The 70,134-nt window shown below is 32.9% G+C and overlaps 10 protein-coding genes and 1 pseudogene across 17 annotated transcripts in view; 8 read left to right on the top strand and 3 right to left on the bottom strand.

Moving 5' to 3' along the window:
* Positions 1-1,466: 1,466 nt before the first annotated feature.
* On the top strand, positions 1,467-3,454 carry LOC11406790 (protein NODULATION SIGNALING PATHWAY 2). The gene has a single exon (NM_001424884.1). It carries the CDS (start codon positions 1,681-1,683, stop codon positions 3,205-3,207), a length of 1,527 nt encoding a protein of 508 aa, NP_001411813.1. The 5' UTR covers positions 1,467-1,680; the 3' UTR covers positions 3,208-3,454.
* Positions 3,455-8,653: 5,199 nt separating this feature from the next.
* LOC11406789 (probable N-succinyldiaminopimelate aminotransferase DapC) lies at positions 8,654-9,843 on the top strand (annotated as a pseudogene).
* Positions 9,844-11,631: 1,788 nt separating this feature from the next.
* Positions 11,632-15,532, top strand: LOC11408345 (probable N-succinyldiaminopimelate aminotransferase DapC). The gene is made up of 3 exons (XM_024779522.2): positions 11,632-11,910; positions 12,405-12,525; positions 14,015-15,532. Exons 1-3 carry the CDS (start codon positions 11,759-11,761, stop codon positions 15,161-15,163), a joined length of 1,422 nt encoding a protein of 473 aa, XP_024635290.1. The 5' UTR covers positions 11,632-11,758; the 3' UTR covers positions 15,164-15,532.
* A 702-nt stretch (positions 15,533-16,234) lies between these two features.
* On the top strand, positions 16,235-19,098 carry LOC11411394 (probable N-succinyldiaminopimelate aminotransferase DapC). The gene is made up of 2 exons (XM_003601024.4): positions 16,235-16,534; positions 17,651-19,098. The coding sequence occupies exons 1-2, from the start codon at positions 16,346-16,348 to the stop codon at positions 18,797-18,799; spliced, it is 1,338 nt and encodes a 445-aa protein (XP_003601072.2). The 5' UTR covers positions 16,235-16,345; the 3' UTR covers positions 18,800-19,098.
* Positions 19,099-19,867: 769 nt separating this feature from the next.
* LOC11406173 (general transcription and DNA repair factor IIH subunit TFB2) lies at positions 19,868-26,658 on the bottom strand. Of its 2 annotated transcripts, none has more exons than XM_039831441.1 (16): positions 26,420-26,658; positions 25,551-25,683; positions 24,982-25,146; positions 24,347-24,418; positions 23,916-24,009; positions 23,632-23,732; positions 23,467-23,512; positions 23,324-23,383; positions 23,175-23,243; positions 22,942-23,025; positions 22,726-22,809; positions 21,361-21,446; positions 20,934-21,024; positions 20,449-20,529; positions 20,302-20,376; positions 19,868-20,217 (listed from the first exon to the last, which is right to left on the bottom strand). In XM_039831441.1, the coding sequence occupies exons 2-16, from the start codon at positions 25,661-25,663 to the stop codon at positions 20,083-20,085; spliced, it is 1,356 nt and encodes a 451-aa protein (XP_039687375.1). In that variant the 5' UTR covers positions 25,664-25,683; positions 26,420-26,658; the 3' UTR covers positions 19,868-20,082. The 2 variants fall into 2 exon arrangements, with proteins under 2 accessions (XP_039687375.1, XP_003601071.1); XM_003601023.4 differs by having other exon boundaries at positions 24,347-24,415; positions 24,976-25,146; positions 26,420-26,657.
* Positions 26,659-33,843: 7,185 nt separating this feature from the next.
* LOC11411393 (phosphatidylinositol 4-phosphate 5-kinase 5) lies at positions 33,844-36,026 on the top strand. The gene is made up of 3 exons (XM_003601022.4): positions 33,844-35,009; positions 35,329-35,557; positions 35,656-36,026. The coding sequence occupies exons 1-3, from the start codon at positions 34,111-34,113 to the stop codon at positions 35,818-35,820; spliced, it is 1,293 nt and encodes a 430-aa protein (XP_003601070.1). The 5' UTR covers positions 33,844-34,110; the 3' UTR covers positions 35,821-36,026.
* Positions 36,027-47,063: 11,037 nt separating this feature from the next.
* LOC11413821 (E3 ubiquitin-protein ligase RZF1) lies at positions 47,064-49,434 on the top strand. Of its 3 annotated transcripts, none has more exons than XM_039831440.1 (2): positions 47,064-48,138; positions 49,144-49,434. In XM_039831440.1, exons 1-2 carry the CDS (start codon positions 47,286-47,288, stop codon positions 49,179-49,181), a joined length of 891 nt encoding a protein of 296 aa, XP_039687374.1. In that variant the 5' UTR covers positions 47,064-47,285; the 3' UTR covers positions 49,182-49,434. The 3 variants fall into 3 exon arrangements, with proteins under 3 accessions (XP_039687374.1, XP_024635614.1, XP_013460797.1); XM_024779846.2 differs by having other exon boundaries at positions 47,064-48,199; XM_013605343.3 differs by having other exon boundaries at positions 47,064-48,264; positions 49,144-49,433.
* An 11-nt stretch (positions 49,435-49,445) lies between these two features.
* LOC11415908 (uncharacterized) lies at positions 49,446-53,872 on the bottom strand. Its single transcript, XM_003601019.4, has 12 exons — positions 53,718-53,872; positions 53,544-53,603; positions 53,415-53,462; positions 53,223-53,283; positions 53,044-53,120; positions 51,971-52,020; positions 51,411-51,493; positions 51,084-51,154; positions 50,530-50,701; positions 50,031-50,173; positions 49,848-49,946; positions 49,446-49,677 (listed from the first exon to the last, which is right to left on the bottom strand). Exons 1-12 carry the CDS (start codon positions 53,754-53,756, stop codon positions 49,591-49,593), a joined length of 990 nt encoding a protein of 329 aa, XP_003601067.2. The 5' UTR covers positions 53,757-53,872; the 3' UTR covers positions 49,446-49,590.
* A 3,970-nt stretch (positions 53,873-57,842) lies between these two features.
* Positions 57,843-58,852, bottom strand: LOC11413820 (ethylene-responsive transcription factor ERF014). The gene has a single exon (XM_003601018.4). The coding sequence runs from the start codon at positions 58,719-58,721 to the stop codon at positions 58,059-58,061; it is 663 nt and encodes a 220-aa protein (XP_003601066.1). The 5' UTR covers positions 58,722-58,852; the 3' UTR covers positions 57,843-58,058.
* Positions 58,853-63,485: 4,633 nt separating this feature from the next.
* Positions 63,486-65,568, top strand: LOC11419056 (transmembrane emp24 domain-containing protein p24delta3). Its single transcript, XM_003601017.4, has 4 exons — positions 63,486-63,934; positions 64,279-64,485; positions 64,600-64,676; positions 65,158-65,568. The coding sequence occupies exons 1-4, from the start codon at positions 63,710-63,712 to the stop codon at positions 65,300-65,302; spliced, it is 654 nt and encodes a 217-aa protein (XP_003601065.1). The 5' UTR covers positions 63,486-63,709; the 3' UTR covers positions 65,303-65,568.
* A 606-nt stretch (positions 65,569-66,174) lies between these two features.
* Positions 66,175-70,134, top strand: part of LOC11415877 (uncharacterized) — an 8,321-nt gene continuing 4,361 nt past the window's right edge. Inside the window, exons 1-4 of one of the 5 annotated variants that reach the window (XR_003010388.2) lie at positions 66,175-66,480; positions 66,563-66,652; positions 67,288-67,404; positions 68,069-68,323. Coding sequence is in view for 4 of the 5 variants with exons in the window: in XM_024779282.2 (XP_024635050.1) it covers positions 66,229-66,480; positions 66,563-66,652; positions 67,288-67,368 (423 nt within the window). In the remaining variant the exon portion in view is untranslated. Of the gene's footprint in view, positions 66,481-66,562; positions 66,653-67,287; positions 67,557-67,911; positions 68,044-68,068; positions 68,324-70,134 lie in introns of those variants that run through there. The other 4 variants (XM_024779282.2, XM_024779284.2, XM_024779285.2 and 1 more) reach the window with 4 other exon arrangements.

Raw genomic sequence — 70,134 nt, 5'->3', positions numbered from 1 at the left:
TCATGTAATTAGTTATTGAGTTAGATATGATCTTGATCTCTACAAAATACCTCTTTCTTAAGTTTAGCTCTTATTTTGGAATGGGTAAAGGTCTAATCTGTAAAAGATTTATGATTCAATCAAATGAACTACATCGTGTTTAACATGACGAATGATCATCTTCTAATGATTTACGAATATCACTAGGGTCTAAGTAACGCAGAAACTGTCATGGAAAAAGCTTTCCGTACATGTCACCTATAAAAGGTCAATGACCTCTAGTGTAGGTAGGTTCTCAGTTGTGATTAAACTTCTAGAATCGCCTAAAAGTCTCACTGACTTGACTGTTCGAGTCCTTATAGGTACACAACTCTCTCGTGGATTACTAACGCCATCTTAAACCGGTTCTAACCAACTCTCGGTTTCGTCTTCAGGTCCACTCTAAATCACTGACACCGTCTGTAGGAATCATTTTATAATATTTTTCATCATTCTGAACATTTCGATGGCTTGAAACAAGAGAGCAGCCACTTCAAAGACGAGGACTTGTGATCATGCTCAAAAGTATTTAATTAAGAAGGAAAATGCTACTTTCAGCGAAACTTTTTTTCGAATACTTCACGACTTGCAAATTATAACTGGAGTAGGTCCTCTTTCTTTTCACTTCCACTTCCATGTTTTCCGCTTAATAGAATATCAACGATCCTAGTTGATTTGCAATCAATTCGTGAGAATATTTCTGGCTGCAAGTAGCAGCACTCAATTAAAAATTAAATATTAGAAACAAAAATAAAAAAATAACATCTACTCTTATACCGTCTAGCCATCAGTCATATGGGTGAAAAAAATATATACAACTCAATTTGAAGACTCGTTAAGTGCTAATCTCATTTTCCTCAAAAAAAAAAAAGTGCTAATCTCATTTACTTGCAAATTAACCATCAAATTTGTCCGATCTGAAATCATATTGGAGCATAAAGAATTGATCTGATCAACATTGAAAACGAGTTATAGTTGTGTATAATATAACACTCAACTTGTCCATTACTCACCCTTGATTATTAGTTCCATTATGTGATGAGACTTAAATAATAAAAAAAAAAACAATATTAATTAACAACTCTAAATATACAGACATTGATTATTTGAGAAGTCAAATGGATAAACATCAAACCAAACTATGAGCTGGGTGAGATAGATGGAAACTTGAGGCTCGTAAAAAGTTATGTATAAACTCAAGGGGCTTATGAGCAATTGAAAAAAAATTACATAGGTATAGTGACTATGCTAATCTATAAAATTAAAAAAAAAAAAATCAAGAGCAAGACAAAGTTGGAGTATAAATAAAAAACGGCAGTCATAATTATTTACGAATATACTCTTTTATAAGTTATTTATTTCATAAAATATTTAAAAATAATTTGCATTCACATCAGGTAGGAGGTCATGTTGTTAGTGACAACAGCGCACATAACAATATTCCCTTAACTTACCAATCAGTTTTTGGACTTCCACTGTCTCATCCTCTGAATCCTTCTTCTCTCTCTCCATCACCTCTCAACCCCTTTATAAACCTCTTCCCATACCATTCATTCTCCCTCACCACACAACAAACCACAACTCAATAATAATATACACAAACCTAACTATATATTATATTTTGCTGATCTCTTTCTCTTAAACACCTAACTTAATTATACCATGGATTTGATGGACATGGATGCCATCAATGACCTCCACTTCTCTGGACACAGCTCCCTCACCAACACCCCTACTTCCGACGAGGATTATGGTTGCACCTGGAACCACTGGTCTCCCATCGTCAACTGGGACACCTTTACAGGTGCCCCAGATGACTTTCACCACCTCATGGACACCATCATCGAGGACAGAACAACTGTCCTCGAACAGCTCAGTCCATCTATCACCACAACCACCACCACCACCACAACCACGGATGAGGAAGAAGAAGAAATGGAAACAACAACCACAACAACAACAACGGCAATAAAAACGCATGAAGTTGGTGATGATTCAAAAGGGCTAAAACTAGTGCACCTATTGATGGCTGGCGCGGAAGCCTTAACCGGTTCAACCAAAAACCGTGACTTAGCTCGAGTGATATTGATCCGGCTCAAGGAATTAGTCTCACAACATGCTAACGGCTCCAACATGGAGAGACTTGCCGCTCATTTCACCGAAGCCCTTCATGGACTACTAGAAGGTGCTGGGGGTGCGCATAATAACCACCATCACCACAACAACAACAAACATTACCTCACCACAAATGGTCCCCACGACAACCAAAACGACACACTTGCTGCTTTCCAACTACTTCAAGACATGTCACCTTACGTCAAATTCGGCCACTTCACAGCCAATCAAGCCATCATCGAAGCCGTGGCCCACGAACGCCGCGTCCATGTCATCGACTACGATATCATGGAAGGGGTCCAATGGGCCTCATTAATCCAATCACTTGCTTCCAACAACAACGGTCCACATCTTCGGATAACCGCATTATCGCGGACAGGAACCGGCCGGAGGTCAATCGCCACCGTACAAGAAACCGGCAGGCGATTAACCTCCTTTGCCGCTTCCCTCGGACAACCATTTTCTTTTCATCACTGCAGATTAGACTCCGATGAAACTTTCCGTCCTTCTGCATTAAAGCTTGTACGTGGAGAGGCTTTGGTTTTCAACTGCATGCTGAATTTACCTCACCTTAGTTACCGTGCACCGGAATCAGTTGCTTCGTTTTTAAACGGAGCAAAAACGTTGAATCCAAAGCTTGTGACGTTGGTTGAAGAAGAAGTTGGTTCTGTTATTGGTGGGTTTGTGGAAAGGTTCATGGACTCACTTCATCATTATTCAGCGGTTTTTGATTCATTGGAGGCTGGTTTTCCGATGCAGAACCGGGCCCGGACTTTGGTGGAGAGGGTATTTTTTGGGCCTAGAATTGCAGGCTCGTTGGGCCGGATATATAGAACGGGTGGTGAAGAGGAGAGAAGGTCATGGGGGGAGTGGTTAGGTGAGGTAGGGTTTAGGGGAGTTCCGGTGAGCTTTGCAAATCATTGTCAAGCAAAGCTGTTGTTAGGGCTTTTTAATGATGGGTATAGGGTTGAAGAGGTGGGTGTGGGTAGTAATAAGTTGGTGTTGGATTGGAAATCAAGACGTTTGCTTTCTGCTTCCCTTTGGACTTGTTCTTCTTCAGATTCTGATTTATAGGATGCTGATTAATTAAGTGCTAATCTATACTAGCTAAACAATCAATTATTCATGCCATGTGCCTTTCTAATTGTTTTTTATTTACTGACCCTCTAAAAATGGAAACAATTATTGGTTTAATGTCTCATGTTAAGTTCCACTTATGGTAGTTTTTTGATCGTTGAAGGATCTTAAATTTTGTTGACAAATGTGACTGATGTCTGATTGTGTGTGCGTTTTGGTTTGTAATAAAAAATTCTCACATGAAATTAATTTCATAAAATGTATATTTTAGTTTAGTTTTTTACTTCTATATATATATGCTGGTTTTATAGCACAGTTTTAGATGATCAGGTGTAAACGTGAGAGGTTCAAATTGCTCAAAACAAAGAGGATCGAAATCGATAAACTGAAAAAACTATGGGAGCAAAAGATGCAAGGGTATTCAAAACTCATAGGAAAGAGAGTCAACCACTTAAAAAAAAAGGGAGAGTCAACCACTAAACATACAAGCTAAAGGGTTATTGCACCAACAAGAAAATGCTAGGCCAAATTTTTTGTTCTTAAAATAATAAACCAAGAAATAACTTTGATGCTATTCCTATGATCAACTTTTGAAAGATCTCCCACTTGCACGTTAAAAAGAATATATAGCGTTTTTCAACTTTAGAAACATCTCCCACTTGCCCGTTAAAAAATATCATTTTTCACTCTTTTTAACCTTATTTGCATTAGAAAGCATGCTAAATTGTAAGAAGTGGAGCAAGAATTAGTTTTGTTGCAATACATCGTAAAGTTCCATATTGCTTGCGAATTGAGGTTAAGGGTAATTTATATACAACATCGGCACTTCTCACTCTAAGAGGTTCCTTTTATAAAGGATAAAACTGTGAAGGGCTTACACTCAAAGCGAACAATACCTCGCGATGTGGCGTACTTGAGGATGGAACATAGCATTGACGACTTCACTTATCCTTGACTTGGGTGCAACTCTTATGGCACACTTTAAATTCTCATATTGCTTGGAAATCGAGGCTAAGAGTAATTTATATACAACCCAACAAGGCGGTGTTTATAAAGGACAAAACCATGAAAGGCTTCCACTCAAAGCAGGCAATACTTCATATAACGCGACGTGCGTACTTGAGGGTGGATCGAAACAAGTTTCATGAAATTCTTCATCATCAATCCATTTAAATATTTCCATCCATACCTTATGCACAAAATCGCAAAGACAACGACATATGTTTGCATGATTCTTTATATCTAAAGTACATTGCATAATTTAAGTCATGATCAACTCGAATAACACCATGTTTAGCTAGCTCATCACGAGTCGACAATCTCCCTAGCAATGATCTCCTCCACCCAAATAACTGAATTTTTTATGGTATATTGTTCCTCCACATCAACTTCAAATCCTTAAAATATTTATCCCAATCTTATGTGATTGAAATCGATTGGCCGAGCTTGAACAACATCCATCGAGATGGATGTTAGGAGACTATATATGCAAATACTCTGACACTCAAGTCAATAAGAGAGCAAGAGTGAGATGTATTTTTAGTGGGAAGATGGTGCAACTTGCATGGTTGTGAATGAGAGTTTTTTTAGGCATTGAATAGGGGCCGTTGGAAGTGATGGATGATCCGTTAGGAATGACGCTCATAAATGTTTGGCTCTGATTATGCCTGGATAAAACTGTTACGGAAAAGGTTAGGTGCTTGATGTCAAATTATAAGCATATTGCATACTTGGGAAGGCTAAGAGGCTGAAGTTCAACATTGTTGCTCATCGTTCCATAAGAAGCTTGGAGTATGCCCATGGTGATCTTTGGGGGGCCAACAAGATTCCAATCACACAATGTAGCTCAATACTTTCCGCCACTGATTCATGATTTATCATGAAAGGTATGGGTTTTCATATTTAAGCAAAAGAATGAAGCAGTTGTGAAATTTAAAGAGATATGATGTACTCTTTGAAAATTAAAATAGAAGAAAAATAAAGAAGTTAAGAATTAGCCGGTAATGAACTTGAATTTTGTTTTAACGAGTTCAATCAATTTTGTAAAGATGAAAGGATTCGCCATGCAAAAAGCTATTAGTTGAACTCCACAACAAAATGGACTCACTACGAGGATGAATAGAACTGTTATGGTAAAGGTTAGGTGCTTGATGTTAAATTCAAATGTAACAACACCATAGTCACATAATTATCTTGGCATGCTTCGAACCTCAAATTGATACTTACGTACCGGTCCCTGGTACATTTTGGATTGGTTTGCAGAAATTGTCCTACAAAAATTGAAGAACATGGCGATGTGGATGATGATTTGCAAGGCTATCTCTTGGAAAGGGTTTTGTCAAATAATTTCCAAGTGATTATACTGAAGCTATCAACAACAAGGAAGCTCGAAACTAGATTGTCGCCATGAATGATGAGTTACACTCTCTACACAAGAACAACACTTGGGTTTTAGTAGAAAACCAAATACTTGTGAGTTTGTTGATACAAATTTATAAAATTTATGGCATTGAGAAAGTCTTAATGTTAGAATTTGAATAGAAGAAGAAAACTCATTTTGACCGGCATAGAACATAATTTGTCGAAGTTAGCCATATTAAGTGGAATTCGACTAAACTATTTTGTTGTCGAATGCTTCATAAGACACTTGTCAATATCTTAAATGTAGGAAGTTATTTTATTTTCTCCATAAATAGTTGCAATTTTGATGTATTAGAGGTTTGGATCATATTTTCTAAAAGTTTTGTAACACCCACACCCCATTGGCAAAATATCATTGAGAGGTTCTTTATAATTATTCAAAGTTACCAAATAGACTAAAGTGTAGGTTTAAGGACTAATGCCAAACAAAAAAAAAAATGTTGGGACTAATGTCAAACAATGATTTTTATAAAGTATAGGGTTCAATGCCAAATAAAAAAAAAGTGCGGGGACAAATGCTAAAATATGATGAAAGTGCATAAATCAATGACATATTTAAGCCATCTTTATTTTACCTTTGGATTATTTGTGGAAAAGTTAGGACCACCATTGGTTCGTCACATGTCTACAAACAATGTTTTGCTAACCTAATATCATGATTATAATAATTTATTGAGAAATGATATTTGTACAACCATTTTGAGATAGTTTTAGTGATAATTTTCTTTCTCATACTCACATTAGAGCATCTTCAAGGAGGGGTTCCTTTATTTAACAATGATCACTCACGGTTAAAGACCATATTGGAGGAACAAAAAATGGGTACATATTAGTTAACAAACAATTATACAAGGATCCACTCTCTCCTGAGCAACTAACGGATCCTACATTTAAAAGAAGTAATAAAATATGTATAAGTTGGTCTTACTTTCAAAAGATGTAATAAATTACTTTTGAATAATGATGTAAAGTTAGTGAGGCATATAAAAAGCACCTAATAAATTGTAGGGTTAATAGTGTTTTAGCCCCCTGTAATATTGGTCATTTCCGGTTTTACCCCCCATAAAATATTTTTTTTGGATTTCGTCCTTGTAACTTGAAGATTTTTTGTTTTGGACCTTCATGAATTTTGACTGTACAAAATCGAAGATATGACAGGGGGTAAATCGAAATTTGCTCAAATTAACAGGCGGGTAAACCAAAATTTCCTCAAATTACAAGGGGTAAACCTAAATTTGCTCAAATTACAGGGGGTGAAATTTTCATTAAAGGTCCAAAACTAAAAAATCTTCAAATTACAAGGATGAAAACCAAAAAAAAATATTTTACAGGAGGAAAACACCATTAACCCTAAATTGTATGAGTTTTCTCCCGATCCCTTATTTTCCTTATTTTTAGTGCTTAACTAAACAAATAACACTGAAATTGGAAATAAATTTCATTGTAAAGTTGATTGATCACATGTACAGAGACTTTGTTAGATGAAAATGAGCAACAACTCTATTGAAGAAAACATAAGAGGAAAATCGCACAATTTATGGGCATTAGTTGATGAAAATGATCACCATGTGTTTCCCATTTCTTCTCCTCCCACAATTTCTGCTATTACTCAATTTCTCTTAGGATTTGTTTGCGAGTTTGGAGGGAAAGGGATGAGAGAGGGTTTAGAAAAAAAGAAATGAGTAAGTGGAAGAAATAAAAAATATTGGAAGGAGGAGCTTTGGGGACTTATTTTTCTTCAAAATATAAAACTCTCTTCATTTGGGAAACTCAAAAATTGCATTGGAGAAGGGTTTATATGAATTTTTCAAATTTAATATATGTTGTAATAATATTTTAAAATTAAAAATATATTAATCATAAGCATTAATTTATCACTCTCTACAAAAATACTCTTTCAATAAATGTGAAAGATTTCACAATTTTCCTCTATATTTCTATCCCCCAACCTTCCCCTCCCCTCCAAACTCTCAAACAAAGCCTTAGCAAATTAATGATTTCCTTATCTTGAGTCTTTGCTAATTTGTCCTTACACAATCTCTACTATACAGGAAGAACTCTACAAATATCATTTTAGAAATTTGGGATTTTAGAAATTAGGGTTCATGCTCCCCCAATTTGATATCATTTCTTTATATAATTTAATTTGTTTTTTGTTTTTATTGATCAACCGGTTTTTATTGTATATATAATTACTTATTTCTATTATTGACATAGAAAATAAATAAGGAGAATGTTAATCAGTGCCCTGGAGTATTGGTTAAGCACTAAATTAAGTAAGTTTTTATTAAAAAATAATATAATTATTACTTAATAAATAGTGACAGTTTATATTTTCAAGAAAGAAAATTCTATTAATAGATTCCTTGACTAGTGACGTGGGGCACCGGTTAACAAGATCCCATAAATAATTCAACACACATGTCACGTCATTGCCACATCATCAATGAGAGTGACAAATCACCAAGATTGATGGAGACTAAAAACAATTTAAGAAGGGAACTTCTATGGTACACTCACAATTTTGAGTGTATCGGTACTCTTGTTTCACAAAATATATAAATTAACGATCACTTTAATGAAATAAAAAGGTATTTGTCAATATTTATATTTTAGAAAACATCATTTCATAAAAAAAAACCATCATTTCATTGTTTATAAGGATCATATTAAAAAATTTACATTTTGTCATAAAAAATAATCAATATTCATTGTTACGAGTAATAAAAATTCTTAAAAATTAAATTTTATTTCGTCGAAGCTTTTGGTAAATAAAATTTAATTATCTTAATTGTTAATGATAGAAAATAATTATTTTTCTTCTAAAAAACAACTCATTTATTATTAATTTTACGACTTGGTGTACCGATACACCCAAATTTATTGGGTGTACCATAGAATTTGCCATTTAAGAAAGGTAAAACATGGGAACTAAAAGTACATTTAAGTCTTTTTAACATTGTCCGCGTTGGATGTATCAGTGTTATACTTTAGATTGAGAAGGATTGACCGAACTTGAACAATGTCCATCGAGATGAATGTTGAGGGGTTAGAGCAGTTCAATGTTCATAATTAAGCCATGTGTTTACATTGATCTTTGTTGCTTGTCATTTGTTTGTTAGGTTGCAAAACAGTTAGAGCAGTTCAAAACAACAATCTTCACCCAAATGAGTATGCTTGCCATCACATATGGAGCCATAAACCTTGGTGCAGGCTTTCCCAACTTTGATGGTCCAAAATTTGTAAAGGAAGCAGCAATTCAAGCAATCAGGGATGGGAATAATCAGAATGCAAGGGGTTTTGGAGTTCCAGATCTCAACATTGCAATTGCTGAGAGATTCAAGAAAGATACTGGACTAATTGTAGACCCTGATAAAGAAATTACTGTTACAACTGGTTGCACAGAAGCAATCGCTGCAACTGCATTAGGATTTATAAATCCCGGTGATGAGGTTATTTTGTTTGCTCCTTTTTATGATTCTTATGGTGCCACTTTATCCATGGCTGGTGCGATTATAAAAAGCATTACTCTGCACCCTCCAGATTTTGTTGTACCGATTGATGAGTTGAAGTCCACCATCTCAAAGAATACTCGTGCCATTCTTATAAATACCCCTCTAAATCCTACCGGAAAGATGTTCACTCGAGAGGAGCTTGATTCTGTTGCATCTCTTTGCATTGAGAATGATGTTCTGGTTTTCAGTGATGAAGTGTATCATAAGTTGGCATTTGATATGGAGCACATTTCAATTGCTACTTTGCCTGGAATGTTTGAGCGGACAGTGACAATGAACTCGTTAGGGAAGTTATTTGGGGTGGAAGGTTGGATGGGCCATAGCGCCTCCACACCTAACATGGGGAGTGCGACAGGCACACACTTATATCACTTTCTCAATTTCCCATCCTTTGCAGTGTGGGGCTGCAGCAGCACTTGGAGCACCGGATTCTTACTATGTGGAGTTAAAGAGGGACTATATTGCAAAAAGAGCTATTTTGGTTGAAGGATTGAAGGCTGTTGGGTTTAAGGTATTCCCGTCTAATGGAGCCTTTTTTGTGCTTGTAGATCACACCCCTTTTGGACATGAAAATGATGTTGCATTTTGTGAATATCTAATTAAGGAGATTGGTGTGGCGGCGATACCTTGCAGTGCATTTTACTTGAATCCAGAAGAGGATGAAGGAGAGAGGATGAAGGAGAGAATTAGGAAATAATATGTATGCATGATCATGTCATGTGATATAACATGCAATTACATGACGTTTTTTTCACCTTGACTTTTGTAAGTCCAGTTTGGTGGTCAAATGATTTATCCTATGAGGGATTCTACTGTGTTTCAAGGGATTTGATCCCTTTTTAGGTTTTTCTCTATAACTTTTGCTATTTTGAACAAATATCTTCTATCATTATATTTACTTATGCAGTTATGCAACTGAAATGTTTAAGCAAATGCCATTTACATGTGGCTTGGTTTGTTATTCTCTCGTGTTGAGTTCATTTGCTATCTTTTGTAATAAATAGAACTATAAATTTGTTAATATTCGTAGCTTCAATGTTAATTTACGGTGGGAATGAATTAACTGTGAAAACAAACATATGCCTAATCTTTCTTTATTTTGAAGTTGATTTCATTTTCTGTTTGTGCAACAGAGTAAAGACAATTCATTTGGAGTGGAAGCTTTTGAAGTTTTCTGTTTGTAACACTGAAAGAATACTATTAGTATTTACCATTGTCGTATTGATGTATCTTTTTGACTCTGTTAGAATATGGCTTGATAGTCATTGCTTGCTTACTTTATTTCTATCAAATTTACAAAGAATATTACTAGTATGAGAAATGATATTTGTACGAGAACTTATACGGTATACCTGTAAATTATGGTTTATCAAATCTTTAAATGAACTATTATTTTTATGAAATAAAAAGTTATTTGTTGATATTTATATTTTAGAAAATGTCATTACATAAGAAAAAACTTCATTTCATTGTTTATAAAAATCATACTAATTTTTTTTATATTTTATTGTAAAAAATAATCAAAATTCTCTAGTATGAGTACTAAAAATTCAGAAAAATTAAATTTTATTCTGTGAATGTTTTTGGTAAATAAGATTTCATTATTATAATTATAGGTGATAGAAAACAATTTTTCTCTTCAGAAAATAATACATTTAACTATTAATTTATTGATTTAGTGTATTAATACACTCAAATTTTTTGGTGTACCATAAAGTTTGTCAGTTGTACAACCACTTTGTGACAACTTTTTGACAACTTTCTATCTCATACTTACATTATCCTCTTATTCTCTCTCTTCTTTTTTATCTCTTGATTGTTTTTAACCAATAAAAAGAGAGAGAGAAAATTAGTTGTCATCAAAAGTTGTATCACTACTCTATTAATATTTATCATTGGTTATGAAATTAAAATTAATCAATATAACTAACCAAGACAGACTTGCCCCGTGCAACTGTGTTGCAAGGGTACTCCGACTAGCGTGATAACTGATACATATATAATTCAACCGTGTTAATTATATTTTCTATATTTTTTTTTTATAGACAAAATGGTAAATAGCTATTAAAACTCAAAAAACTTTTAAAACTCAGTATCGAAGTTCAAATCCAACTCCAACGTCTTTTAATATTTTTGTGAGTTGAACACCTTTAGTTTATGTTTTTTTTAGGCTTAAATATGCATTTCATCCCTGTAATTATAGGTCATTTGATTTTTCATCCCTAAACTTACTAATCCTTCCATTTTGCCCCTGTAAAAATTAATCATTTAAAATTTCGTCCCTCTTCCCAATTAATTACTGCCACGTCATCAAATTAGCAAAATGACATAGGAATGGACAAAAATACCCCTCCTTCTTCCTCATCCTCTTCCACTTCATCATCAACTAATAATCCACCCATAACCTCCATTTCTTCAACAAATCCAAACAAAACCTTCAACCCACACCGCAAATTCCACTTTCCTTTGTAAAATTCTCATTTTAAACACCCAAATCAATTCATTGTCAATCCTTCCAATATCAACGTGTTCAAACTCATCAAAATCCATCACTCATATCCAAAAACAAAGGCTGGTAATATGTGTTTGAAAGAGAAAGGAAAATTATAGAAATGAGTGGAAATAGCTGCAACATCAATCACATTCAACACTGCCGCAAATCGATCTACGTCGCCGTTACCGTCATATTTGATCAGAGCACCGCCGCGAGCAGCTCCTTCCTCCAGCAACCACCACGTGCACTACCAATTCCGTCTGGATTGAGGTTTCATCTTCCTTCTCCTTTATTGGTTCACTTTCTTTTTTCACTATCGCTTTGTTGCATGTGTTCTGTTTGGAAACTTGAAGAAAAAGAATGAAGCAGGGAGATTGATGATTTCTCAGGGAAGAAAAAATGAATCAGGTTTCTCAAGGGAAGCTTGAAGGAGTGAAGAAGATTAATTTGAGGGTATTTTTGTCCATTCCCATGCCATTTTGCTAATTTGATGACGTGGCAGTGATTAATCTGGAAGAGGGACGAAATTTTAAATGGTTAATTTTTACAAGGGTAAAATGAGAGGATTAGTAAACTCAAGGATAAAAAATCAAATGGTTGGATGAAATTTCATCACTATTTAAGCCTTTTTTTTATTTTATTTGTGGACAAGTTGGCCATTTGGTCCGTCACATGTCTGCAGCAAACTTTGGTTGACGCAATATCATGATTAGAATAATTTAATTCTCCATCCAATCCAATAATAAAATACAATAACATGTCAGGTTTTTCATTTCCACTGTTACTCAAAATCCCAGAGCTCCAATCTTCGGTTTCCACTCTACCATGTCCATCGTTTCAACCGAAAATGAAACCACCTCTGAGAAAATACGTCATCCTTTGCAGGTTCATCCTCTTCCCACTTTTCAATTCCTTTCACCTTACGCTTTTCGGATCCATTTACTACTGCTATGCTATCATCTATATTCTGTTTTAATAGAAGTGCATTATATAATTGTGTATTTAGCTTCTAAGTTGTAGCCCCATGTAACTGTTTCCTTTACATCTTTCCATTTTTAGCTTTGGGGGATGCACCTCAATTTGGCCTACTATTTATTTGCATTTGTTTATTTGCTTTTGTTAGTATATGTAATGTAATACCCTCTTTATAGCACCAACACTTTTGATCGAATGTTTGTGTTAGTGTTGTGTCTGATGTCGTGTCTGTCGCACATAAAATTCATTTAATTAATTCATTTTTAGAATTATCGGCGTATGTGGTGTATCAGTGTTGTGTCTCTGTCAATGCTTCATAGAATACACTAACATGAAGATTTAAATTTTTGTTGCAAATTATATGTCAACATATAAGTGAGAGAACCCACATATCTAATGTCTTAAGGTTTTTGGTTTATATATGGTGTTCAATCTACTTGTGTGGTTACTCTAAATCCAATATGTTGATCTCCGGGTTCCCCCATGACCCAACAGTGTTAATTACTTGTTACGGTTTTGTTGGGCACATAGTGATCTTACGTGATTGAGAAGGATTGACCGAACTTGAACAATGTCCGTCAAGATGAATGTTAGGAGGTGGTACCTGAAAACACTCCGATCCTCAAGTTAGTATGAGAGCAAAGAGTGAGAGGTATCAAGTGGAAGGAATTGTGTACCTTGCATTGTGGTAAAGGATGGTTTCTGTAGGCACCAGAGAGGAGCCGTTGGAGAGTGATGGAGTACCGTTGTTACCATTGACGCCTCATCAATGTTTGGATCCGGCGGCCGTTGAGAAGCATTACTAGCCGTTGGAGCCGTTACGAATTGGAGAGGATCTGAGGCTGAGGAAGAATTCCGCTGAATTGGGCCTTTGTGTAGTGGGCCTTGAGTTGATGAGAAACTTGGGCCAGTCCAGAACACGTAGTAATTGTTTTTCTTATCTTTTAGTTTGATTAATGTTACATATTTCATCTTGAATTTCTGGGTTTCTCACTGAGAGGTATATTTGGTACAATTTGCTAGCTTTTACCTTGTAGAACCATCAGAAAGTTAAGTGGGGGGGTGGAGGATTTGCAAGGAAGAGTTTGGTTCTGTGTAGCACCGTCACTTCACATTGAAGGCGCGTCTGAACTTCATCACGTGTCGGTGTTAAACATTTACATAACACAGACAAATGTAGCTACATTCAATTATTTATTTTTCCATATTATTACCGATCTCAATGTGTTAGTATCTGTGATTTATGGGTTTAGTTCTGTTATGTACATTAGTATCTGGTTATCTTATCTAACAATGTCACAAACAATGTAGAAAAAGACGAGGGGAAAAAAGAACTTCACTGTTCATAATTAAGCCATGTGTTTACATTGACCTTTGTTGCTTGTCATTTGTTTGTTAGGTTGCAAAACAGCTAGAGCAGTTCAAAACAACAATCTTCACTCAAATGAGTATGCTTGCCATCACACATGGTGCTATAAACCTTGGTCAGGGCTTTCCCAACTTTGACGGTCCAGAATTTGTAAAGGAAGCAGCAATTCAAGCAATCAGGGATGGGAATAATCAGTATGCAAGGGGTTTTGGAGTTCCAGATCTCAACATTGCAATTGCTGAGAGATTCAAGAAAGATACTGGACTAATTGTAGATCCTGATAACGAAATTACTGTTACATCTGGTTGCACAGAAGCAATCGCTGCAACTGTATTAGGATTAATAAATCCCGGTGAAGAGGTTATTCTGTTTGCTCCTTTTTATGATTCTTATGGTGCCACTTTATCCATGGCTGGTGCAAATATAAAAAGCATTACTCTGCGCCCTCCAGATTTCGCTGTCCCGATTGATGATTTGAAGTCCACCATCTCAAAGAATACTCGTGCCATTCTTATAAATACCCCTCACAATCCTACCGGAAAGATGTTCACTCGAGAGGAGCTCGATTCTGTTGCATCTCTTTGCATTGAAAATGATGTTCTGGTTTTCACTGATGAAGTGTATCATAAGTTGGCATTCGATATGGAGCACATTTCAATTGCTACTTTGCCTGGAATGTTCGAGCGGACGGTGACAATGAACTCATTGGGGAAGTCATTCTCCTTAACGGGGTGGAAGGTTGGATGGGCCATAGCGCCTCCACACTTAATGTGGGGAGTGCGACAGGCACACACTTATATCGCTTTCTCAATTTCCCATCCTTTGCAGTGTGGGGCTGCAGCAGCACTTAGAGCACCAGATTCTTACTATGTGGAGCTAAAGAGGGACTATATTGCAAAGAGAGCTATTTTGGTTGAAGGGTTGAAGGCTGTTGGGTTCAAGGTATTCCCAACCAATGGAACCTTTTTTGTGCTTGCAGATCACACCCCTTTCGGACATGAAAATGATGTTGCATTTTGTGAATATCTAATTAAGGAGATTGGTGTGGCGGCAATACCTTTAAGTGTATTTTACTTGAATCCAGAAGAGGGAAAGAATCTAGTCAGGTTTACTTTCTGCAAGGACGAGGAAACTATTAAGGCTGCTGTTGAAAGGATGAAGGAGAAGCTTAGTAAATAATCTCTATACATGATCATGTCATGTGATACATATATAAATAAAGACATTTTCCTTTCTAGTATCCCAAAGATATAATTGGTGTAATTTCTGCTATCTTCTTCCCCTGAATGTCAATGTTTTGGTGGGTATGTGCTGGTTTGTTCTGTAGTGAGTGCACAGACTCAGCACCGCATCAATAGTTTGAATTTGTTTTCCTTAGTTGTAGCATATGTATAGGCTCCCCTCTTATCACTTTGTTGTATATGCACTTATAAATTAATAATGTAGAGTGAGATTATTCCAGCATTACTATGGAAATAGAGTGAGATTATTCTGCTATATGTTCATCATCAGAAGGTTTTATATGTTACTAAGAGCTTCAGATTTGAACTTTCTTTTTCCAAGTTACTGGTTGTATGTCTACGGACTACAGTCCATGATCATGTTTTTGTTGTATCTTATTGTCTTTCCTTGTCCCCAAACCATGGATATCTGTTAAATTAAATCCCCCATTGCGCTCTCTCTCACTTAATCCTTAAAGTAGTATATAAACAGAAATTCGCAAATTAGAGTCTATTGTTATACATTTACGAACAATATATAATATTATTTTGATATAGTATAGGAAATACAATAGATTGGGGTGATACTTGAGAGACAAAATGGATGATTTATTCATTGGGAATTTGACAAAAACACTAATGTATCACACTTAATTGTTTTGAGTGAATTGTGCAGTGTTTCAACTTTCAAGTTGATCTTTTTTTCTTTCTTAGAAACCAACCAAGTATTCTTTTCTCAAGTTTTGGTCTCTTTCCAATATATGAACTTTGTGAATTTAGTCCTTAACTATTTATTATTAACCCAAAAATCCAATTCATATCAATTAAATTGTTTTTTTGTCTTTAGATTTTTAATTGAAACAAATATTGCAAATCGAAATAGACTATTTTTAATTGATTCAAATTTTTAGAAGTTAAAATATGATTTTTCTAATGCAAAATTATTATTTACTTTTGTACTTTTAAACAATTTGTTGTTTGGTGAAATTCATTAAATTAAATTTAATTAGTTGATTTATATGTTTCACTCTCAGTCGGTCCTTCCTACCAGAAACGGCACTACACTGGGCCGTGACATTCGCGAAGACAATACTAAGCATTAAGTCAGAAAGGAATCAAATTGGTTCAGTGTACTATTAATATGCAGCTCCCCTGCTGCACACATTCTCTCTTTAGATTCATTCCTTCTTATAAATCGTTACAATTTTCTACTCATCATTTCAATTTCAACACCCCCTCTTTCTCCTATAAACCCCCCAAATTCCCATCTCTCATTGCTCCCGCCACCATGTCCACTGCTGTTTCCACTGACAATATCACTCCTTTGCAGGTTCATTCTATTTATTAATTTTATATTATTTTGTATTGTTTTTTATTATAATTTGTCCCATTTGCTTTTGACTTTTTCGTTATTCATTTCTGGGGTTTGTTCCTCATCGATCAAATTTTTCGCTACAATAATATTTTTGAGCTTTCATCAGTTTTCTCTAATATGCTTTGAGAATATTTATTTACTGGTAGAATGGGGTTTGGGGGAAAAAGGGAAGGAAATGAATGAGAAAAGGATATAGATTCCTAGGTTGTTTGAATGTAAAATAGAAAACCCTAATTTAAGGTCTATTTGCTTTGCTAACATCAAATATACGGTATGACAGAATAGGATGTGTCACTGTTATTTTTGCAAAGCTATAATTTAGAGCTTAAACAAAATCATTGTCCATCATGATTTCATCAAACTCACCGTCATTCTGAAACACATATTGACATCTATTGATATAAGCATTTGTAGGACTGTTTGAGAGAACTTATGAAAATAGCTTATAGCATGTTTATAGGTTGTTTTCAGCTTATTTCCTTAAGCTCCATAGGATAACTTATGAAAATAACTTGTATGAAAATAATTTGCCTTATTTTATTTTTTTCTTGTAGAAATAGCTTATGCATAAACTCTGATATGATAAACACTTGTGCTATGCATCACTCTAATCAGCAAAAAATCACTTTTTAGATTCATTGAATAATTGATGTATCTGGTCTATAATATAGGCCAAATACATCAATTATTCAATGAACCTAAAAAGTGACTTTTTGCTTATGAACTATAATAGTGACCGGAGGGAGTAGGCACTTAATTAAGTTGTTTAACCAAATAGGGCCTAAGTTTATATGATGATGCTAGCTTGTTTACCTTTCAAAACCGTCCCAATTGGTGTAAGGACCAAAGATAATATATCGCCTGGTAGAAGCAGGAGGGTTTTTTTTTTTTTCTCTTTTGAGAAGGAAGCAGGAGGATTTATGAAAGGAAGAAATTTGGTTCTATTGTTTACCTGTTATCATTGATCAAAATAAGTGAAGAAAAAGATAAGGAAGAAACAGAACTTCATTATTCATAGTTGAGCCATGTGTTTATGTTTATAATTTATGTTTGCTTTAATTTTTTTGTTAGGTTGCAAAGCGGTTAGAGAAGTTCAAAACAACAATTTTCACCCAAATGAGTATGCTTGCCATCAAACATGGAGCTATTAATCTTGGTCAGGGTTTTCCAAATTTTGATGGTCCAGACTTTGTAAAGGAAGCAGCCATTCAAGCAATCAGGGATGGGAATAACCAGTATGCTAGGGGTTATGGAGTTCCAGACCTCAACATTGCCATTTCTGAGAGGTATAAGAAAGATACTGGGCTAGCTGTAGACCCTGAAAAGGAAATTACTGTTACGTCTGGGTGCACGGAAGCAATTGCTGCAACTGTGTTAGGATTGATAAATCCCGGTGATGAGGTTATCGTGTTTGCCCCTTTTTATGATTCTTATGAAGCCACTTTATCCATGGCTGGTGCAAAAGTAAAAGGCATCACTCTGCGCCCTCCAGATTTTGCTCTACCCATTGAAGAGTTAAAGTCCACAATCTCAAAGAATACTCGTGCTATTCTTTTAAATACCCCTCACAATCCTACTGGAAAGATGTTCACTCCAGAGGAGCTTAATACCATCGCTTCTCTTTGCATTGAGAATGATGTTTTGGTTTTCTCTGATGAAGTTTATGATAAGTTGGCATTTGATATGGAACACATTTCGATTGCTTCTTTGCCTGGAATGTTTGAGCGGACGGTGACAATGAACTCGTTGGGGAAGACATTCTCCTTGACTGGATGGAAAATCGGCTGGGCCATAGCACCTCCACACTTAACATGGGGTGTGCGACAGGCACATGCTTTCCTTACTTTCGCAACCTCAAATCCTATGCAGTGGGCTGCTGCAGTAGCTCTAAGAGCACCAGATTCTTATTACACCGAACTGAAGAGGGATTATATGGCAAAGAGATCTATTTTGGTTGAAGGATTGAAGGCCGTTGGCTTCAAGGTATTCCCATCTAGTGGAACCTACTTTGTGGTTGTAGATCACACCCCTTTTGGACATGAAAATGATATTGCATTTTGCGAATATCTAGTTAAGGAGGTGGGAGTGGTGGCAATTCCTACCAGTGTGTTTTACTTGAATCCAGAAGAGGGAAAGAATCTAGTCCGATTTACTTTCTGCAAGGATGAAGGAACTCTTAGGGCTGCTGTTGACAGGATGAAGGAGAAGCTTAGAAAATGATCTCTATTCATGATAATGTCATGTGTTATATGTTGATTGAAGATATTTATTTTTCCAGAAATTGAAATGTAGGTAGGATTGTAATAACTTCTTGTTGCTTAGCTCAACAGTCTCGGTCATTAGCAACAACTTATCTGCCTAGATTGTGATTTTTCCCCCTGAATCTCAATTATGATGGATGGCTATGTGCTTTTCAATGAATAATGTTTGAAGGGGTATATTATTTATATTTCGTTGAATTTCGTTTAAGGCTTGTATTTTCATGATATAAAGATTTATATTGAATCTTTACTCCCAAATTCGTGTGAAAGTTGATCTGCTAAATTATAAGCATCGGTCAAAATAGTCCCTTATATTTGCGACTCGGCAAATACATATTTGAAATTGTAAAATAACATTGTAAATGGTCTTTCCGCTAAGCAACCATGATGTAACCAATTCATTTAATGTATCACATTATCGATCTCATATCAATGTTTGCTCACTATGGATTAATTTGTCTATGAAATTTAAGTTTTCTTTGAGACACTTTTTTGAGGTGTTTCTATGACACAAATTTTTCAATAACTGAAGCTGTAATGGAAATAATTACTGACAAATTAGTTCTAAGAGGTTTGTTTCATAGTCAGTTAAGGTGTAAAGTCTAATAATGTTGTTCGTGGACCGTGGTGAACCTTAAGGGTTTTTGAAACATGAAATGAAATGTCTCAAAAATCATGTAGGCCATCAACAACCATATTCCTCAATCCTTAAAGCTTTGTTTTGGAGTTTGGAGAAGAGGGTTTTTGGAAAATATTGAAGACAATGGAGAAATTTTTCACATTTTTGAAAAAGTATTTTTAGAGAATGATAAATTAATGTTTATGATAGATGTATTTTTAATTTTAAGAATATTATAACAATATAAATTGAATTAAAAGAATTCATATAAACCTTCCAAAATCCTCATCTGATCCAAATTTTGAATTCCTCAAAATTATGAGGATTTTGTATTATGAAGAAAAAAAACAATGAACCCCTAAAACCCTCTCCTCTCAAAGTTCTATATTTCTTCCACTTGTTTCTTCCTTTTTTTCCAAAGCCCTCTTCTTCCCTCTAAATTCACAAACAAAACCTTGCACAATCTTGATGGTCATTCCTTGATTTTTTGTAAGTAGTCCATCGAAATGTTTTAAGTCAGTTTGAAATGACTAAGCAACTGTGCGACCACATTGCTCCCTCCATCATGGTTACCATTGCATATTAGCTAACCATAAGATGCATCAGAATGTGTAGCTTTCTTACTACTTTTGGCGGCGTAAAAAATCTCGTACGTAAGTATGAACCTCAGACTTGACCACCAAATGCATCTTCTTTGAATCTTCCCATAATAAACCACTCCATTCTCTGGCACAGTCACACGCACCTTCAAATACATCCTGCCACACAAATGACATAAGGAATCAAAAAAGCCATAACAGGGGATACTTAAGACATGAACTCGCAGAATCAAAGTTGCTTACCCTGGATGGGAACTCGTCATAATAATATGCTTCTGTCATCTCAACTCTATTTAGATCTGATTCCCACAACCTAATCTGTCACCATAATACTACATATCAGAGATCAATGTAAAGAAAACACACATATACGCTAATAAGACTCAAAACCTGATCTGTGACATTTTCAGGCACTGCTGGTACCCTCTGTGCAACACGAGGATGAGCATTCTGCCGAAGGAAACTGACTATCTGCAACATAATGCACACAGTTGCTGTGTAAGATATTGTTTGAATCTGAATTAAACAAATTAAAAACCCATTCAAAAAAATAAAAATTAAACGTCAACTGACACAAACAGCTTTTCCTTAATGATGTTTTTAACTTAAAAGCGAAGCAATTTCAGATAGAATTTCAGTGAAGGTTATTCAAATGAAGAATTGAAGTCGGTCACCACATATCAAGTCTCAAATTGAATAGCTTACTATACTCCTTCGGGATAACTACTTATAAGTTATAAAGGCTTTCCTTTACAGAAGTCAAATTTGAAGAACAATGTTGAGACTATACATTGTGTAACAAGAAATATACGTCCATCTACAGCGAGTACCACAATTTAAAAAGCAAAATATACAATATAATTTCTAATACTTACCTGGTCTGCTGTAATGCCATTGTCAAAAGCATTATACAAGCTTTCTTTTGTAATAGCTCCAACAATAAGATTTGGAAGTTGATACTCTACCCTGCATACATACAACTACTCACTAATAGATATTTATAAATGAAAAAAGAAAAACTTTTATTTTTGAGGGAAAAGAAACACTTGTTGTACTAAGACCAAACAATAATATTTTGGTGAAATAGGTCGTTTAAAGCTTTATAGCTGAATTAATGGTTTAGTATATAAGTACAAGATAAATTAAGGATAATAAAAAAACATATTCCATGAAAAACAACTTCCAGTTTCAATTTCCATAGGAAGTTCCAAAACCCAAAGGGAATGGGAACATGAGAAAATACTAGAGGGTTTATTTGATGAAAATAGAATACAGCATTGCAGAAAATATTTGGTGGCATACCTTGAAAATAACCGCAATATCTCACAGTGTAATTTTGAAGTCGAGTAAGCATAAACTCTAAAATTTGTTTCCACAACAACAAATCCCTGAAAAAATTAAATAGAATGACATTTATATTCATTAATATTCACAACTCTTCTACACTTCGCTTTAGAAAAATCTATATTTATCATTGCAACGTGTAATAGATTAGAACAAGTCCACTAAAGCCAACCAATGAACGATTGACATGTTATGAGGTCATCAGTCTGAAGTAGTAACAGGTGATAAGTTCAACAAAAGATTCACCGCAAAGAAAATTTTGAAAACTCCGACAAACATTAGTTTTCTGCAAGTTGTAGCATGGACGGCGAAGAAACCAGAACCTGATAATGTCCAACAGAAACTTCCATACATATGCAAGCAAAACAGCTTAGACATATTGATTGAAAATACCAACAGTATAGAGAGTTCCCCTTCCCCCAAAAGATCCTCTAAACCATATATAATTAAATATATACTCCTATATACACATGAACAAAATTTAAAGTAACATTTAAATTTGATTTCAGAGTTTCCTTTTCATTTTGATGACATAATAAATTTAATTAAAAGGAAAGAAGAAATATAAGGATGTATAAGACAGTGAACAGGGCACAGAGAGAAAGGTTCAGCTCAAACAAAAAAATCACTACAGAACCTCCACCCTTAGCATGTCTAAGGAGCTATGGAGCACAGACACCTAACACGACACTGACACCTCGAGACTGCTAATGTAAAAAATATAGGACACCAACACTGCTACATTTATATTTATTAATTTATTATAATTAAATCAAATATTGGTATTATTGTAAAAGATCTAAATCAAGAATCAAAATATATACATGTGCATTTAAATTGAGCAATTTACTTCTTTAAAAAGTTCCAAAACAAGATTGGATAGTATTTGACCTTTTTTATCCGTCTACTAACAAAAAAGATTAAAATATTGTTAACAAAATTAATGTCTTTAACCCCCATCATTGATCAACATTGCCTCCACACATTTTTAATGATGTGCCAAGGTGTGTCGAAGCAAAGAAAAAAAGAATGGGACACTTGTCCGAGTTGTCCAACATGTGTTGTATGAGTATCATACAGGTGTCGGACAACGATCCAACAAGTGTCGAAGCAAAGCAAAAAAAAACAAATTTTTGAGACACCGGTCTGAGTTGGTCCGACACTTGTCGTACGAGTGTCGGACACCGTGACACACTTAATCCTTTAGGTGTCCGTGCTTCATTAGTAAGGAGTTTCCCTAAACAAAATCACACGGAGAAACAAGGCCACGTCTAAACTTTCTATTAAACTTAAAACAAATCATTTGCGAAACGGATAAGAAACCTCTTTTCTTGATGATGATTCGGTCATGCTCACTGAAAGGTTTGTTGCTAATTTTGTTGGTATAAACCAACTTTCTTTCCTGCCCTATACAGTTGTAAAAAAAAAAAAAGAATTAAAAGTGAGACAAAAAAATACTGAATAAATACACCAAGTTGAATCATTCTGCATCTCATCACATTCTCTACAAATATAAGCACACAAATTAATATAACCAACCTGTTGAAGTTTGACCAGCCCAAGGTCTGCAAGGTCCTTAATTATGTTCCTCTGAAATTCGGTCAATGTGTTTATATTATATGCCTAATCATTGGGGAAAAAATCAAGTGTCAAAGTCGAATTAAATTGCAGTTACAAAAGGGAAATAAGACAACTAAGTAGAATTTACGACAATGTAGAACATAATAGTTTCTTGTGCAACAGATTCTCAGCAAGGTACAAGAATGTCTAACCTCCCCAATGACATGAAAACTAAGCTCCAGCATGAATGATATCAAGTCACCTGCATCAACACCTCTCTCCTGCATCAAAAGTAGACGATGAAGAGCATGCAGAAAACAAATAGCAAAAACATATAGAGAAGGATAACTGTTATAGCTACCTCAGAATTAGTGATATATTCCCTGATGATGTACCAAAGCTGTGCATTTGTATCCATCAGCTTTAATCCATAGCAAACAATTCTAAATTTAGAAAAATGCATTACATTAAGTTCAAGTGGCTTATAAATCATTTGATGCGTACCAAAAATTGGAAGCCACTCTCAGTTAATTTTGGAGCCTCTCTGTCTCTGTATCAGTACATGAAAAATTATATCAAATATGAGATACAGTTTACAACAACCAAATATATGAACAGAGTGCAAACAACTGTTATAAATGAGAAACATCACATTAAAGTAAACAGAACCTCTGACTCAGGAGACGCCGCTGGAAAACTTTCATCAAAGAAGAGCTTATGTTTAAGGTCTTGTCAACATGACTTGGGCTTATAAGTTGCAACAAGAAACACTAGTTTACCACAAAACAAAGTCATTTAAGATTTAGGCTTAATTCAGACAAAATTTAAACACGTCACATATTAATTAAGACAAATTATTAAAGCAGTTTATATAATAAATAATATTAAGAATAAATTGCTAAAAAGATGTACGGATTAAGCAAAAAGTGGAATCAAAAGAAAAGGCACTTCACCTCCCATTGTTCCAGAGCATAAGTCTCAAGATCCTCCAAGGTTGGGAGCCTCACAGTAATATTAGAAGGCATTGATTCCCTCGGCAAAGTTCCACTGCCATATTCAACCACAAGAACGTGTTACCACCTAAATCAAACATTTGAGTTGTACTATGACAGCAGTCTACATTTTAATAATCACGTCACAGTGATTTTTTTTCATATGAATTTTGAATTCAGGAATGACTATTATACAGCATTTTGGTCCTATAATTTCAAGGAGTAACCACCCATCGTCTATATAGGTTTGTTAACTCATAATACGTGATATGGAAGGGTTTTATCGAACCACTCATATTAACAATTTTATGTACCTTAATAGCAACAAGGGAGTAAGATGGGATAACTATTACCATGAATAGAAAAAGAAGACAAAGTGATGTACTACTCACCCATGTACTAAAAGATTCTGGAGACTTTTCTGATATGTTGAATTAACTTGGTAAGTTTTTTCGTTCTTCCTGCAAGAAGGTGAAAAAAAATACTAAACTGGGATAAAACAAGGGTCGAAAGTGAAAATGGTGATGTTTCAGTACTATGATCTTTCAAAGCTTAAAACAGACACGCAAAGATGTTGAGAATAATATACATAATAAAAAGGAAAAAATGAACTAAATTGTGACATCAAATCTTGTTCCTCATTAACTTAAAGAAAATTCAAGAACGGACTATTAAATGTGTAATGCTATAAAGTGATTGATAAATCTACACGGATATGTATTCTAAAAAAAACAAAGGGGGAAAGCAAAGAGAATTAGCAAAAATCAGGAATACAAAAAAAATTATTAAACAATCACATGCAACAGATAAAACAAGGTTTTATCACAAAAAGGTCCTTCAACGCATTACAAGGTGCAGAATATGTGTCCAAACTTCTTAGTTTAGGCTAACATTTGGTCAATTGTCATTTGAAACAAAATGAATCAGTTTGAACCATTTCAGAGGCATAAATTGTCTACTTTTTATATTAATAAAAGACACAAAAAATGAAAATTTTAAAGAGAGAATTGATCTTAAGTACCTGTTGTCAAAAGCTTCAACAAAAACTCTCAATTGAACCAATCTATCAATGGCAACTTTGTGCTTTGATAGACCATCTGGAAGCACCCATTCCGCCAATAATTTAGCCGGCACGGGTCCATCAATATGCAATAACTGTAACACATATTTCTTTGCAAGAGGTGGAAGAGACCTAACATTTTATGATTTGTATGCATTAAAACCACGGAGCACGTTCAAAACTCAAGAAGAAATACAATTTACTTAGCCCATTTTATGATTTCTCTCAAACATCCCACAAGTACTTATTTGAGTTTATCTACTTAAACAAGTACTTGTGGGCTATTTGGAAGAGCTTATGGAAACACCTTATGATATGCCCATAAGCTGCTCGCAGCTTATTTCAAAAAGTTTTCTACAACAATTTATAGCTTATATGAAAACAATTTGAGTTTATTTTATCTTTTATAATAGAAATAGCTTATACATAAACATTTATATGATAAATGGATATGCTATATGCGCTTAACTAAGTTGTTTATCGAAACATGACCTTAATGGTAGGCATTGAGAAATAGGAGAAAAGAGAGTAATAACCTGAGAATAGCTTCGCAGATGAATCCATTCTGGTAGAGTTTATCAAGTTTGATGGCAGGCATTGAAGCCACCATGTCCATGAAATTCTTGGCAATGATCCTAACCTCAGGCATTTTGATTTCGTTTTGTTTTACTAAACAAATGAAGGCAAAAGAAAAAAGAGTGAAACTTTACGAAAAATCTCAGTAGAGAATCCACTCAACAATATTGGCGCAATATGAGCAAAGAGAAAGTTTTTTTTTAAACAATATCACTTTATTCATTTTAAATAGTTGAATAACACCTAATTCACAAAATTGGAGTGGGTACTATTTAGACAAAACAATGGTAGGCTCCCTGTATATCAAGATAGGCTCCCTCTAAATCCAAAGTAGGCTCCCAGCCTTAAGCAGGCTCCCTGCATGTAATAATCATAATTGGCTCCCCCGCCATAAAATAAAAATTAAAAAAATAGGCTCCCCGCCTTAAAATAAAAATATTCATTAAAAGTACACCTTCAGTTATCGAAACCATAACAATCTAGTTTCCAAAACAAACAAACATACATGACGAAAGTCCCCTCCGCGATCTTTCTTTTCCATTTCAAACGCTACTCTCACTTTTTATTTCCTTTTCACCCATGAACAACAATGATTGCTCCTACTCTATCTTCGTATTTTTCATAATTCTAAACTAACCGATGAGTAAAGTTCTTATTGCCCCCTTTTTCACAACAACAAAAAAAAAAAAAAAAAAAAAAAACTCAACCTACTTACAATATCAATTTCAAAGCCAAAAATTAGCACCACTAAAAGGGACCAATTAAGCTCTATTCTCTTGCGCATATGAGTTTCTGTTACTAAAATTGAAGCTTAAGTTGAGAAATTCACCTTATTAACAAGATTGTAGTGGATGGTGAGAGATTATCTCTTTTACTTTTGTTCCTCCTGTGCAAGAAATTAATTACTACACATGGCTTGATTCATGGAAGGAAGGAAGAAGCTTTTTGGTTAATGGGGGCGTGGGTTCGGCGGTTAAACCCCAGAGAGAGTAGAGAAGATGAAAAATCTTCCTTTTTCTTTTTCTTTTCTTTTCCCCGCTTCCCTTCTTTTCTTTTGATTTTTTTTTTTTTTTTTGCTATATCTGTGATTTCTTCTCACCTTTTTACTTCAATATTTTCTCGGTTCACATAGCCTATTTCTTACCCTTTTTTTTTTTTTTTACAAAAACAAATCGATAGAATACATCAGATACAAACATCGCTAAAAATATAAAAGGTGAATCTGCGAACAAACTCACAGCATCCAAGTTCATAGCATACAACGGCAAAATGCCTACAGATAATATCATAAAACTTAAGTCGCCGAAATACCCATGCTTCCGGATCTACAACGTTGACGCCCAAATCATTGATTGAATTTGTAATTGGTTGATGTAGATCTTTCAATAGGAACTGAACAAACATCGCAACAAAACGCGAAATCAAACGCCGCACAAGACGACACAATACAACGCCGCACTTAGACGACGAAAGCACAAAAAACACAAAAGGAAAAACTTGATAGATGCCACTTATTTAGATTGAAAGAAAAGGAGAAGAAAGATGTAGAGGGATGATTCTAGGTCAAAAAATGACCTAAAACCACCCCACCTCGATGAACGAAGGAGAAAGAAAGTTTAAAGAGAAGTTGGAGTTTCTTCCACTAGAAAACTAGGGCCGGTTAACACTCAGCCATCATCATCCCTATTGCCTCCTCTTTCCGCTGACACCGGTGTGATATTTGGTGTATCTAATAAAATATTGAAGTAAATATTTTATTAGATTTTAAAATAGATTGGTGACACTGGTTTTTAGAAACAGTTAACCAATCTATCTATTTAAAAAAAATGGAGTGGGTTGGTTCTTGTAAATAATGGTTTGTGTTTTTTAAACTGGTTCATTGGATTATTGGATTCTAACATGAGAGAAAATACATGTTCAAAATATAAATGGGGTATAAATAAATAAATAAATAAATAGGTCGAAGAATCAAATCAAACTAACTAAGAAGAATAATGTAAGGTTAAATTCGAATTTTGAAGTAAGAACAGACTGGTGTTTCATAAAACTAAGACTTTAGGGTTTTCAGTAAAATATGTAAAATGATAGAAACTTACATATATTTTATAGGAGAGAATGAAAACATGGTGGGATATGTTGAAATTGAGCCCGAAGTTGCTTGAAAACTCCATCAAAACGAAAGACCCATTTTTCTAATATGATCCTTTCGTGATTCTGTTTGGATGGAAAGATGGATTAAGGAGATGAAGAAAGTGTGATTATTTTGGCCAAACGATGAGGGAGGGTGGGCTTAGCCCATTTCTAATAAGTTCAAGGGGTGTAAGCCTAAGATGGTGGTGTCAATAACAAGATAAAAGGCTTTGTTTTAAAGTTTGGAGGAGTGGGTTTTGGGGGTGGAAAATGTCAAAGAAAATGCAGAAAACTTTCACATTTCTGAAAGAGTATTTTCTTAGAGAACGATAAATTATGTCTTTGATAAATATATTTTAAATTTTAAGAATATTATAACAATATAAATTGAACAGAAAGAATTCATATAAACCTTTCAAAATTCTCATCCGATCCAAGTTTTGAATTTCTCCTAATTAAGAGGATTTTGTGTTATGAAATAAAATGAACCCTTAAAACTCTCTCCTCTCAAAGTTATATATTTCTTCCACCAGTTTCTTCCTTCTTTCCAAAACTATCGTCTCTCCTCCAAATTTACAAAAAAAAACCTTGCAAAAAAATATTTTCCCCCAAAGTTAACCACCAATCTTGATGGTCATTCCTTACAACAATTAATTGTTGGAGCCCTTATAATTAATTTAAGTGGTCTAAAATGGAAACAATTCATCAGAGTTCAACAGATACAATTTATTGTGCCTTAGGCATATAAGGACTCGGTACTAATTTTTAGTAATGAGCTTATAAATATGGTTTTTATGTATACTGACAAAAAAATCAGACAAGTAGCAGATCTTTCATATTTTTTACCCTTTCACAAATAATAATAGTTACTTTCATTCATTAAACCATTTTTATTTCCATTTTATTCCATCACTCAAAGAAAATGGGTGCTTAAATATTCCAGTCAACTTAAACAACCACTTATGAATAATTGATTTAACCACTGAATTTGATTATCCGAATAATTTGATGTCCCTTGCAAAATTTCAGCTCAATTGAACTGTTAATGACCCGACAAATGCAATTGAATGTTGACTAATTTAGTCTAAGCAAGAATAATTTCTCTCTTCTCCACTTCACCTTTTGTTGTCATTTGAATCATTGACCTCACTCTCTTGTCCTAGAATTTCTCCATTTAATAAGTAAAACACATAATGAGCTTCTAAATTTGGACCTTTCTAAATGTAGAAATGGATCCGAACAAATACATCATCTTTTGATTCAAAGTTGCACAATATTCTCAATGATAGAGTCTAATCAATGTTCTAACCTCAAATTCGTCACGCCACTTTTTAAAGATATTTTCCTCTTTTGATCTCATGAGTAGACCTTACGGTTTTATCATTTGTTAAAAGACACCTCGGTAAATTAACAAGTATGGAAGTTATTTATAAATTACTCTTAACATTGACCTTCAAACAATACGAAACATTTTTAATTTATGTACCGAACCATCTATGAATAAGTTTTACTAAATGGTGGGCATTTTGTCTCTATTCCTTTCTGATGTAGAGTTTGCTCACTAGATAAAATTGTGAAGGAAATCTAAATTTATTATGTCAATGCCAACGATTAATTGTATTATATTTTAGTCATGTTCAATGCACCCAGCACTCATCTATGACATAGCTGCTCAGCTATAACATTACATCTTTACCATGACATGGTTGAATAATACAGTAGAAAAGAGAAATTTGTTCAAAATTCAAAGTCAAGAATCAGACCAAATATATATATGATGTATTCATTTCGGTTACACATACACATGATATGACTTGAATGCATGTAATAAGTTGGTATCTAACATCTTAGCTTTAGAATGAAGAAAATTTCAAATTCAAATTTCTCAGCTTTTCTTTTTTACTATAAAAGAAAAAGTGGTGACAACAACAACATAAAGAATTTAAGAATAAGAATGTTGTCCAAAAAAACATAAAATTCAAACATAAGAAGTTAAGGAATCTAAATCTATTTATATGTATGCCTTTAGTACTTTAGTATATTGTGGTATACTAATGTTGAGTAAGTGTAGTCATACTTTTGTATTAAATATAAGAAACTTGGTGATAAATAAGATCCAAAAGAGGGCTAACTCCAATCAAGGAAAGCAACTTATTATTTGCTCCTACCTTACCATGAATAAAAATGTTAAATCAACAACACAAAATTATGAATTAAAACCCATCTAGTATACTCACACGATTCTTTCAAGAGTTTTTTTTTTTTTTTTTTTAAAGATAATCTTTGATGAAGTTAACAATTTTTTTTTTTTAGAAGGTTGTCTGATTCTTTTGTTTGAGAAGAACAATATTTTGTTTTAGCTAAAAGTCAACAATAATTTTAAACATGTCATATTTTGTCTAGTTTAATCAAGATTTCGATTAGGTATAGGGTGTCGCCAACTACACTCACATGAGCAACATCTATAGTCAAAATATAATTTGATAAAATTGTATGTTATAAGTATTGCCACGATTCAACGATCAACGTAAATTTTCACCCAAAAAAACGATCAATGTAAGTTTTATTTATTCATATTCCTTTTTTGAAACACATCATTCATAGAATTTTTTTTTTGAGAGAAATCATCATTCATAGATAAAGTATGAGTAAATAGTATTACAAAAAAAAAAAAAAAAAAAGCACATAGTCTTTCCAATGTACAATAGATTGGTTTAAGTGGTAAGATATTCGAGCTCATTATTAGATGTTCGATACTTGACTCTTGCACGTAGAAAAATAGAGATTTTGTACGGATAACATGATAACACAAAAAAAAATAAAAAATTAATTACTATAAATAACTTGGTTAATTACTATAAAAGTTAATTAACTAAAAAAAACGTGAATAGGTAACTTGGTTTATCATATTGTACCACTAGTCCACTATAATAACTTGGCGCTATCTCACGTTATCAGGATATTTCAAATACTAGTATTTAGAGTATGTTTGTTACAACTTAACAAGAATAAAAAAAAAATCTGAAAATTTATCACTTTTAGAATTTTTATATGCTTCTTATAGATGTTGGAGGAAAATAAATTCAGAAACAGCTACAAATAAGATGTTTTGTTAATCCTTCTAAAAATCATTTTTATTGTCTTAGACGGCATGGTAAACATCACATGTAACATATAAACAATTTTGAAATCTTCAGTTTAAATTTAGATGAAGGTGTCTACCTTCATAATATTGATATTATCACTTGAACTAAGTTTTACGGGCTTTGAAAAAAAGTTATAATTTTTTTTAGAGATAGTTTTGATAATATTCATGAAGTCTCTATCCCTTAACATTGACTTTAGACAACCATTCTAGTACATCTTGAAGTTTCACATTATTTAAAAATTGAGACAATGATAGTTTGATAGTTTATATAAAACACACATTGTTTGATCCAATTAAACGTCTTTTACAAAAGGCAAAACTTTAAAGAATTTAAAAAAAAGTTCAATATATCCAAACACGGTGTGACCTGCTTGCGGGTGAAATAGAGTAATATTTATATAATAGCTTAATTATATTTTTGGTCCTCGTGTTTTAGCCTACTCACGAAATTAGTCACGCCCTTTTAAAACAGAACAAAATTGTGCTTCAATTATCATTTTTGTTGCATTTTTCGTCCTACCCCCATTTTATCCTCCAAAAACGTTGATGTGTCAGAATTTTAACTGATGTGGCCAATAGAACACCTATGTGGCAATGCATATGTGGCATTTAATCTGATTTAAATAAATAAAAGCACTTATTGTTTTTTTTTTTAATTTTATTTCCAAGCTCAAATTTATATGAAGAAAAAAAGAAAAAAGAGGAATTAGAAAGTTAGGCATGTGAGCTTCTTCTCTAATATCTTGTTCTGGAAAAGCTTGCAGCAACAATATCATCATATGGATTAATCAATTAACAGCTTGCACCATCATCAACAACTGCTAAAGCATCACCAGTCCATCATCAACAACACATTTCATTAACAACGGTAACAAAGGAGAAAACTTGATTCAACATAAATCCATTGTCAACAACACTATCAATTTCTTTAACAACACCATCATCAACAATAGTAACAACTTGCAACATCATCAATCCATTAAACAATTGAACACCCAAATCTTCTCCTTTTTATATTCAGATCTGGCCCCATAACAACAATACTCAGTAACTCCATTTTTTCAAAAAGGAGAAAAATCGCAGTCATTTTACCCTTACAGCAGAAACATGTTTGAATGCACTGAACTCAACTCGCTAGAAAACGCAGTCGGAGCCGGGGTTGCTCGTCGGCAGCCAGAAACGATCATAATTTTCCCAACACCCCATGACTATTGGTTCACCTCTTAGAAATCAAAAGGAGCTACACCTTTAGGTTTATATTTAGTTTTGATAAATGAACAATATATGAGCACAGATCTGGGTTCACCTTCATCCTTAATTTTCAAAACCTAATAATCACAGTCAATCTTGCAAAATCCATGAACATTCTGGAATATGTTAATTACAGATTTGGGTTGATTAGGATTGAGAAGGGTGGAGCTTCCAAGGTTCATTGAGAATTGAAAGGGAAGGGAGGGAGATGATGACGAGAGAGAGGGTGGGGGAAAGAGAGAGAATAAAGTTTGTGTTGATTTGGGAGATTAATGTTAGAAGGAGGAAAACAGGGAAGGAGAAGAGAACGGGGAGGGGAAATCGATGGTGGAGCGTGGAGAAAAAAATGAAAGGAATTGAAGATTGAAAGAATTGAAAAGGATTTGGGAATTAGGGTTCAATTGTTCTTATGAAAAATTCAATTTTTTTTAATTTCTTTTACTTTTAATTTTTTAAATGTTAAAATGATTTTCCTAAGAATTGATGTGATTTTCCATGTTGGAATTGTCACCTAAGTGTTTTTTTGACACCTCATCAAAAAATGCGACACATCAGTGTTTTTGGAGGTAAAATGAGGGTAAGGACTAAAATTGCAACAAAAATAATAATCGTAGGACAATTTTGTTCTGTTTTAAAAAGACATAATCAATTTCGTAAGTAGGCCAAAATATGAGGACCAAAAATGTAATTAAACTTTATATAATTTGTATCGTCAATAAATAGAACCAAGCACGTGAACCATGTTAATTTACATTTCTAACTCCACCCCGTACAAAATGGCATTACTATTTAACATGCCACTAGTATGCTACAACTTACATGGTAGCTTAGATGGACCGCAACACATGCAAATAATCCCTCAAGTTTAAAAACCCTAAACAACATGATTGATCACGATCGATAATTAATCTATGTGCTAAAATTAACCTGAGGCGAACCAGTCACATAGTAAAACTCTTACGGCACGTGTCGGCCTGCCACAGTAAAGTTAAAAAGGCACAACCCAAGATCAATTCAGATCCAACGACCATATCTTCCCCTCAAAAGTGGGACCACAACTTCACTTCCATAAATCTAACGGCCTCAAATCCAACGTACAAATTTAACCATCAAATGGCAATGGTGATTGGTTCAGTTGTTGATTGATTGCTTATTGTATCCTACAAGCGCGTGAGTTTATTCTCGTCATCGGTGTTAAAACCTTTTTGATGGGCAAGCGATAAGTACATTGCATCTATTAATATCATATTGTGAAACTCACTTGAATTGGTTTAATGATGTTGTTTTGAGACTTGAAGAGTGCTCCTCATCACCTGTTCAATTTACCCGATGCTAATTTTGGTGGATTAGTACATACAAAGTTTTATTATGCTTTAAATGGAGCTCCATAAGGAGAATGTGTGATTGCACCACCTCTCAAATTAATCGATTATTGGTTTGAATACTGAATTTTTACAACTAAAATAAAAAATAAAATGACACTATCTAACTCTTGAATTCTCTCATGACACTAATGAACTTTCAATTGATTAATAAATTTTCAAAATTAAAAATTAAAAAAAATAAAAACACCTCTCTAATTCTCAAGTTATGTCTCGACCCAGATGAACTTCGAGAGCCCCTATAAAATATATATATATATGACCGTGAGATCTCAATCGAATGGTGATAGTTGAATCTAACTTCCTCTTTGCTCGGTCCATAAATACACCAAACCCGGCACTCACTCCACGCTCCTTTTGTTGTAACCTTCACTTCTAACTTCGACCAACTCAACTCTACTTTCTCTCTTTCCTTTTCTTTTCCTAACAAAAGAAAAAAAAAACAATAAATAGAAAATAAAAAGAAAGATAGAAGAAAAAAAAAACCGTTCAGTTTTGGAATAGTTGAGTTCAAATTTCAGTTGAATGATTCTTTCCGCCGCCGTGAAATGTTACCGGCGGGAAACATAACAACAATTTTCCGGCACCGGAGAAGAAGATCTCGCTAAAATGGAAACTCAGAAGAGTCAATCAAAGCTTACAAGAACACAATCTTCACTTCTCAATCTCACTTCTTCACCAACAATTCGATCTTCATCGATTCAAAGCCTTTCTTCCATCAACGATTGTTACTACGACGAAGAAGACGACAAAAACAACAAGAAAATAAAAACCAACAAAAAAATCCAAACCCCAAGAATCGGGTCGACCCGATTAACCACTCCGGTTATCGCCGTTGTTTCATTCGGTTCCCTCGGCGCGTGTTCGTTCTTCTTCTACTTCTCCTTCCTCGGTAGCGACGAGGTTCCAACTTCAGAGAATCTCTTACTCGCTTTGATTTTCATCGCCGTTGCTCTTTACTTCATTTCAAAGAATAAAGGGTTAATCAACTACAGTGTCTCCGTTTTGAAACAGTGGTATGAAATTAACATAAAACGGTTCGGGTTAACAAAAACAGAATCAAAACCGGTTCAATGGTTCATCGGCGGTAGTGGTTCAACGGCAACAACAACGAAGACAGCGATAGAGAAAAAGAAGATAAAAGAAGGTGTAGAGTTTTACAGCAACGGTGATTTTTACGAAGGGGAGTTTCATAAAGGAAGAAGTAACGGAAGTGGTGTGTATAATTACTTTGTGAATGGAAGATATGAAGGTGATTGGGTTGATGGAAGATATGATGGATATGGAATTGAGAGTTGGGCTAGAGGGAGTAGATATAAGGGTCAGTATAGAAAAGGAATGAGACATGGTTATGGTGTTTATAGGTTCTATACTGGTGATTCTTTTTCTGGTGAATGGTGTAATGGTCAAAGTCATGGTATGGGTCTTCAAACTTGTTCTGATGCTAGTACTTATGTTGGGATGTTTAAACATGGTGTTAAACATGGTCTTGGTTGTTACCATTTTAGGTAACTATTCTATAATCTATATTTCATTTGAATTGTTTCATTCTTAGATTTTTTTTATGTTATGTTATGTGTGTGATTTAGTCTTGTTCAATTGATGGTACTGTTTTATAGGCTTCTAGTTTTAATTGAGATGTTTTGTTTTATGTGAGGATATATAACGCATTTTTGGTACCATGGTCAAGTTTGTCAAAATCAGAATCAAGGTGACCTGATTCTGACAAACCTAGCGTGATACCGAATATGAACATAGTCTAATAGATGGTTTTGGATGTAGTTGTGAAACATGTTTTTCTAAGTTATGGTATGTTTTTGGTTGTAGAAATGGAGATAGATATGCAGGAGAGTATTTTGGAGACAAAATTCATGGATTTGGAGTGTACCATTTTGCTAATGGACATTGTTATGAAGGAGCGTGGCATGAGGGTCGTAGACAAGGTATTGGCTCGTATACCTTTCGAAATGGTGATCGAAGATGTGGTGAATGGGATGCTGGCAACCTCAAGCATCCTATGCCACCTCTAACTGATGTTGTCCTTCGAGCGATTCAGGTGCTTGTTATTAGCGATTGTTTGTTTAGCTTGTTGATTTTGGCCCTTTACAAATGTGGGTGATTTTCTAATACTTGTGTGTGTATTTTAAACTGCAGGCTGCTAGGAAAACAGCTGAGAATGCGATAAACCTTAAGCGGGTCGAAGACCAGGTTAACAATGCAGTGATCGCTGCAAACAAAGCCGCCACTGCTGCTAGAGTTGCTGCTGTGAAGGCTGTTCAGAACAGGATGGATGGAAAATTTTGTGAAACTTTTGTATGACAGAAATCAATGTTAGCTGTTGTTTGCAATTGTAAATTTTTTACTACTAATTTTGAGTTACTTGGAAGATGTCACCCTGATGAGCTAAAGCTGATTGGAGGTTGAAAAAAAGAGTATGCTTTGATGTTTTTTTTTTTTTTTTTTACCACACTGTAACTTGTATATAAAGCATGTATATCAATGAAAGTTCAATTTTCTGCATTTCATTCTTGATGATTTAATTTCCTTTCTGATGTCAAAATATCTTCTCTGTAAAACAAACGTGGATTTTGCCAGGAACTTGAAACTTGTCATGTGTCAAAGATGGGAGTGATATCTTTAATGATATCATGTGTTTGTATGATAAAAAAAACATTCTCTCACAAGCAACAACTCTGAATGTAAAGATACATTGAAGATTCGTGTATAATGTTATCAATGCTAATAAAAACAGGAAAAGATTTTGCAGTATGTGAAAAAGCATATATGCTTGTAAGATTGACCCTTAAATGCAATAGGAATAATGACTGTATTGTGCCCCATACTCTGATTAAGAATAGACATTTTGTTCAAGACATGATCATGAGACAAAACCTCCATTAATTGGATCGAATAAAATTGAAAGAGAAGGAAACAAAAGTATGATGTTATAAACTATAATATTATATCATTATGTTTAATAAGAATCCATGTGATGCTCTACTCATGTAGGAGTAGGACAATGACAGGATTTCTCTTTCCATTGTTATTATTATCATTATTAATTTGTTTAAACAGAAGGCACATGATGTAGGGTGGGTAAGATCTTTATCCTTTTTCACAAAATATAAAAGGAAAAAGAGCATGACTTTTCTAGCATGCTAGATCTTAAATCTGAACTTCACCCATTCTAAAAAGGCAATAATTTACTTATTTTATTTCTTTTGGTTAATTTTCTTTCATTAAAGGAGGTACCAGATTATTTTTTTCAATTTTCATGTCCGTAGTTTTCAGTTTGTATCTTAGCACTGGATTCAAATCTTTCCTTGTGTAAGCTATCTTTCCTTGTTGTTTAATGACTCCACATGCAACTCACAAAAGTCCAACAAGGAAGGGGTGGAGTGGAATATAGCTTGGGGTTTATTTTGGGACCTAAATCCATGAATGTGTCCCATGCTATCGACTTATCCAAGTGAAAATATTTCAGAATGAACTTTGGAATTTTATTGAAATTAAGATTTTCAATGGCTTTTGTTGCAATTTTGTAAACTACCTACTCCCTAATTTAAAATCAATTTTTGGATTAGAAGTGAAGTTCTGAGCGGGAAGCATGTCTGGTTTGCATTCATTATGTAGATTGCTCAAACATTTCCCGGTGTCATTGTCCCCTCATTAATGTTTCCACTTATTTTTATAATGTTTTTATTTTTGGAGTATTGCAATTATATACTAGTGATTCGTTAAATAATGCTAAATAATCATGCAAACTAGGCTTGGATATTAGCAATCCCACCAAATTTTGAATGGATAAGTTACTCATCTCTACTTCAAAAATATTAAAAATTAATCATCTCTTTATTTACATTTGAATCCCATTATAACAAGTAACCCATCGGTTTCAAATGACACATAAAATTTGTATATCGAAGGTAAACGACAACAAGTTGTGTTGTTAGGTCTTTTTGGATGATAAAATCAATCCTCTTAAACACAACATTCATAGACTTAGGAGACATAATATTATTGTGCATGACTCTTTTAACTCTATGTAGATAGTACAAGAAAAATTATTACTTACAATAGAAAATTATATTTTATTAAAAACATTTATTAATGGTTGTTCACTAAAAATAACATTTATTAATTATATTTTTTTTGTCAATTTTTTTTATTTTATAAGGAGAAATTTAAAAATTGAAAGATAGAGTAAAAATCAATATTAATATTTGATTGATATTTTTTGAGAAATATATTTGATTGATATGGTAAAACATACAAATTGATATAACTAACATCTTTTATTATGAAACGTAGGAAGAGCTATCTTTTAATCATTCTTTTTCCTTTCACGTTTTTTTTTGTTTGAGGAATCCTTTCACTTATTTATATGAGAGAAAGAAAAAAAAATACTAAATCAATAATTTATTTTGTATAAATCGTTAAGTACTATACATTGATTTTTCATAAATATAAAATAAATCTCTTAAGTGATTTTCCCCTAAAAAAAAAAAATCAAGTGATTGGCATCTATCATCCAAAAACATAATACTTATGAACACTATTTTTCCTCCACATGAGTGTTTCCACATCAGAAGGAATTCAAATTGATACTTTATTTGTTTTTTTAAGCTAAATTGATCATTTAAACATAATTTAGTAGTACTAACAATTTCTCATCTAGTTCTTGTCAACCCTAATGTGATGCCCCCTACGTACTACTCTCAGATATTCATTCCAGTTATTCATAATTTAGTTATAAGACCAAACATTGAGAAGACATTAATTGATGAATCAGTACAACCGTTTGTACTTGTACTCCGTTTGTTTTGTCCAAACTTGTTGACTTCTTAGTCTTCGAGGTCAAAGAGTACTTTGATGTCCAGTTTGAACTCTTTTTTAGCACTTTAGATTGAAGTGTATGTAAAATATTTTCTTGTCCTTGCTTTGTATAGTAAATTTCTCGTACTCTTTATTTTGTCCACATTTAACAGTAAAAAATTTTCTCATTGGTAGATTTAAACTTTCAGTCAAATTCTACAACAGATTATTATAGATGAATTCGTTAATGATATAAAAAAACAATGTATTAAAGGATGGTAAAAGTGAATACTAAAAGAAAAGTAGTAGATAAAAAGGTTTGCTTTGCAAGTCACTAGTGAAAGGTAGGTTTGAGAAAGTGGTATTTAAAAATCAAATATATATTCTGTTCACGCATCAAGGCACAGATCCATTATGAAACTACACAACATATCTCTTTCTTTACCATTAGCAGCGTATTGCACCGTTAGTACCAATATTTTTTAAATAAAATTCTCCGTCGAATCGATGATGTAGTTCGAGAAATGCTATTTTGTGGGCACATGACATGATTCTTTTTACACCTTTTTTCAAGAAAATACTTTAGTGTATATGAGGGTAAAATCGAACTAATGACTAGTCTATTAAATGGGTTCATCCAACCCATTTCAGTTTGATGGATCAACGTGTATAAATAGGTTAGATCGATTCGGCTCATTAACAATAAAAATTGCTCTTTTAGGCTATCATTTTTTCTTTCCACCATCCTAAAAAGACCATAGTACCTTCAAGATGGTTAATCGTTGTTCGAGAAACTTTTTGAATCAACTTAATTTAAAAAGTGACTGATCCGATTTAAATTGTGGAACGACGGTTAATTATCGATCTAAAAAATGTTGAATGACACTTAACTAGGGCTGACAATGAACCGAACCAACTCGATTATAGTTCGACATTCGACTCGATATCTAATCCGTTGAACTTGGTTCATGAACCTAACGAGCTGGACTTGAGCTGAAAATTAAGTTCGTTAATTAAATGAGCTGAACTTGAGCTACATATAGTTCGACTCGTTAAGTTCATGAGATGACTCAATTATTGATTATATATATAAATCAATTTGAGTTAGTTTTTAAAATTTTTTAATTCAAATGTGGCTGAATACAATTTTGTCTTGAAGGGAAGAGCAGTTGGAGTTTAAAAGTAAAAGAATATTATGAATTTTGTTCACAACTAATTGAATTTTGTTGAATTTTTTTGTCTCTGTTACTTGTATCAGATATTTTTCTTCGTATTTATGCAATCTTTAACTTTATATAATTTATGTCTATTATATGCATGTTTGTGGGAACTTTTATTTTAATTCAATATTTAATTTATATATATATATATATATATATATATATATATATATATATATATATAATATCAAAGAACTATAAATTAACTTTTTTTTTTTTATAATTTTTTTTGGGCGAGTTGAGCAACCGAACTGAACCTAACGAGCCGAACCGAACTGTTCGTGAACTTTAAACGAGCCGAACTCGAGCTGAAAAAATAGTTCATGTCAAACTCGAGCTGAGTTTCGAGCCGAACCAATTTTTATCGAGTCGAGCCGAGCTCAGACAGATTCGGTTCAACTCGACTCATTTCAAGTCCAACACTTAACTATTGATGGAGAGGCCAACGGTGCAGCTCGGTGAAGGATCGGAGAAATTTTGGAAATTTCAAAAGTAATTATTGTTACAATATGAGCTCCAATTTTGAGTCAAGCTCAATTATTATGGGATATGTGGGTCAATGAATTAGTTTGACCAAGTTTTAGTATTACCATTTTTTATTTTAGAGGAAAAAACTATACAAAGCAGCTATTTTCTAATATCATATTATACTACACTAATGTGTAATAATATTATAATGAAAAATGCTAACAATCTTTTAGGCATTTGTTAAGAAGTTAAATATATTGCAGCTAACATTTTCTTTGTTGAGCACTGTTATTTACGGCGGGAGAATTATTCACAAAGGACTCACGAATATCTAATTAGCTAATCAAATCCCATGGTTTTTTTTTTTTTTTTTTTGGAAAGCACGGCATGTCTATTGTGAATATTTTTAAGCCTTCAACTGTGCAACTTGAGTTACTCGTTCGTGATATTGTCGTGATCAACCAATTCATAATATTTGATATTATTCTTTGAGAAATGATATTTGTACAACCACCTTTTGATAATTTTCTTTCTCATATTTACATTATCTTCTTATTCTCTCTCTTCATTTTTCTCTCTCCATTGTTTTTAACCAATGAAAAGAGAGAAAAAAGAAGTTATCACCAAAAGTTGTATCAAATAGTTGTTCAAATATCATTACTCTTATTCTTTTTTGTTTTCTTAACAAGTATCTCAGAGATACTACTTGACATGACTCTATTATACTTTGTAATACTCGTGATAAATTGGATGACAAAAGTAACACCAACATCATTTCCTTGTATGCTTGCAATTTGTAACCACAATATATTACACATGACTTAAATGAAACATTGACCAAGTTTTTCAGTAACTTAAAGAACAAAATTTTAACAGCATATTCAACCTTTATCAATGGACAGGAGGAGCGAATTAGTATAGTATAGTACTACAACTATGAATTATTGCGAATAAGTTATTGTGTATAGTACAATTTAGTTCCAACAGTTTGAAATAAAGTTAATGTTTTTAGATTTTCAAGAAAAAAAGCTATGTAGTATTTTTAAAATGTCAATCTGATTGAACTGAATCAAAATAATTGGTTCTTCATCGATCCAATTTGGTTAAAATTTTATGAAAAAAACATCATAAAAACCAAACATGCTATTTTTAATTGGTTCAATTTTAAAAAATACAGGTTTCGGTTTCTCAAATATTTAAAAAATTAGACCAAAGATAGAATCGATGAGATCTTTGAATCATTGTTTAATCCGTTAAATAAATTCAACAAATAAAAAAGTTAAAAAGTATTAAAATATTGAAAATTAAAAATGCAAAAAATGAAAGTTGATGAACCAATCACGATTCAATCACAATTCAACTCCCATTTAACTATGTTGAGCAAGAATACATGATAATCCGAGTCAAACCAAGTCGACAAATTGATTGAACCGGCCGGCTCAATCCGATTTTTCAAACATTGAATTATTTCCAACCGTACAACATCATTTAGTTGTCAATTTCAAACCATGTGCATAAGTAGTCCTTTAGATGGTCTCAATCAAAACCCAAAAGAAATAAAATAAAACAGCTCGCATGGCCCTATGTTTTTAGCTCCCATTATTGAATTGCAATACTCCAAATGGAAAGGGCATTTCGTTTTGATCATCCTTCCAAAACAGAAAAAATTGGCAAATTAAGGCACAACATATTCAATCTACTCAAATTCCATATAGGCTCACGTAGGTTAAGCTTAGCTTTCAAATGTTAATGAAATAGCATAGATAACTTTGTCCTAGTTATCCTAAATATAGCCATTAATTAATAGCTTAGCATAAATGACTAAACAAATATATTATAAATTATATAAAGGCTTTGCCAGTTTGCACCACTGTATTTGTTTTTCTCATATATTTTATCTACTATATATAATTCTATTTGAAACAATGTTAGATATGAAATATGAACCCTTTATTCGATCATAATTCAAATATTAATTCAATCATATTATAGAAGACTAATCTCTTTCGTTAGGTGAAACCCTCGTTGGTATGCCCATTCATTTCTTAGCGAGTTTAATTTAACAAATTATAACTAAAAATTTGTTGTTTTTTATAATATAAATTTATAAAATACGCTTTACTTTAGACCAACTAGAAAATAGTAGGGTCAAATTAGCAAATTCAAAGAGACTTGTTAATTTACACATACTTATTTTTTACTGTCTAAATTAGTGAGGTGTAACTAAAATGTCGTGAAATATATTTTAAGGTGTAGCTTGCTATCATATGTATGCATAACTCAGATGGTTAAAGACTACGGTGATATTTAATATGTTGAGAAACTAAGAAGTTGCCTGCATGTGACAAACTCCATTTCGATGCACTTGATGTGTCTGCATAAATTATATTATTGGACATTTTGAGGGAAAAAAATGTGTGGTTTAAATTGGTAAATCGATTTATACAATTCAACCATTGCATATGTTGTGTTCACTTGAAACAAGGAAGATGTCTACATTGACTTGCTAGTGGTGATAGATATTTAAAAATAGACAACTACAAAAGTATAATGCAATGACGTTTGAATCACAAAAAGAAACAAAGAATTGTCCTTAGTTTAAAGTAGATGAGCGGGATGACAAAAATAGGATGCAATATCAAAACCTTATACAAATTTTGGGTCACTTTCTTAGTTATAGTGATTAGTCACATTCATCAATATGTCTCAAGAGTATGAATTACACTTGTTGTGAGATTTGAGTGCTAGCTTAGGTCAATTCACCTAATCCATATCAACTTTCTTGATTTTCAGCCATGAAATTTCAGGTACACCTAATGACCTAAATAAAAAGAAATTCATAGCTGTGTCCACATAATAATGTACGTTATTTTAGATATTTATCTAATAAAAACTATATTAGTGAAATAGTCAACAGCCAGTGAAATTATTATTAGCTATTTGTTAAAAAAATGGTAATAGACTTTTCTTTTGGCTATTCTTTAGTACAAGTGCATAATTTGTGCTGAAGTATATAATCTTTTTCAATACTTTTGATTATAAAACAAAGTCTGGAAGTCAAGATCGTATATTTAAGATTCCTTGTTTATAAATGTTGGTCATACGACAAGAACACATTCAAAATTAGTACAAATGTTGGACATAACGAAAATAAACATAATTTATTTGTATATTGTGGTCATAATTCAAAATTAGCTGATGAATCCTCAAATCACATGACATGATTAGTAAACTTTGTAGAATTATGTCCATTCTAGAGATAAATAATGATAATTTAGACTTTATCAAACCTTGTGGCTTATATTGAAAAGAATGTCACCCCATCAACATTCATGGCTTATGTAATTCATATATGTTCATTTATGATCAAAAAAGAAAGACATGATCACATAAGTTCGAAATGATACTTTGATATTTCCTTTTTTTGGAGGGATGATAATTCAATAGATGAAAATGTTTCCTTTGATTTAGAGGGAATATATTTGTAAATATTCAATAAATGAATATTTCCCAGGGAATAACCAACACATAATATTTCTTTTATCTTTCACAAACAAACAAACACATACTAATTATTAACACTATTACCTCTTTCTCCAATCCCCACCTCTTTGTTCTTTCTTCATCACCAAAAATCATTGGCCTACCTTACCTTCTGTATGATGCATTTTTTTTTTTTTGGTGTGAGATATATTTAATTTAAGTCGAACTAACATTTGTCAACAAATTTGTCAAAAAAAAAAAAAAAAACATTTGTCAACAAAAAAAAGTGGAACTAACCTTACTTTTCTAATTTGTCAAATAAATAAAAATAAAAGACCAATTCACTTTAAGACCAATTCTTGTAAAATTTACTCAACTTAAATTTCAAAAATTTAATTCTTGAATAATATAATATTTTAACAATATAATAGCATACTCTATAATTCAGTCATTTTACAAATTCATGTGTATTATTCAATTATTTTCAAAAAGTATATTTCATGTTAAAATAAAATTAATTGATAATTTATGAATTAATTTTTAATTTGTATGAAATATTTTAACTTTAATTTACTTAATAATTTTTAAAAACAACGATTAATTAAATTAATAAAGTTAAACCTTAATAAGAGTTGTCAAACAAAACAAGTTTGAAAGAGTTTCCTCCCAAAATTATAGTGAATTCACTACCACACGTAGTTTCTTGTCTTCTTTCTGTTGATTATTGTATTTCCCCCTATCATTCCTTGAATGTAAGGAGTAGCATAAAAATTATTGTATGAATAACGTTGACAGAAGAGTTCTTATTAAGGCAGTGAATTACAATTTGGATGATTTGCCAACTAGACAAAAAAAAAAAAAAAAAGTCTATTCTTTAAATAGTACCCTTAAAATTACGTTAGAGATTAACTTTATTGATAATTAATTTATTTTTCGTTGAAGTCACATTTAGTGAGGTCTCTTCTCCAACTACATTTATTCTACTTACAAGATTCAAACAAAAGATTTTATTTAAAATATACGAGTTTAGTTTTACTCGCACCAATGTAATATTTGCCCTTAGAAAATAAAAAAGGTGGCCAGAATTTAAGTAAAAAATCTGTGTAAGATGAAATGGTTTTGGCATCATATATATGTAGCAATTTGATATATAAGATGTTCCACCTTAAAATACCCGCACTAACCTTTTTAACTTGCATGATGTGTAAGAAAAAGACACATCGATTACTATTGTTTTGGATCAGTCATGATTATGTTCCAAATTTTTTGGTTGAATAATTCTATGGACGTAACATAACAAGAGCAATGTGCTAGGGCTAGTGTCGACATGGAACGAAAGTCCCTTTATTATCTAACAATGGAGTACATAAAAGTCCCTTCCTTCCTAGTTGGTTCATACAAGTATCTTCAAGTGGATGTTATTTTTTGTCCTAGCGTTCTGTGGAGTATGGATCTACGTACTTGGCTCGTTATATAAGAGAACATGTTGATTTGAATCTTAATAAAGTTTGCTTTGCTTAATTAATAAGAAAGATTAATGAAGTAAGATCCATAACAAAGTAGTATAATTATAGTACTATTATTAATTAAGCAAACTCTTTGTAGATGATGTTATGTAACTTCCTTAAGTGTTAATTATAGTGTTATATATTTTGAGTTGGAAGAAAATCAATAAGGTTAACTCATTTCTAGGAATCTTGGCATTAACACCACCGCTACCTTTTTTTTTTAGGGGATTTAACACCACCACTACTCTTGGAAAAACCTTTAACAGCACCATGATTGATCTATTACCAATGATAGCATGAATATGGTGGTGGCCCTCCCATATCTAAAACTTGCACATGTAAAAAAATGTTACAGTCACGTGAGAAAGACAAATCTATCTGTCCCATTTGCATGTATGAGCAAGCAACAAGTTACTTTGCTTCTGAATGTAAATTTCTGTTTGCAGAAATAAATGACAATAATACTTGGATGAAAATTACTAGGACGTTCAGGTACTTAGATGAAAATGATCATAATAGTGCATGTGACTAGGTAGGTGATTGATTCTTTGTTGTGATGATTCTGTGCTTCTTAGAGTGGTATGGTTAAATCATTTATCACACATGCTAATTTTATAGCAATGAATTAAAATCTAAGTACTGTCAAGATGCAAGAATGACTGCAGTACTGTAACTTCTGTTGCAAGTTTGTTACATGTTCTATTTTCATATTCTTTTGAAGACACTTTTCTAGAGCTAGGCTATCAAAATATTGAGACGAAAATATTAAAATTGCTCGTATGATAAAATTTAATAAACAACTTTGCAATTCAAAAAGGTGATGATTTAATTTGAGAATTAATATTTACAGCAATGCTATACATCGCGAAACATTTTATCGTGAACTGTTCCCGAACCAATATCCAGCCAATCAAAATTCAGGGTTGAGCGGCTATCGCGGTAGGTTGGGGGAAAAAATTGGAACACAGTAAATGGTGGTGAGTGGAAATCATACCACCTGTGTCGTGATATCGTCGGGTTGTGTTGGTTCGCTATGAATATCATTTTCCTAATATTTATTATGATGTTATTAAGTCTCCTTAAAATATATTTGTAGAAGACACAAATTTCTAAACATGACCATAAGAGCATCTCCTATGTATCTTCTAAATTTGTGGATCTTAAATGTAATAATAGGTTTTTATGTTAAAGCATGTGCTACATTTAAGAATAACATCCACATTATAACATATTCTTAATGTTATCGTGGTTTAGTCTCTTAAGCAATCATTTTTATGTTACAAAAGTCGTTTTTAACTTTATTCTGTCAAAAAAAAAAACTTTATTCTATCATTAGAGTGAAATGTCCTTATCTAATGTGTCGAGGTAAGAAGGGTCCGTATTCTTATTTTTCTTATATCGGATATGTTCTAAGTACCTTTATTTTTTTTCTTCAAAAAAAAAAAGTACCTTTATTTTTCATTTTTTCCATGTCCATGCAAAAATATATAGTCCTTACCTTATATACTCTATAGGAGTAATCACAATTCACAACCAAAACTTTGAGAATGGTAATGAAAAATTGAGAGGGAAAATGAAATTTCCATTTCCCTTCTCTGTTACATTCTTGCTTGCACTACAATGATACCAAAAAGGCCTTGAATCAAAGATTCTTTCATATGGGTATTGTTGTCTATTCTGCCTTCCCTATTAAAAAACCTCTCATATTTTTTTAAGTATACATTCAAACTGTACAAATTATTTGAAAGTACTCTAAACTTTAAAAATTTAATGACTTTTCTGAATGCATATATTCAAATTGATACTGGGCTTACTATAATTTATACAATAACTATTAGGCCAATAGTGGTACTGGTAAAGCAAGTAGAAGAATTCTCCATTTTGAAGCTTACTTCTCTTTCTTGATAGAGAAGTAAGCTATTGTCACTCTTCCCTTGCAAGTCACAATCCAAAATCACAAAACAAACCGTGGGAATGTAGAAGCAACTTTGACAAGCTGTTTAAACCAAACACTCATCCTTTTCCTACCCATTGAAGGAACAGTAGTTGAATTGAAACCTCAAAGGCCATAACATAGCAAGTTAGCCTCTTGCTTTGTTATTAGGACAAAAGCCCCAAACCACATCTAAAAGGAATCACTTTATGCAAACCCCACAAGTATTCCTTTCCCTCCATCTTTCACATATATAACCTTCCACCTTCATCAATTTCCAACCCAAATCTTAAACACACACTCAAAAGTCAAAAATTGAATTAACAAACTCCAAAAACATCATCATCATCAATAATCATGTCTTTGAGTCCTCCAAGAGAGAGAACAAACAACCAACGTAGAAACTTTCAACTCTACTATTGCTTCCAATGCAACCGTACGGTCCGCGTTGCACCATATAACTCCTCTGACTTGATATGCCCCCGTTGCTTCGGCCAATTCATATGTGAAATAAACATTCCAAGACCAAGACTTGTCGTAGACTTCACCGCACATGATCCTTCCCCAGAAGCGCGTTTACTAGAAGCACTTTCCATCATGCTTGATCCACCCATCCGTCGCTTTAACCCAGAAACCCAAACCCGACGCCCACGTCGTGCCACACAAGAAGTTCCAGTGCGCCGTCGCACAGGAGATCATCACCCAATCCAAACACAAACTGAACCTGAACCCGGGATCCAACACCGTCCACGTACATGGGTGATTCTACAACCTGTGGATCCTTCTTCCAATTCCGATTCAAACACGTTTCAACCGGTGATTTATCCAGGTGGACGACAAGGACCAATTCCACGTGGCGTTGATTCAAGAGACTATTTTTTCGGACCGGGTTTTAACGAACTAATAGACCAAATAACGGAAAACGACCGGCAAGGTCCACCACCGGTGCCGGAAAGAGGTATAAACGCAATTCCAACAGTGAAAATAGAAAGCAAAAATCTGAAAGAGAATTCTCACTGTCCTGTTTGTCAAGAAGAGTTTGAAATTGGTGGTGAAGCGAGGGAGCTTCCATGTAAACATATATATCACTCTGATTGCATTGTTCCTTGGCTTAGACTTCACAATTCTTGTCCAATTTGTCGTCAAGAGATTCCTGTTTCTTCTGATGATGATGAAGATGAGTGTGGTGATGAAGGTGGTGGTGGTGGAGGTAGGTTACAAAGGTGTTTGAGGTGGACAAGAATTTCGTCTCTTTGGCCTTTCCATGGCAGGTATCGGAGAGTTCATCCCCAAAGAGACAATGGTTCTGGTTCTGGTTCTGCTTCAAGAATAAGGGGTGATTGATGATTAAATTAAATTAACTCAAGGCTTCATGATAATTCTTGTTAATCGGATTTGGATCCTCTTAAGTTTGAATCCTACATAAGGGGGTTATATTGATTATCTAACCATTCAATTTATTGGATTCTACGACTTAAAATATGTTTAAGTAGGGTTCAATAATTTTATGTGAGATCATCAACATAACTCTCTCATTTTAGATTCAAACATGGAAGGATCTAAATCTGATATGCCATAAGTTACATTCTCTGCAACCAATATTTTGCCGCACATTCGCTCATTTGACATATCCCCAGTCTGATATGCCATAAGTTACGTTCTCTTCCAATCTTGATTCAACAAACACGGATGTGCCAAATGCGGCAAAATATTGGCAGCAGGGGATCTTGATCCCGCAAATGCATTAGTAATAATTTAAGAAAACAAATGTGATTGAATGCAACTGTCAGTGTATTGTTGACTGTTGTATCGGTATCGGATACTGATAGATGCTAGACACATTTTCAATGTTTTATATTACATACGTTTCTTCTTCATTATGGTGTGGTCTTTGTCATGTCATGGTTTACTTTTTAATATGCATGTGATAATTGATAAAGTTCATTATTTATTTCCGCAGCTAAATTCATTGATTGCAATATTTTTAGCTAGATTGATTATATAAACTGAATCCAAGCACGATGCACAAGGATAAAATAAGTGAATTTAGGATATTTTCTAAATTCATTCACGTGCGTGGCCTGTTTTAAAATTCTCCAGATAATAATTTTTGAAACACCAGAAGAAATCGAAAAGGATGCAAACATTGAACTGAAAGTGCATGTTTATTATTGTGGGTTGAATCTCAAATTCATATTTGTGCTCATTTTTTCAGACTCTAATCCAAGGCGGCAATCTTGCTGCATTCTGTAATCCGTCCAAAGATTTACTGCAACTCGAGGCTTAATGCTGATTATGAATTGCAGCAGACAAGTTACAGGCACGAGTAAGTTACTACAGATTGAACTTGGATATAATGCATTTTTTACCAAACAAGAAAGTGTAAATGTTGCCAAAATAAGATATTAGTTACCATGTTATATCAATGTGTCTGCTGCAAGTATTTTTTTTTTTATAGAATTGTGACTTTCTTTGCACGTCTCTCTTCCTTTAAAGCGTAGGACACAAAACAAAAGATATGCAAGGATGAAATAAAAATCATATCCTTCATGTATATAGACTACACATTTCTAGCAAATCTGTCTAGTTGAAAAGGAAAAAAAAGAAGACAACTTAATCTTGCCCAGTTTTGATAAATAATGCATAAGCCAAACACAGCGTACTATTGGAACAAATCATTCAGTTTGATCTTGACTGATTGAAGACCGTCTTGAAACCCTTCAGTATATGCAGTGTTCTTAAATGTCATCTGCAATAAAAATAATATAGTAATAAGACTTTGGTGATCTTAAAACTAATGTACAATAAAAATAAAACTAGTGATACTGATAAGAATTTGAAGCCACGATATAATATACATGGGAGAAGACTTTGATTTTCCTAGTAAGAAAAAATCTGATGGCACCTCCATGTACTTACAGCAAGATTTTTCAAATCAGAGGTTAGGTTTTTCTGTAATTTGTCAGACAATGCAGTCCCAAGCTGCTCTCCATGCATCTTTATAGTTTCTTCATTGATCTGTATCGCCAACATTCTTCAGCCGGGTGCAAGATGCATAACATAACTTTGAAATCAAATGAAAGTACGCGTGTGCTTTTTTACCTCTGAAAGCAAAATTTTTGATGTTTTATGCAATATCTCTTCAACTAGTTTCCCAGCATCTGCAAAGGATCCTGATGGCTGAACAGTTTTTTCCGGTGTTCCTTTTGAATTATTCCCAGCAACGGATGGCTTGACAACTTTGGCTGCACCAGAAATATTTTTTTTTCATTAATACAGTCACTGGGATTTTTTTATTTCAGAGTTTTTGTTACCCTCACAAAATTATAGTAGTGATATTTGAACAACTATTTGTGACAACTCCCTTTTTCTCTCCGTATCTCCACTAGCTTTCTCACTCAGGTCAAACTTAGATAATAACTTATTTCACCCAAGATTGCATACGTTTTAGATCCATACAAATATATTCAGTAATAATGCAGATATACAATCCTCTCTGAATAATATACTAAACATATTGTAGAAATGACGACAACTGAAACAAAAAGTAGTTTCCATGTGAAGAACATGCTGTAAAGAACAACTATAGTGGAATTTTTACCTGGAACTGTCTTGGTCTTAGTATCCACAGAAACAGCCACAGAAACAAGGTTTTCGTTCTTAGGAACTTCTGTAGATGATTGCTTTCCTGGTTGATCGGGCAAAATTATTGAACTGGAAGGAACTAGAGCGGCTAGATCAGGAGGCTGATCTTTTCCCACTGCAGGATTGGCCTGTATGGAGATTAAGGGAAGACAAATGATGGTTATCAACAAACAATAGAATAATTTATTACTCCCTCCATTCCTTTTCTTTTGATGTTTTAGAACTTCAACTATATACCAAAACTTTTGATGTTTTAGTGAATTTATTATTGTTTTCTCAAGTTTACCCTTGTTGGAAAACACAATAAACTATTAAAGTAGTTGTGACCTTTGGTTTATCACATGTGAATTTAATGATAAATAAGGACATTTAAGTAAAAAACACACAAATGTTTATATACTTTAATTACTCCTTAAAACTTGTGTCAAGAGCTAAAACATCAAAAGAAAATGAATGGAGGGAGTAGTAAAAAACAAAATCTACAATGGGTATCGCCTTAAATTAACTCACCTCCAAATCAACATATGAGGGATCTCTTCCGATTGATTTAAGAAATTTGTCAAGACCACGTACATTTAGAGCTGCAATTGTAAAGGAACATCTTGTTTTAGTTATTGAACTTGCAGGGCATAAAAAGATAAGAAATCTTACACAGCTCCAAAAAAAACTATAAGTGCTCAATTTTCAAAAACGAAAAAATAGTAAATAGACATAAAAGTTAGTCTTGTTTGGTCTTTGGGTTTCAACTGGTAGACTCGTGGTTTCGTGAACCGTAACAGTTAGTTTTGCAACTAGTTTATTTTTTTCTATTATTAATATGAAAAACAACTCGCTTACATATGGACATGTCATTTGACAATGGATGGAAGAAACAATGCTCCTGGGTCTTGAATCCTTGATCTAATAGCAATGAAACATCTCTTCATAGAAGGAAAGATGTAACGTTTTAAAAAGAAGAAGAAAGTGCATTAGTTCCATATAAATAGATTTGCTAAGTGGGTGAGAACAGTGTTTGTGAACAGTCTAATAAGCAAACACATAAACACCACTAATTATAATCCTTCACCAAGCTAGTGCGCAATCAAATAATTCCGCATAGATCATGACATTTGTAATCAATCAGAACATCTAGTTCGTCATTCAAGAGATATGAAGGTTGAAAAGCAGCAATAGCTATTGAGAACTCGTAGAATTTTCTTATATAAAGAGGACCATTTATTAACAATAATAGTGGATATAAAAGTTTAGTGTAAGACTAAAAAGAGAAAACTACAAAAAAAGACCATAAAAATGGATTTCAAAGTGAAACATCTTGTTACTGAAAGCGGGGCGTGTGTTGAGTAAATAGCAAAGAATGATATCGCAATCAATTAGACATAATAAGAAAAGAAGCATACCGTGCTGATTCATTCACTACTGCAAATGGTGTCACACAGCCCAAGGGTACCTGTAAGATAAGTAAAAACAAGATCATTAGATACGACAACAATATCAACCATATTGTTTGCAAAGTTAATTCTCTTCCTAAAATGTTTAAAAAATGACAATATAAGTTTAAAAGACTAAGAGCCTGTTCGTTATAGATTAAAATTAAAATAGAATTGATTTTGGTAAAGTAATTTAGAGATTATTTTTAAGAAAAGCATAAACCTTTTTTTTTTTAATGGCAGATGTTAGTATGTTAGTATTTTCTCCCTTGCCAGGATTCGAAACTTGGACCTTTAACTCGTTAACTCCTTTAATCCCATAGCTCAACCAAATGAACTACCCATCCCCCCAAGAAAAGCATCAACTATTTTGCATTTTTTTATTTTTGACAATCTACTTTGTGTTTGTTTAAGATCATAAAAAGAGATTTTGTATCTCTATTTCATCCCTTTAATATTAATATCGTTATCAATGATTAGTATTATGCTGGAAGTGGGGATCAAACCCTCCATTTCTTTATCACTCCACTCCTTAACTCCCACACCCTAGCCACCAATCCATCCTTTAACCTCTTCTCTCCATTAAAAATGATTTTCTTCAAAAGCTAATCAAAATGGTTTTCATTTTCAGCATTAAAATCATGTAACAAAAGGATTTTTGAAAAAAGCTTACATGCAAACATAACCTAAACATCAAAAGTTATTTTTTATGATCTTAAACAAACGGCCTCTAAAATGAACATTTAAACTTCGTTGATTATAAGGCATTTAAACTTCGTTAACAAAATTAAACTAGCAAAAACAGTTTCTATAACAATTACTAATTCTCTTATACACTATATGATGCGCAGCAATGAAAAATGTAACTAGCTTAATATTGAAAAGGAAAAAAAAAAAAATTTATGCAAGGACTGAGTTTGGTAAGCCAAGACATAATTAGCTGACCATACATCTTAAAGATTTTCAGTAACGTAGCTTACACACATCTTAATGACAGTTAACACACATACACACAGATTCAAATAGCGAAGGAACAAACAGACCTGAAGTAATTCACCTAAAGCCTCTTCGGGCGCCATTCTGAGACCACCTTTTCCCAAACCAAGCCGCTGAGATAACACTGCTCAGCTTCAACGCAACAAAGCAAACACATTAATATCTGAGACAATAAAAGCAATTGAACAAACAAACTACACACACAGGTTTACAAAATTGCACAAACCTTTCAAATCTACTTTGGTTTCAGCTAAAGCAGAAACAATGTAAAACCTGTTCTTCTTATCCTATTTCACAACAATAGTAGTTATCAGGCATCATATATCATACACATTCAATAACAATAACCATGAAAAAAAGTCCTTAAAAAAAATAACCATAAAAAAAGTAACTTTTTTTACTTTTATTATAAATGCACCTTCAAAAACAAATTTTTACTGAGGCCACCACTTCCAACATACTTTGCCTGAAGAAAAATAGACACTATATTCAGATAAAAAATGAAAAAATGATAGAAATTTTAAAGCATAAAAAATAATTTATTTACCTGAGCCTCAACAGTTAAAACAACTGGATGTTCATACTTGGAAAATTCAATCTGAAGCTCCTGAAAAAATCAAAATGTAAAATAAACATTGCAGTTAATCAGAATCATGAAATCAATGGTAATGAATTTGGGGGTGTATATGAAATTGCATAGAGTTAGGTTTGATGAAAGAACCTGTAACTGATGGAGAAGCTGTTCCTTTGAGAGACCCATCGGCGGCGAAACGGTATCGGTGAAATCGCAGAGAAGAAAGGAGCTACAGTGTAGTGTAGTCTGTGAAACACGAAACCCGAAACTGTAGCCCAAATTATAAGGTTGGACCCTATAAACCAAATTGGCCCAATATTTTTACTTAAATATTTATTTATTAGATGAATTGATTTGTTTTTATTTTTTAAAAAAAATATATTTTTTACTAATATTAGATGAAATAGTTAGTTCTAGCTAGAATGATCATTTTTTAACCCTTTGGTTATAAAGAGAAAGAGACCTTTGTAATTTGGTGTTTGGTAGAAAGGTAAGTAAAGTTTACCAAAAAATTATTTTATCTAAGAATCGAATTCATTGATCAAAATGATATCTTGGTCAATATCAAGCTTGATTGTGAATGATAGAGCTAAATGTCAATAATGTAATGCTTGAGTTGGATGTCAAATTTATGGTAAGTAGTTTTTATCTTCATATTTAGTTGTTTTCGAGTTTGATGTTATTTTAAAAGATTGTAGTGTTTTATTTGGTTTTTTAATTTGAAAACTCTAATGTTGAATTTTATTGAAGAATGGAACTTCTTAGTGTTGTAACTATACTCATACATGTATTGAAGATTTTAAAATGGATAAAATGAAGTAAGTATTGATACCGTTTTAGATTTTTAATCACACATTAGTTTACTATCATAGGGTTTCACTCTTACAAGTCTTATGATTATGGATGATGTACCGTCTTTGAATATTTGTTAGACCTCGAACTAGGTCCAAAGAACTTAAATTTCACGTCAGTCGAGTTCTAGTCGGTCAAGGGCACTCGACCTAAGATTTGCATATTCACCCCATCCTCCTACCGCTCTAAATAAACATTATAAAAGGAGTTAATAGTAACATCAATAGTTCCTAAAAAAAAAAGAAAAAAAAGTAACATCAATAGTTTGATTCAATAGTAACATCAGATCAGAGTTATATAATTAAAGGAAATGGGATGGGTAATAGCCAAAACTTGTTCATACAACTTTGATATGAAGAGTCGAGTTTGTCAACCTGCCATGGTTTTGGTAGAACATAGTAACATACTATACAGAGACTCTAGTTTCAAACTTCCACCATCACACGTTTTAGATCAAGAGTGAAGTGTGAAGAAAAGTACAATTAAAGTTGCTTTCATTTGCTTGAACTTGATCCGTTGTAAAGCTGGGCGCCGCGTGAATATATCTAATCAAACAAGGAACACTTCATTGATTGAAATCAACCTCTATAATTGATTAATAATAAATCATAATTTCACTAAATTATGTCTTAATAAGGCCAAGCAAGGATCATTAGTCTCATGTTAATGTTGGATCTAGACCCACTGCCTTTCTTTTTGGTTGCCAATTATTCGTTTCCACAATTATTAATTATATGAAAAATAAGTGATACCACATGAAATACTTTTATTTTATATTATGAGATACTACATAATCACTATGACTAATGTCATTGAATCATTTCAAGTATGGTTTGTAATAATGTCTCTAATAATTGTGGCATTGTTGAAATCTATGTAGTGTCTGCTGCATTTAAAATAAAATGGTATACTTACTAGTAAACTATTAGCATGATTCCAAAGGAAAAACTGCCACAAATTTTTGGTTTGGATCGAGTTGCGTTTAGCAAAGCCAATCGCTTGTTGACATCAAAATGCAACACAAATTATCATACGTTATATCAATATTATTATTCACATGCTGGTGGCTATAATTAGAGCACTCACATGATGTGTCACAAAATATAACATTTAACTTGTCATTTAGTTATATCATATTCATGTGCATAAAATTGAGAGTATGCTAAATTAAATTGATGTTTTAGCTAAAGAAATTATGCTATGTAGGCCCAAGAATACATATACATAGCAGCAAAGGTGCAAGTCTAGTGTAGAGAGTTCAAATAATGAAGTTGGATTTAATGATTAGATTAAGCGAAGAACATATTCTTAACATGCTCTCTCAACACTAGATTTTTCTTCACACTATCTTCCAACAATTTAAAAATTCTGAAAATTAATTTTCAGAAATTAAAAAAATCAAAAAAATATAAAAAAATTCAGATAATTTTTTTTTTAAATTCTGTAATTCATTTATTGAATGTTAGATTTTTTTTTGAAAAAAATAAATTATTTCAATAAAAATAAAATTTTGGAAACTAAGATAAGTTTTTATTTTTCTAAAAAGAATATATTTTTTAATTTCATAATAAAATAAGATATTCTGAAAAATAAAATAAAAATATTTTGAAATTAAAGTTTTTTATTTTTCTAAGAAAATAAAATTCTGGAAAATTCTAAACAATTTTTTTTTCATTTTTTCAAAAAAAAAAATTCTAACATTCAATAAATGAATTACAGAATTTAAAAAAAAATTATCTGAATTTTTTATATTTTTTTAATTTCTAAAAATTAATTTTCAGAATTTTTAAATTGTTGGAAGATAGTGTGAAGAAAAATCTAGTGTTGAGAGAGCATATTAAGAATATGTTCTTCACTTAATCTAATCATTAAATCCAACTTTCCCATGTTGGGAAAGGATTAACCTTTCCCATGTAAAATGCCACCTAAAAATGATTGTAAAATAGACATTAGTATCAACCTAGTAGTTAATAACAATTTTCTTCTTCTCCTAAAAAGCAAATATGTAAACAAGTAATACCAAAAGCAAAAGCTTTAATTCTCCTCATGTTCTTGTACATAGCTCGTGGAGGCCACTTTGTTCTTGTTGAAATTAGCTAGGTAGATGCAATGTATGTAAATGGAGAAAAAAAAGAGAATGGCATCCCATGCCTTCTCTCATTACACTAGAGGATATAAGTCATGTCTTTGGACTTTGGACACATGATCATGTTCCAAAGTTAGCCAAAAAGTGTCAAAGTTTGGCTACCCTTCTTAAATTCCTAGTTTGTAAAGAATAAGATCATGCATACATAATGTGATAGCACGTTATATCAGCATGAAACACTTAAAAAAGAATGTTGATTGCATCATAAAGTCATAGTTACAAAGTTTCTTTACTGCTACTTCAAATGCGACTAATGCCAAACAAAACAAAGTAAGTGACCCAATTGAAGAACAATGAAACAGAACAATCATCATACAAGAATCAAATAATCTTTGATATTTAACTACTACACTATTTTGACCTTCACCAACTTCGTCTTCGAGTGCACGACACCACATTTTCGTGATATTAATTGTCGGCTTTAGGTCTTGTATGTAAAGCTCTCACGGTTTATCCTTTCTAAAAGGCACCTCATTGGATAGGGGAGTGTGAGCGACGTTTATTAAACAGTCTAAGCAAAACCGTAGCCTCCAGTTAAGGCTAAGGGACTAAGGATTTGTCGGCTCTCAAGTCTGCAACACCACGTTATGAGATATTGTTCGCTTTGGATCTTATGTATGCCCTCACAGTTTTATCTTTTGTAATAGGTGTCTCAACAGGTTGAGGAGCGAGGTTTATTTATTTAAAATATATCCTCAGCCTCGATTCCCAAACAATAGAGAGAGGGTATACAAAGCAATACATGGGAAAGAGGACATTTAAGGATGGAGATTGGAAAAGTGAAATGCTATGTGTAGCGAAATGTTTTTCACGAATTCATCTCGACCAGTGTAATTTAGCTGCACATAAACCACAAAAAACGGAAGTAAAATGGATTAATGTTTAACTGAAATACACCTTTCGTAGAATCTAGTGATTTATTTTTTTGGCTTTATATAGCATAGCTCATTGGAATAAAATAAGAGAGGTCGAGAGAAAAAAAGTTGAGCGGAATAAAGGGGTTCCTTATTCTCTATGAATATGATTTAAGCTTCTCTAACAACTTTCCATGCAATAAAGGCCTCCCTATAGTTACTCACATATAACCACAACATTTTCTCCCATAGTTGCATTAAGAAATGATTAAAGGAATATTTATTTACTCTTGATAACTACATGTATTTCGTCCCTTTGTTCACGACATTGACATAACAAGCTTTGCATCAATGATACATAATTTCAAATATGTAGAAGAATCCATATCAAAAAAGCCAAAAAAATTCACATGTCCGTAATTAATATGAATTTCCCCCAACATTCACTATATGTATGTATAAAAAAAAGATATACAAATTTGAACTCAGACTATATATTGTAATATGTGGCATTAGAGCCTAGATTTATTTCTTACACTAATATCTTCAAGTAGTATCACTGAAGACAAAAGAATTAAAATTGAATTGAATTTTGTAAAAAAGAAAAGAAAAAGAAAAGAGTATTTGATCGTTTCTTCAGCTGAAGTTCCACAAAGGAATATCACTTTCTTCATATAGATCATCACCAAGCAAATGTGATGATGAATCAATATCAAAGAAAGAAGCACTTAACAACATCTGATCAACATATTTAGGTGATTGTAAACCTTCTAATCCATACCAATTAGTTTCCGATATCATAGCCATCGATTCATCATTAACTTGATCGAAAGATGACATAAGTGAAGAAACATCGTCAGAAGAAACCATTGATGATGGAGATGATACCAATGATGATGAAGAGGGAGTGTTAGCATTATCATTGACATTAACATTAACATTATTATTATTGTTGTCGATGAAACTATTCGCGGCAGCTGCAGCTACTCTTTGAATTGATTTTGGAGACATATCTTGAGGAATATTGTAATGTGAAGATGATGATGTTAAAGGGAAATTGAGATTTGAAGCAGATGATGAACCTTTAAGGCATAAAAGTGCAGCATCATAAGCTCTAGCTGCAGCTTCTGCAGTTGAATAAGAACCTAACCAAATTCTTGTTTTTTGATTTGGTGCTCTAATCTCTGATACCCATGAACCCCAACTCCTCATTCTTACTCCTTTGTACTTCTTCTTGCTACTATCTGAGATTGAATTTGATGGTTCTTTTTTGATCTTGTTAGTCTCTGACTTAACCATAATAGGTAGATGTAAGTGCAAATTAAATAAGATAATGTTGTTGAATGAACAAGAAATGTATGATGAAGAATGAGATTTGGAGATGAATGTGGAGAGAGAGAGTATTTATAGAGTGTAAGAGAGATGTGGAGGCTTGCTTCTCAAGGTAGCAAATCTTTCAGTGGTCAAGATACGACAATTTTGCCAGATTGTATTTTGTTTCTTTATTTTAATCTAGTTCTACAAATTACTTCTGTGTTCTTTCTTTGTGAAGCTTCCTTCTTTATGGGTAAACTACTAAAATATCATTGTATGACAATAAGGGTGAATATATATATATATATACTATATCATAAACTTATAGCAAGAAATTAATTATTTAAAAAAACATTTTAGTAAGAAGGATACTCTTTTACTACCTTAATCTAACTATTTTAAATAAACAAATGCCAACATTTGTTAAGAAAATTAAAAAAGAAATTTTATTTCAAAAATGATGTATTTAACACATTAAAACTTCAAAGAACAACATGTTTTACAAAAATTTATCAATGATTTCCTCATTTGAATCCTTAAAAATGGCCTTATAACATTTGTTAGCATGACTATTTAAACAATTATTACTTTTTTCATAACTTTCTCTCAAGAGAAAAGATCATGATAATCTATAGTTCAGCCGATGAATAAATAAAAAACATCACTTGAAACTCAAACACATAACTACTTCGAATCTGAGTCAAAGTATCTGATCTATATGTATTGTAAGTTGATGGTTTACTCTTTTTTTAAGTTGTGTCTCCCTAAGTATTGATTTTAAGGATTCATGTAGATAATTATATTATTTATTTTTTAATGAATGGAACTAGTTGTAGAGAAGGAGACATAGAAATTACATAGGATTCTCAAAAAGTATAGGCTGTATGTGTGCAAGTATGCACATTTACGGAGACATAATACTTGACACGCTCAGTCAGTTGAAGATGAACCCATTTGCTTTGCATATGTAATCACACACAGCTGTTGCTTCTCTGTACACATATCATATCATATGCAAAACCGTGTTATGGGACCTGCTTTCCTTGTGCAAACTGTGGCTTATATGTTACTATGTCCGTTATTATCCTTTTCTTTCTCTAAAGTCTAAACTATAGGAACAATATTTAATTCAATAAATCAAGATCAAAAGTCTCACATCATCAGCGGTATAATTTGACTTTTGCACTCCTTATCATATTCTTTATATTTATACCTTTTTTAGTAATGCTATCAGTATATATCATTTCCTATGAATTAATTAATTTAACCTTTTTTTTTTTATATAGGAAATTCGATTAAAATGAGAGCAAAGTTCAGTATGAACTGATCCAAAGTCCTGTATTAAAAAATTATCTCTTTTTTATATATAATTTGTCCTATATTAATGTAATTAATATTTTCAAAATTTAGACAAATTTTTAATCTTATTGGCTCGCATTACTAATGTAAGAAGCATTTTTTGTTACTTGCAGCAAAGGTTTTGAAAGGGTCGAATCTCCTCTCGTAACACAAATCCTAATTTTGTTTTTCATTTTGAAAAAAAAAATAATAACATTATTTATTTTATCTGAATTTTTTATATAACCTTTATCTCGTTCTTTCTTTTATTTTTATATTATTACATCAAGCCACCAGGTCACATGCAGGATGCTGGAGTATATGTGTAAAAAGAAAACGTTTTTACACGGCGAATGAATCCTTCCTAAGTTGGGTCAAGGTTGATTCGCTGGTTCAAAAGGTTTCTCAGCTATTTAAATATTGTAAAATGTTTAGATAATCTCAAATATTCCCATTATTGTATTCACAATTTTTTTTATTTTTGACAGAACATTCACTGAGCTACAATATAAAAATTTACGACAAAGGTCAAGTCAAATTAAAACTTTCGGTTGTGTAATCTTCCGCTAGCAATGACATTCCAATGTGCAAATAATTATTCCAAATAAAAAAGGTCAAGCTAAGAGAAACAATAAAAACATTTATAACTTCCTTCAAAAAAATAAAATAAAAACATTTATAACTTGTTTGTTTATTCGTTCAAACACTATCCTCTCTTAAGCATACGTGCATGCATCCATTAGAGCAACTCCATGGCTAAAACTAAAAAATAAATTGAACTGTGAAGAACAAAATCACGAAACCGGTTCTATTTTTGGTTCTTTTAATTGCCATTTTTAAAATTAAACGTGGTAACAAAGCCATTGCATTCATATTACATTATGATTCCCACGTGTTCTTGATACACTCAATTTTGTGTAGGGTTTTGTGATATGATAGGAGGATAATGGGTGTTAGATGTTGAAATATCTTCATGACTTGCAAATTCATGGATTTCATTATTTATATTTTCAAAACATTAGCTGGACGTTGGTTTTAGATCTCTGTTACATGTTTTGTATAATCTCATATCTACCAAAGTTCCCGAACCATCTTGGCCATAAATGTAGATGCATGCACGTATGCTTAAGACATTTTTGATAATGTACCATATCTGTACTTTGGTCTGTCCTAACTGTCCCGTACCAACTGTAGGACCATCCGTACCCCGTAGAAAAGGAGGAAGGAAGTCACCTACGAAAATTACAACTGAATAATTCAGCCAGTAGAAATTGTAGGGCCAATTAGATTGAATAGCTCTTGGCACTAATAGCACCCTAGTACCATATAACCTCAACCACCCTAAGGGCCAGCCAGTGCCATGCTTTCATGCATTTGATTTAAGGGCCTTCTAGGGTCATTGCATTTTTTAATTTTTGTTTTGAAAATGGATAGTTACAAATTAGTAATTACAAATGGTGACAAGAGAGAATGTTCATTAGATTGAGTTAGGGTATGGGAAGGATGGGCAAAAGTGTAGTCACAGATATCAAAATTGAAAGAATGATGGGACAAAATCTATGTACACAAGTGATTTTTGTGTAGATTGTAGAACCTTGTAAGAGTGGTTTTTACCATTAGATGTTAGAACACAATTGAGAACACACACTTAGAGAGATGAGAAGGTTCTCATGCGAGTTAACAAGAAAGTGCACACTATGACACTAATGAGTTTTATTATCAGCATCACACATAAGGTGTTTATAACTATTATCCTAACCGTTAGTGATTGTTCCGGAATTCGGGAAGAACGTCTAGAGCACCAATGAACTAATAATGCTTAGGACCATAAAAGAGAGAACACTTAACTCCATCCAAAACCTTAAGAGTGTGTTTGGATGAGGTAAATGATTTTTTTATTTTATTTTTAAATAGTAGTATTAGAATTCTTGACAATTCAAAATGATTCAATTAAATTGTTTTAATTTTTAAATATTTTTGTTTGGGTAGAATAATAAAAAAAAAATAATAATGCTAAGAACACTATATTTTCAACACTTTCTTGAACACACATTCTTTTTTTGGATGAAACTAATGTTTCACCTGCTGCCACTCATTTCCAAATATGGGGACTAACCCACCATGATTAAAGCTAATAAAAAAACGATTGTTGCTAGCATCACTCATTAGAAAATATCAATGTTATCATTTTTTTAGTTACTTTTATAAATTTTAAATTTTTGGGGTCAAATTTGAAAATTGAAAAATATGAGCAATTTTGAAATTTTTAAGGGTCAATTTGAAAATTTTGAGGATTCAATTTAATTTTGTTTAAAAATATGGGGACTAACTTGCAAAATTTGAAAAAATGTTCAAAAGGAAGAAATTTGAAATTTCTAACTTTTAGGTGACATTTCAAATTCTCAAAATTTAACTTTGACAAAATACTTCATAAATTTTCAGCATTTTAAAAATTCTTCAAATTAATCATCCAAGCAATGAAATACATGTAAAAGGATTTGAATACTCTCAAAAAAATGACATTATTTCAAAATATTCTCTCTTTACTTGAAACCCAACAACCATTTTCCCAAGTGTGAGTTTCCAGTTTCCACCTCTTATATTTGATCCAATATTACGGTCCACTCTCGCTCTCCCCCCAAACCGAACCAGGGCTCTCGTACCACTTGTTGGATAGTCTCGAGGAACATTAAGAATAACAACGAGTCAAAGTTTCAGGACCACAAAAGAGAAAAACGTTATATCTCATATCCAACATTTTATTCATTCATTAGCGATGTAAGACTTAAATTATCTCATACCCAACCATATTAATTATCAAAATAAAAGTAGAATTACACTTTCAACACACCTGCTTAAAATTTCATATAAGATGTTTTTAATTTAATGACATAAATGCTACAAGTAGAAAAAAATTGTGTTATGGAAAAAAAGAAACTTATAGAGTAAACAAAATGTCGCATATATTAGATAATATTTCTTCTTTACTTTAACGTGTGTCATAAGGGCACAAGTTAGCACTACTTTAAAAATATAATTTTTTTTTTGTCAGGTATACTAGTGGTTAAAATTCACCGGTGAATAAGTGGGGTGTCCGGAGTTTGAACCCCGACCCTTGCATATAATAATGCATTATCCTACTAACTGAGCTATGCTAACGGGAGACTTGATTTTAATTTATAATAAAAGGCAAACTTGAATTTTAATAAGGTAAAATTGGAAGAAAAAAATGATAAGTTATAAGCTATAAACACAAACACTAGTACACTACTTGAAACAACTTCTGAAAAATAAGTTATAAATTAGCAAAATAAGTTATAAACTCATGGTAAAAAACCATCATCAATCGAGATTATTTTTGGCGGACAAACTTTTAAGCTACCCGCTATAAACTATAAACTAGTTTAACCAACTTCTTGCCAAACAGAACCTAAATTGATAAGGACTTGCTGCAAAGACGAGACGGGATGAATTTGGTGGTTTAGTATACACGCCGACTTGAGTCCCTCGATTTTTTCTCCATACACCAAAGGCTTTGTACTTGTGGTGTCTTGTCCTCTTTCTTTCTCTCGGGGTTAGATCTGAACCACTTTGTATTCGACAATCCTATTTTATTCCACAGTCAACCATCGGTTATGGCAAAAGGCTTCAACGGAACACGAATTGTTCTTAGTATTTTATTGTTATGTTTCACCTCTCTTATTAATATCCCTCAAACCAACGCCATTTGGTTAAGTATCCCTAGTTCAGGAACTAAGTGCGTGTCGCAGGATATCCAAACACACGTTGTTGTTTTAGCCAATTACTATGTTGTTGCCGATAATATCCAGGGTCATCCACTTCCTACTATTTCTGCCAAGGTATGCTTTATTATTTTTTCTTGCTTTTGTTTATTTCATAGTAAGTTTTAGCTTATGAAAATTCATATTTATTTTTGTGGGTAGAATTCATGTTTGATCTTTATGCTAGCATGCACCTAGTTCTGTTTAATTTTAAAGTTTCTTCAACTTAAGATTATAAATTTGTTGATGAGGCTAATAGGGATAACACTAGGACCAAATTTGCTTTGACGTGTGTTGTGAGTATCTTACGGGTGTCGGACACCGGCACAATACACCTAATCCCTGGAGTGTCAAATTTGTTTGTAATTGAGAAACTAACTCAACTTTAGTATAACACATGACTGACTGTCCTTTTGCCCTAGGTGACATCTCCATATGGAAATAATCTTCACAACAATGAAAATGTTACCCAAGGTCAATTTGCATTTACAACTACGGAGAGTGGTAGCTATGTAGCATGCTTTTGGATGAATAGCAAAAATCTAGCAGGTTCTTCAATTAGTCTTGAATGGAAAACTGGAATCTCTGCCAAAGATTGGGACTCTGTTGCAAAAAAGGAAAAGATAGAGGTAATAAATAAATTTCTTTCATTCTCTATCTTTGCCTTTGTAATATCTATATGGGATTTTTTTTATTTATATAGAAGTGTTTAGTGACATAATCATTTTGGAAAATGGTTTAAGGGAGTTGAACTTGAGCTAAGGAAACTTGACGGAGCTGTGCAAGCCATCCATGAGAATCTGTTATATTTAAAGAACAGGTAAAATCTCTTATACTGATTGTCATATTTGATTTCAGTTTTAGGGTCTGTTTGGATTGGCTTATTTGAGCTTATCTACCGACAAATACACTTGTGAGACTATTTGAGAGAGTTTATGGAAACAACCGATAACATTTGCATAATTGTTTTTAGCGTTTCTATAAGCTATCCAAGATGGTTTATGAAAGTAGTTTATAGCGAATATGAAAATTGTTTGACCTTATTTATCTTTTGTTATAGAAATAACTTATGCATAAACAATTGTATGATAAACACTTGCTAAAAGTGATTATTTAAGCTTGTTAACCCAAATAGAGCCGATGTATGACAATCTTTCATTATTGAGGTCTTTATGAAGTTAGGTTATTCTAAATTTCTAATCACTTTGGAAAACATAATGAGTACAAAATAACCAAGATCATTCATTCTGCTTGATCAATGAATTTCATAACTTTTATTTCTTTCTTGGACAATGGTGTAGGGAAGCAGAGATGAGAGAAGTTAGTGAAGCAACAAATGGCAGAGTTGCTTGGTTCAGTATAATGTCTCTTGGTGTATGCGTTTCGGTTTCGGTGTTGCAGCTGTTGTATCTGAGACGCTACTTTCGGAAGAAGAAGCTCATATAGATTTTACTTTCTTATAGCACTTGTCAAAACCAAATTGTTTTCTGTAAGTTTTGGAGATTTAGTTATGACTTGTATAGTATTTTTCATGTATAATTGGGGGTTGGTGGATTGCCTCTACAAGGGGTATGGTGGGAGTTACATATATTCTGAATTTAGGAGTTTTGTTACTTTATTCCATGTGGTTAATTGAACATCTTCTGTAACTATGAACTTCTCATGTCACTTATAGTACAATAGAAAAAGCAATTGCAGTTCAGCATGTCTAATGCAAATGATATGCCCTGTTTTAAAGAAGAGAGATATACTAGGAAAATGATCAGCGAGCAACACTTAAATTAGTGATAAAAAGAAACAATCATTTGTATTGAGCTATTAATAGGATTTTCATCCAAACATTGAGAGTATTGTGCGAATATAGACTAGTTGTTACAGATTGAGCTCAAGCTCAAATCTCACAAGGATATGAATTCGAATCCAACTATCTATTTAAGAACTAAATACCTATATTAGTGTTTTATGAGCTTCGAGCCTCCGGAATTCAGCTTGTCTAAACTTTATTATCATATAAAAGAAAATATATAGTAGAACATTATTATAAAGAACATGTTTGAGCACTTTTTCTAAATGGTTACTGTAGAGTAACAAAAATCACCACATTTTTAGTTTCGATCTAACTATAAAACGGTTGTACCAACTAGTTGATATGCACTTTGATCCAAACCAGAGGTCAAAGAAAAAACTAAGAATCAAACACCAAAAAACAACAACAAATGTACTCAATTACCACACTCCATTATTAAATTAAAATTAGGGAGGTGGAAATAACATTTTCCAAAATAATTAGAAACAAGAGCCCATTAAAAAGACCGGGTTTAATTAACAGATTAAAACGGGTATGATTTGCGTGTCTGTGAAAGAGAAGAAGAATGGCGGTGGCACGCGCGGTGGCAGTGTTAGCAGTAGCAAAACCCTCAACGGTGTTAGCCGGCGGCGTACAAACTAATCGCCTTCACAAATTCAAACCTCTATGCTTTTCAACAACCACAACTTCACCTTCTTCTCGAAAACTCATCCTTTACTCTAAACCCGGTTGCTGTTTATGCGATGGTCTCAAAGAGAAGCTTCAAGATGCATTCTCGCTTTCTGGTCCACATTCCCTTAACGACGTTGATTTACAGGTATCATCTTTTGTGAATTTTACGTGTTAATATGAATTTGCGGTTTTTGATTTGATTTGATTTTTTTTTTTTTTTTTATCAGATAAGAGATATAACGAGCAATCCAGAATGGGAAAAAGCTTATCAATATGAGATACCTGTGTTAGCTAAAGTTCTCTCTGATGGCACCGAGGTTTGTTACTTTATTATAACGCCCTTAATCAAGTTGTTTATCGAAATCAATCAAATGCATAATCAGCCACATTTGATTAATGACACCCATATATTCATTATATATGCTTCAAATTTTAGTTGTAAGATCAGATTATTGTGTCTGATTGCGTTGTAACCTGGACTATAATCATATGCTCAGAAAAATACACTGGCTGGACTGAATTAAATACTGGTTGAGTTGCGTATGAAATTTGGCCATTCTCATTTCATGGTGCTCGGAAATTATTCAGTTATGTGTATGAAGTTGTGGCTTATAGAGTATGGACCAAAGCAAGTCATTAGAAGTTTGATATTCTTATTGGTTTTCTGGTTTTGGCATCCAACTGTTTGATTCTGGTCCGTTCTCCCATGCTATTACGCGTTGATACTCGCAACTTGTTTCCATTGCAGCTGAGTCATTTCTTTTGCAGTTTGTGAGGTGTGTTACCTCATTTGGCTGTTCCATGGCCTTGTTTACAATCAAGATGGAGTTTAGGTTGCTCATATGATATGGCTGGAATTCATGACCACCTAATAAATATTGAAAAATAAAAGACTCAAAATATTGAAGGAAAAAAAATCAGTATCTCACGTTGACACTGTTCTGTTTTCCAGGAAACTTTACCACGATTGTCTCCTCGTTTAGGAGTGGAGCTCCTCCAGAAGAAGATAGCTGCTGCCCTCGGAGAGCAATAAAGGTTTTTCAGCTCATGACTCGTGAGGCATAAGAATGTTTGTTCTATAACTTAATCATTTAACGCCATTTTTTTAATTATATTTGATTAAAGGATTAGTTCCTTTAAACTAAAATTAAATTTAGAGAGAACAATAAACTGAATAGTTATATTATTTCAATGAAAATTCAAGTTGAGATTATGATTAAATGTTAGCACATTATAAAGTTATTTAAATCTGGATATTATTTTTTAACCAATTGTTACAAATATTTTTCTTTAAAATGAACATTTGATTTGTATAAATCAAGTGTTTTTTGACTTCACAGTTTTCTCCACAAATCAGCACAGGTTATTTAGGCATGCTTTGTTCTCATTCACATGCGTCATAGCATTGTTAAGTTAAGCAATCTTTAATTTGGAGTTATTTTGTTTCTTCAAAAGAGTATGCATTTTTTGGTATAGGTATTTTTTTTTTCCGCTATAGCGGTCAGCATGGCCGCTATTGACATTTATGCTTGTTTTTAGTTAATACCAATTGATTCTATGTTTTTCTCAATTGTAGAGTCTCATATCTAAGCAGTCCTAGAATCCCTCAATGTACACTCGCAAGACCCTTTATCTCCAACTTGATGTGTCATATTGCCTAGATGTTTGTCACTAGCCACTCCTCATTAATGATTTCTCTTTTTTTGCATTGCTGATCATTCCTCACTCTTTAGTTCCCTTCAGTTTCCATGTTTGACATGGTTACAAGTGATATCAGAGCAAGACAGGGAGAGATATGTTGTGGTTCAGGGACAAATTAAGCAGAAGTTGCTGGGTATAAATGGGCTGGGGGATGAAGAGAGGGAAAAGTGTACGCTAGTGCAAAAAGATGATGCTCATACGCAGAGTGATTCTTGCATGTTTTTAGGCAAATGGAGACATGAAGGATCCATATTTATATAGAACTGGGAGGGATCTTGAGAATGCAGGTATGAAACTATAGTCAGTGATTCGGTAACTGTGTAGGCATAGGTTGAAAATAGGCTAATAAGGCCAGACTTTGTAAGGCTTGAGCCTGGCCCTTTTCGAATATATTAAGTTTGAATCTGGCCTACTATCTTTCATAGGCTTCTTAATAAGCCTGACCTGACCTACAGGCCTTTTTAAAAGCTTATTTCACATTGAAGCCTTCAAATAGCCCCTTCCGCCTATTTTTAAGCAGGAATAGGCAACATTTCATAAGATACATGAGAAAAGTTGGCATATCCCAAAACAAAGAAGAAATGTTGAACATTTCGTAAAATGACTACAAATTTCTCAATCTATATTTTGAAAGGAAATAAAATGTCATCAAATACATAAAAAGAATAAAGTATAAGTCTCCTGAACCCAAGTGTGAGCAAATTCATTCAACACAGCAAGTATTAGACTTGACATCAAATCTTTAAGGTGATTTATATCGCTAGTTCATCAACCTTCAAAATAATAGAAAAAATTTGCAATCATGTCTGGACTAAAAATAATACAAAAATAAAAAATATACATGTCATTGGACTAAAAAATCCTTTATAAATGAATATTAATAAAAAATCATATCAAATAAGAAATTTAACCTTTGATTTTTTTCTTTAGATTATACTTATGCCACAATTGAGATTGAAATAACTAGTATATTAGCACCCTTCTTAGACAAAATATCTTATATTTTAAGACGCTAAAGGAGTTACCGTTAGGAACATAAATATATTCATCAAATAAACTTGCAATTTGGATTTTATTGGAGGAACAACTTCGTTGTCACATAGAATGCTCATAATTTAGTAAAATCCTGTGATGATTGAAGATTTGGCTTGGGAGGATGGTAAGTCATTACTATCCAGAATAACTACAGTTAACAAAGGCGCTTTCAAATAAGAGTTACATACTCATCAAATAGAACTCACGACCTTTAAATTCTCATCAACAACTTGTTTAGATTTATATAACAAGGGGAAATGTAACATTGTTATATAATATTAGTAATATTGCTATTGCTATTATTTAGGATTTTGTCTGTTTATTGTTTTCAAAAAAATGTTGTTGAATTGTGGGTTTTTAGCGAATAAATGAGTTAGTTAATTGATGAAAAATAGAAGATTATGAGAAATTAAGGAGAAAAGGATATTTTTAACACAAGAATAGAGGTGTATTAGTAAAGAGGAAGTTTAAGTAAGTAAGCAAGTTAAGTAGTGTTTTAATTAAATAAATAGTGGGAGGTGTAAATAGTGGAGACTAAACATGTTAGAAAGTTATGAGAAAAACCAATCCCAATAAGTGGTTATAAATAGGGGAAAGTCTTAAAAGAATTATGTTAGTACACATAGAGCAAAATTGAGAGAAGAGGCAAAGAGGAACTAGGGTCTGAAGAGAAGACCACAAGGAGAGAAGCTTGGAGAGAGACCCAACCATAAAAGTTGCTAGCTTTGTTGATTTTTGAGGTAAGGGGAAGTCTCTATTCACGTAAGGGTTGTATGAACATATGATTAGTGAACAGTTTGCGTTATTTTTTATTTTTTTATTTTCATGATCTTTTAATGAATTCATTTTAAATTCGTGCTCTAATTTTTGGCTATGATTTTGGGTATGTTCTTATCTCTGAATTGATGATTTTGATGTGCTAAATTCGTGGTTATGTTATGTTTTGAGTTTTAGATGTTGAAGTGGGTAAAAATCATGAAATTCGATGCATATTTGATGTTTTGATATGACTTGAAAACAAAATATAACTCCACATTTTGATGATTCTAATTCTAACAATTTT

The sequence above is a fragment of the Medicago truncatula genome, chromosome 3 (genome assembly GCF_003473485.1).
Source record: "Medicago truncatula cultivar Jemalong A17 chromosome 3, MtrunA17r5.0-ANR, whole genome shotgun sequence".
Classification (NCBI taxonomy): Eukaryota; Viridiplantae; Streptophyta; class Magnoliopsida; order Fabales; family Fabaceae; genus Medicago; species Medicago truncatula.
This window is presented reverse-complemented; position numbering and strand designations above follow the sequence as displayed.

Excerpts from the sequence above, each read along its gene's own strand:
- LOC11411394 (XM_003601024.4), top strand. The coding sequence starts at position 16,346 with ATGCAGCTCCCCTGCTGCACACATTCTCTCTTTAGATTCATTCCTTCT. Across the intron at positions 16,535-17,650 it reads ACAATATCACTCCTTTGCAG|GTTGCAAAGCGGTTAGAGAA; the intron begins GTTCATTCTATT and ends TTTTTTTGTTAG.
- LOC11408345 (XM_024779522.2), top strand. The coding sequence starts at position 11,759 with ATGAGTGGAAATAGCTGCAACATCAATCACATTCAACACTGCCGCAAA. Across the intron at positions 11,911-12,404 it reads CCAATTCCGTCTGGATTGAG|GTTTTTCATTTCCACTGTTA; the intron begins GTTTCATCTTCC and ends ATAACATGTCAG. Across the intron at positions 12,526-14,014 it reads AAATACGTCATCCTTTGCAG|GTTGCAAAACAGCTAGAGCA; the intron begins GTTCATCCTCTT and ends TTTGTTTGTTAG.
- LOC11411393 (XM_003601022.4), top strand. The coding sequence starts at position 34,111 with ATGGAAACTCAGAAGAGTCAATCAAAGCTTACAAGAACACAATCTTCA. Across the intron at positions 35,010-35,328 it reads CTTGGTTGTTACCATTTTAG|AAATGGAGATAGATATGCAG; the intron begins GTAACTATTCTA and ends TTTTGGTTGTAG. Across the intron at positions 35,558-35,655 it reads TTGTCCTTCGAGCGATTCAG|GCTGCTAGGAAAACAGCTGA; the intron begins GTGCTTGTTATT and ends TTTAAACTGCAG.
- LOC11413821 (XM_013605343.3), top strand. The coding sequence starts at position 47,286 with ATGTCTTTGAGTCCTCCAAGAGAGAGAACAAACAACCAACGTAGAAAC. Across the intron at positions 48,265-49,143 it reads TTCTGCTTCAAGAATAAGGG|ACTCTAATCCAAGGCGGCAA; the intron begins GTGATTGATGAT and ends TCATTTTTTCAG.
- LOC11415908 (XM_003601019.4), bottom strand. The coding sequence starts at position 53,756 with ATGGGTCTCTCAAAGGAACAGCTTCTCCATCAGTTACAG. Across the intron at positions 51,155-51,410 it reads GTCAAATGACATGTCCATAT|CTCTAAATGTACGTGGTCTT; the intron begins GTAAGCGAGTTG and ends TTACAATTGCAG. Across the intron at positions 49,678-49,847 it reads CTGATTTGAAAAATCTTGCT|ATGACATTTAAGAACACTGC; the intron begins GTAAGTACATGG and ends TTTTTATTGCAG.
- LOC11406790 (NM_001424884.1), top strand. The coding sequence starts at position 1,681 with ATGGATTTGATGGACATGGATGCCATCAATGACCTCCACTTCTCTGGA.
- LOC11419056 (XM_003601017.4), top strand. The coding sequence starts at position 63,710 with ATGGCAAAAGGCTTCAACGGAACACGAATTGTTCTTAGTATTTTATTG. Across the intron at positions 63,935-64,278 it reads TTCCTACTATTTCTGCCAAG|GTGACATCTCCATATGGAAA; the intron begins GTATGCTTTATT and ends CTTTTGCCCTAG. Across the intron at positions 64,486-64,599 it reads CAAAAAAGGAAAAGATAGAG|GGAGTTGAACTTGAGCTAAG; the intron begins GTAATAAATAAA and ends AAATGGTTTAAG.
- LOC11413820 (XM_003601018.4), bottom strand. The coding sequence starts at position 58,721 with ATGGTTAAGTCAGAGACTAACAAGATCAAAAAAGAACCATCAAATTCA.
- LOC11406173 (XM_003601023.4), bottom strand. The coding sequence starts at position 25,663 with ATGCCTGAGGTTAGGATCATTGCCAAGAATTTCATGGACATGGTGGCT. Across the intron at positions 23,513-23,631 it reads CGGCGTCTCCTGAGTCAGAG|AGACAGAGAGGCTCCAAAAT; the intron begins GTTCTGTTTACT and ends GTACTGATACAG. Across the intron at positions 23,026-23,174 it reads GTTTTCATGTCATTGGGGAG|GCATATAATATAAACACATT; the intron begins GTTAGACATTCT and ends CCCAATGATTAG.